The sequence below is a fragment of the Nicotiana sylvestris genome, chromosome 5, assembly GCF_000393655.2.
Source record: "Nicotiana sylvestris chromosome 5, ASM39365v2, whole genome shotgun sequence".
NCBI classification, from domain to species: Eukaryota; Viridiplantae; Streptophyta; class Magnoliopsida; order Solanales; family Solanaceae; genus Nicotiana; species Nicotiana sylvestris.
In genome coordinates this window covers 77822133-77894221 of record NC_091061.1, presented here as the reverse complement: position 1 = coordinate 77894221, position 72089 = coordinate 77822133, and the positions used below count along the sequence as shown (strand labels likewise).

Genomic DNA, 72089 nt, shown 5'->3' with positions numbered 1-72089 from the left:
ATTTTTCCCAATGAAGGTTACGCAAGTGCAACAGTCCCCCCTTGGATTAGGGTGGAAAACTTTCAAATTACAAATGTGATGCTTACTTTACTTGAGCAACGAGGCTATTTCACCGGGGCACCGAGTCAAAATGCTTACAAGCATTTAAAGGGTTTTGTAGATACATATTAGGGGAGTAAACAAACAAATATTTCGGAAGATGCTTTGAGACTAAGGCTTTTTCCCTTATCTCTACGAGGTAAAGTTTTAGATTGGTTGGAACACTTTCCTAATCATTCTATCCATACTTGGAATGAATTGACGGCAAATTTTATTGCAAAGTTTTTCTCTCACGGTCACATGGCTACTTTTAGAGATAAAATATTGGCTTTCAAGCAAGAGCTCAATGAGCTGTTGCATGAAATTTGGAAGCAGTATCAGACAATAGTGGAGGAGTGCCCGGACAATGATATGACCAAAAACAGGACCCAATAAACTTTTTGTCGTGGTATTAACACTACGAACCAATGTGTGGTTAATCAATTGGTCGTAGTAAACTTTATGAAAACACCTTATGCAGAGGCATGTGAGATTCTTGATGAGATGGCAGAAACTTCTTCGACTTGGCAATCCCGAGCTAATATTCTCCAAGGTGATCCTAACATAATTCATCTTCATAAAGAGTTGCATGTGACGACCCTAGAGGTCATATATTGTTTTAAAAGTCAAATCTGCATCCATAGGCCTTGAAAAACTCTTTTTGTCTCACCTCAATTTATGTGTGCATTTTCGGAAAGATTTTATGTGAAATTTAAGAAAAATAATGAATTTGGCCTTTAAAATTGATTAAATTTGACTTTGGTCAATATTTTTGGTAAACGAACCCGAACCCATAATCTGACGGTCCCGTAGGGTCCGTAGTAAAATATGGGACTTGGGCGTATGCCCGGAATCGAATTCTGAGGTCCCTAGCCCGAGAAAAGAATTTTTAAAGAAAATTATTTGCTGGAAAATATAAAGGCTTTTAGAAGTGAAATGATGCATGTTCTTGATGGTATCGGGCCCGTATCTTGATTCCGGAGCTTGGTACATGTTTAAATAATAATTAAATCGAATCTGTGAAGTTTAGTAAGAATCAGAGTTGATTAGGCATAAATCGGACCTTTAGTTGATAAAATGGAAATTTCAATGTTCTTAACAGCTTGTTTGGATGGTTGTTACTCATCGTTTCATAATGTATCGTATCGTGTTGTATTGTATTGTACTGTATCGTTTAATAAATACAATGTTTGGATAGATTGTGTCGTTTCCCATCGTTTCATGATGTCACGCACTAGTATTATGAAGAATAATCTTGCAATATTATAAAGAAAAATTATGATGCAAGGTAAAATTACTATATAAAAAGATAGGGTAAATGATAAAATAAAATAATTTAATAATAATAAAGGGTGAGATTGAGAGAAAAAGACAAGGTAACGACGCGACCATACCAACTCGGTCGTTACATAAAGTGGTACAATTCGTCGTTATGTAACGACAGATTTAACGATACGATACAATAAAATTTAAGTAACAATCAAAACAAACATTGTATTTAATGTAACAATACGATACAACGCGTAACAACCATCCAAACGAGCTGTAAAGAATTTCATGAATTTGAGGTTAAATTCGTAGTTGTTGATGTTATATTGATGATTTGATCGCACGAGCAAGTCCGTATGATATTTTTAGACTTGTGTGCATGTTACACCCCGTAAGTTTAACAACATTGACACCATTATATGTGTTTGATATGGTATTTTGAGTGAAATATTTTTGTAAAATAGTTTGAAAAAAAATATGATTTCTTATATTTATTAATATTACTACTTTCGAATATGTTTTAAATTATACACCTAATATGAGAAAAGCTTATGAGATTTTCTTTATTGTAAAGATATGAATTATTTTTCACAAGAAAATAAAGTTATCTTTTTGTTTTATACCATTTTAAGAATTAAGCATACGAAAATTTGTACTCTTTATATGAGTACAAAGAGTACATGGATGTACTCTTATGAAAATATGTGCATTTTCACATGGATGTTATTAGAAGTTGAGAAAATATGTGCATTTTTTACATGGATGTTTTAATGAAATAATAATAGTATGTATTTATTTTGTATGGTACCACATCATCATGATAGTAAAGTATATTATAGTATGATATATAAAGTGTATTAAAAGTGAGTAGTATTTTGAGTAATTTGGGATAATTTTTAATTACGTGGTAATTGATTAATTATAGGATAAGAGGTCATTACCTAATTAATTAGTTCAATGTTTGGATAATCTTTCCCACTTCCACGTGACAGCACCCGCCAATTCAATGTAATGACTCTTAAAGCTGTGCCTAGGTGTCACACTTAGAAGAGGAATTAAGAGAGGTAGATTTTGGTCATATCTCTCTTAAAATCTCTCTCTCTATATATATATATATAATTGAGGGGCATACGCCCGGTGACGTGGCAAACCTCAATGATCAGAATTCTCTTTTATCTTTTTCCTCAAATTTTTTTGGCTTTATCCTATTTTTTTCAATTAATTAACTATTAAACCTCCCAACGGTTAGCTTATTGGAGAAAAGTAAATGTTTCCTTTACCTTCATTGATAGTCCCTTTACCAAACTGTTTCTTCGTGATGGTTGCCTCTCTCTTCCATGGTAAAAAAGTCTCTTTCATGTATTCCATTCTTCAGTATAAACGACCTCTTCCTTTTGACCACTGAAAATCCATCGACCCCACTGGTAACTTTTTCCCTTCTTAAAAAATATATCACAAAATAGTGTATATCTTCTGAAATTTATGATCCAAAATTTCTGCATCAAACCTGATATTCTTCACTTTTTGCTCTGTATGATTCTTTTTACTATAGGCTTAGTAGGCTGCTATTTTTGCATCAAACCTGATATCTTCTGAGATGCTATAGGCTTAGTAGGCTGCTATTGCTTATTTGCAAAATCAACATAGGACTCCAAGTGGGGTCTAGCTAGAAATCACTCGCCGTACCGATCCAGTGCCAGAAAGGTCGAATGATAACGATTCAGGGACTAATCCTACAATAATAAAAATGCTCGAGGAGCTCACCAAAATAATTAAGTCAGGGAAGAAGAAAATCGAAGCTAATGGTAAAAAAGTGGAAAAATAAAACTCTTAGTTTGATCAGATACCGAGGAACCCCCAATCCTAAAGGGTTTGGATTCGAAAAAGTTCGTGCAGAAGCATTTTCCTCAAAGTGCAGCTCTGAAGCCCTTTCCTAAGAAGTTTCGTATGCCGAACATACCTAAGTACAACGGGACCACCGATCCTAATGAACATATCACTCGTACACATGCGGAATAAAGGGAAATGACATAGAAGACGATGAAATCGAATCTGTGCCGTTGAAAAAGTTTGGAGAAACCCTTTCGAAGGGAGCAATGATTTGGTATCACAACCTGCCACCAAATTCAATCAAATCATTTGCCATGTTAGCAGATTCTTTCGTAAAGGCACACGCCGGGGACATAAAGGTCGCAACAATAAAAGCAGACCTTTTCAAGATAAGATAAAGGGATAACAAAATGCTGAGGGAGTTCGTATCCCGATTTCAAATGGAACGCATGGAGTTGCCACCGATCACAGATGATTGGGCCGTTCAAGCTTTCACTCAAGAGTTGAACGAATTGAGTTCGATAGCATCACATCAGTTGAAACAAAATTTGATCTAGTATCCAATTATGACTTGGGTAGATGTGCACAATCAATATCAATCGAAGATCAGGGTCGAGGACAACCAATTAGGAGGCCCTTCTAGTTCAGTATATCCAAACAAGTCAGCCCTAGAAGGACGTCGATAGGGAGACAAGGTCAAATAGAGAATGATATAAACCATATACCACAGATTGAAGGAACAATGGTTCAGGATGCAATTCCGCCCGGAATGATCGAATAAGTGATCGAGGACAGAATTATCGGGGACTCATGAGCAAAAGTGGTTTGATAAGCATTCTGATCCCACAGAGTCACCTCGGTTATCGGAATATAACTTTAGCATCGACGCGTCGGGCATTATATTGTCAGTCGAAAGGATCAAAGATACTAGGTGGCCCAGACCCATATAGACCGATCCTTCCCAAAGAAACCCAAACTTGATGTGCAAGTATCATGACAAGCATGGTCATAAGATCGAGGATTGCAAAAAATTAAGGAGGAGGTAGCATGTCTATTCAATGAGGGCTACCTTCGAGAGTTCCTTAGAGATCGAGCCAAAAATCATTTCAGAGATAAGGACGCCAACAAGAAAATGAACAGGAGGAACCCCAACATGTTATTCATATGATTGTCAGTGGGGTCGACATTCCACAGGCACCCATATTCAAACGCACTAAGGTATCGATCACTAGGGAAAAACGGACCCGAGATTATGTTCTCGAAGGATCCTTATTATTCAACGACGAAGAAGCAGAAGGCATTTCTCAACCACACAACGACGCTCTGGTAATATCTATATTATTAAATAAAGTTCAAGTTAAGCATGCTTTAGTAGATCCAGGTAGCGCTACAAATATCATCCGATCGAGGGTCATGGAGGAGCTTGACCAACAAGACCAAATCGTGCCCGCAAGTCTTAAACGACTTCAATATGGCCAGTAAAACAACTATAGGGGAGATTATTTTACTGGTGAACGTGACTGGAACCATTCAAGATACCAAATTCCACGTGATCGAGGGAGACATGAGGTATAACGCCCTACTTGGTAGGCCTTGGATCCACAATATGAGGGCAGTCCCTTCAACTCTCTACCAAATAATGAAATTCCCGACGTCGGACGGTGTAAAAATAGTATACGATGAGCAACATGCTGCAAGTAAATGTTTGTGGTCAATGAGGTAATGCCGATATCAACGCTATCAACCCCAAAAATGTCAAGCATCAAAGGTAAACTGGAAGCCAAATAGTAATCACAACCACCAGTCTCGAATGAATCGGGGAAGCAGGAGACATAAGAAGAAGAAGAAGAAGAAGAGGATTTTCTAACCCATCGAACTTTTATTGTTCCCGAAGATTCCGATGCCACCAAATCAATGGTCGAAGAGCTGGAATAGGTTATATTGATTGAGTACCTGCCCGAGAGAAAGGTATACCTAGGAACGAGGTTAATCCCCTAACTCAGGGAAAAGCTTATTCAATTTCTTATTAATAAAATAGATTGTTTTGCTTGGTCCCATCTAGACATAACAGGGATCCCACTGGAGATAACGATGCATCGTCTAAGCCTTGACCCTAGGTTCAAATCGGTGAAGAAAAAGAGAAGACCCAAGTCCGAGGTAAAACATGCATTCATAAAGGACGATGTAACTAAACTTCTCAAAATAGGGTCCATTCGGGAAGTGAAATATCCTGAATGGTTAGCTAATGTAGTCGTGGTCCCTAAGAAAGGGAACAAACTTAGAATGTGCGTAAATTATAAAGATTTAAATAAGGCATGCCCCAAAGATTCTTTCCCACTACCTAATATCGATCGCAAGATCGATGCCGCGATTGGCCACGAGATCCTTACCTTTCTCGATGCCTATTTCGGGTAAAATCAAATTCAAATGAACCTTGAAGACCAGGAAAAGACTTCATTTATCACCAAGTATGGAACATATTGTTATAATGTAATGCCCTTTAGGCTAAAAAATGCAGGAGCTACTAACCAACGCCTAGTAAATAAGATGTTCGAAGGACAAATATGTAAGTCAATGGAAGTTTATATCGTTGACATACTAGTTAAGTCCCTACGTGCAGAGGACCATTTGGCTCATTTGCAGGAAACGCTCGAGATTTTGAGGAAATATAACATGAAGCTCAACCCTGAGAAATGTGCTTTCGAGGTCGGTTAGGGCAAATTCCTGGGCTTCATGGTGTTGAATCAGGGGATCCAGATCAACCCCAATAAAATCAAGTCCATCGAGGACATCTCCATCGTGGACAGTGTAAAAGCCGTGTAGAGGCTAACTGGACGGATATCTGCTTTAGGCCGATTCATCTCTAGGTTATCGGATCAAAGCCAAAGATTTTTCTCTCTACTAAAAAGAAGAAAGATTTCACCTAGACCCCGAAATGCTAACAGGCGTTATAGGAATTAAAGATATACTTATCGATCCCACCACTACTTCACACTCCAAAGGAAGATGAGAAACTTTACTTATACTTGGCAATATTGGAAATCACGGTAAGTGGTGTCCTAGTTAGAGAAGAGCAAGGTACGCAATTTCTCGTTTATTATGTAAATCGAACCTTAGGAGAAGCAGAAACTAGATATCCACACTTAGAAAAATTGGCACTTGTACTGATAAGTGCATCTAGAAAGTTAAAACCATACTTCCAATGTCACCCCACATGCGTGTTAACCACTTACCCACTTTGTAATATTTTTCACAAGCCCGAACTTTCGGGACGATTGGCCAAATGGGCGGTCAAACTCAGTGGGTACGATATTGAGTATCAACCCCGAACGGCCATCAAGTCCCAAATTTTGGCGGACTTTGTGGCTGATTTCATGCCAACCCTTGTACATGAAGTTGAAAAAGCACTTTTGCTAAAATGATGCACATCATTGGTGGTATGGACCCTTTTCACAGACGATGCTTCGAATGTAAAGAGGTTCGGGTAGGCATCATTTTGAAGCCGCCCACGGGTAGCACTATTAGGCAGTCTATCAAAACTCCTTGGTTGACTAACAATGAGACCGAGTACGAGGCCATTATTGCATGTCTCGAGCTAGCTAAAAGCTTAGGAGAAAAAGTCATTAAAGCCAAGTATGACTCTTTGCTGGTGGTGAACCAAGTAAATAAAACCTTTGAAGTTCGAGAGGATAGAATACAAAGGTATTTGGACAAGCTGCAGGTAACTTTGCACCATTTCAAGGAATGGACTTTACAGCATGTACCTCGAGAACAAAACATTGAGGCTAATGCACTTGCAAATCTAGGGTCATCGGCCGAGAAGATGAGATCAGCTCTGGGACTGTCGTTCAACTCCCGAGATCTGTGATCGAGGAAGGTCATGCTGAGATAAATTCTACAAGCTTAACATGGGATTGGAGGAATAAATATATTGAATACTTGAAGAACGGAAAGCTCCCATCAGACCCTAAAGAGTCATGGGCCCTACGAACCAAAGCTGCTCGATTCACATTGGATGAAGATGGAACATTATACATAAGGACATTTGATGGGCCATTGGCAGTATATTTAGGACTAGGGGACACCGATTATGTTTTATGAGAGGTCCATGAAGGCACTTGCGGGAACCATTCCGGTGCCGAATCACTGATTCACAAACCCGTTAGAGTAGGATACTACTGGGATAGCATGGAAAATGACACTATAGAGTTAGTTAGAAAATATGATAAATGTCAAAGGTTCGCACCGATGATCCATCAACACGGAGAACAACTTCATTCAGTCCTATCCCCGTGGACATTCATGAAATAGGGGATGGATATCGTCGGTCCTCTGCCATCGGCCCCAGGTAAAGCAAAGTTCATTTTATTTATGACTGAATATTTCTCTAAATGGGTTGAAGTACAGACGTTCGAGAAAGTAAGAGAGAAAGAGGTTATAGACTTCATTTGGGATCACATCGTGTGACGATTTGGGATACCTGCTGAAATAGTGTGTGACAATGGAAAACAATTTATCACAGCAAAGTAACAAAATTCCTCGAAGACCACAAAATAAAACGGATATTATCAACACCGTATCATCTTAGTGGGAACGGGCAGGCCGAATCGACGAACAAGACTCATTCAAAACCTAAAGAAAAGGTTGAAGACACAAAGGGGAAGTGGAGAGAAATTTTACCCTAAGTCCTTTAGGCATATCGAACAACATCAAAGTCCAGTACAGGGACAACACCGTTCTCCTTAGTATATGGCTCGAGGCCTTAATTCTAGTCGAAGTCGGGGAACCTAGCGCCAGATTTTGACATGCAACGGAAGAAGAAAATCATGAGGCTATGAATACCAGCCTTGAACTATTGGATGAAAAACGAGAAGCTGCACTCGTTCGGATGGCTGCACAAAAGCAAAGAATAGAGAGATATTATAATAGAAGAACCAACCTTCGTCACTTCAGAATCGGGGACTAAGTTTTGAGAAAAGTCACCCTCAATTAGGCCCATATCGGGTCCTTGGTGTCATCAAAAATGGATATTACAAACTCGGCACAATGGAGGGAGAACAATTGCCAAACAATTGGAATATATCACTCCTCAACTGGTATTATTGCTAAGGTATGAATTTCCCCCTTTCCATTTGCATTTGCTATTAACTTATTGCAGGTGTTTGATCGGAGACGTTGAGAAACTCTTCAACACGAGGACCTTAGGTTTTAAAGCATGCATTGCACTCTTTTTCCCTTAGATTGGTTTTTATCCCAAATGGGTTTTCCCGACGAGGTTTTTAACGAGGCAACAATTATGTGCTACCTGAGAAAATTTCAACAGTATCCAAGGCTTCTTTATAATCAACCTCGAATATTGGGGGGCATCACCTTTGGATGTTATATTTTCGAGGAAAGTACTTTATGTCAAAGGGTCTTGATAGGGAAACTTTGCAATGGGCCAATGAACCGTGTTCATATAAATTAGTCAAGCCCCGATAGCAAAACATGTATGCACGTATAAATTATTCAAAGAAGCAATCTTTCTATATTAAACGTCTTGTGTCTCAAAGAAAATTTTCTACTATACGAGCTCCATACTTTTGATTTTATGAGAAATGGCTCAAGAGCCAGGTGTAAATATGCCTCGAACACTCGGGGACTGTCGTTGACGATCGACATATCCGAGTTAATCGAATTCATAAGACCTCAAAGAGGTACCCCTCGATCTATACGCCAATGCCATCATTCTCGGGGACTAACACTTCGAACAAGTTCGAAGTGTTATTGGGGAATAATCCCAAGAGGCATACCCAAAGGCTATGGCCAAATTAATGCGGCTCGAAGATGTTCGAATCCCGCAATAAAAATAGGCCTTCGAATTCTTTGAAAAATTGGTTAAAAAAAAGCTACCCTCGGCAAACAATCAAAAAGGTTTCGATAAAATCAGCCCTCGAAAAACCTTAAGAGGTATCAAATTATCTTAACACAAACGTGCTAAGGGATCGAAGGTTTCAATCGAAAGGAAGGGAGGTTTCAATCGATATCGAACCCTAAAAAAACGCAATGGTGAAAAATACATGCTAAGGCATAAAAAAAATTTTACTAAGTATTTTAAGCTGAAATAGGGGAAAAATAGCCATCTTTTAGAGGCCATATTAGCCCAATATAAAGAGCCTAAGGGCCAATACACTCAGAGTTCGAGATATTGTTCTCGTTCCATCCGAACCTAAAAGTTTGACTATTCTGAGCCCATATAAAAACTAACTTGACTATGGCTCGGGAACTCATCATTATTCGACACAAACCCCAAAGGGCCCTTGCTTCAAGTTCGAACCTTATTCGAACTCAACTGTGGTGACTTCGAGGAAGCCACCCATAACCAAAATCTCGAACACACCGTTCAAAGCATAATATTGTGCTAAAATTTTACAAGGCAAAAAACATGTTTGTAGATACAAAATTGAGAAGGCATTCAAAAGGGAAAATTTCTTTATATATATGGGCAAAAATATGTACAAGAGACCGACGAGGGTCTTGCAAAAAAGAAAAGGAAAAATAAAATCCTAATTATGCCTGAGGCTGGTTTCTCCCACAGGGGCAGCTTCTCATTTGGGCCCCTCGTCGTTATCAGACCCGCCTTGGCTACCTTCATCATCGGAGGAGACAAGCGATCTGACATCACCTTCAAGTGCCTTAGCTTGAGCTATCTCTTTGGAGAGGTCAAAACCTCGAGCATGGATTTCCTCGAGGGTCTCTCTCCGAGATTGGCATTTAGCCAAGTCATTGCTCCATCACTCTCGATCAGATGCCTCCCTTAGCTACATTTGATCAGCCTCGGCATCAGCCAGGTACACAACTATGGACGTGTCAGCCATGATCTTCGTCTTTCCGACCTCCGCCTTGGCCTCAGCACGCTCGATTTCAAGCTCCTCGATCCTTTTGGCCTAACTTAGGTTTTCTATTTAGTACTCCGAAGTTGGACCTCAGCCGATGATAGTTTGGCCAAAGTAGCCTCTTTCTCCACAACAAGGCGGTCTATGTTCTCCTTCCACCTATCAAAGTCAGCTTTGATTTGATTGACTTCACCTCGGAGCAACTCGATCCTTTCCATCTTTTGCTACAACTAAGATATTGAAGTATTAGCCTCCACAATTAGGTCAAGACCGCATTATTTCAAAAGGATAGTTACCTGGTGGTCTAGCTCGGCCTCTTCTTTACGAGCTTGGGCCAATTTATCTCGGAGGTCCCTGATCTCCTCTTCTTTCTGCACATAAAGGCGTTTGAGGGTGTCTCTCTCCTCAATAAGCCTTTTGAGATCGGCCTCACACCGATTTAGCTCGGCTTGGGATTTGGTAATTGCTTCCCGATGAAGAATACAACCTATGGATAAAGGAAAGAAATCAGACAGAAGGAAATAAAAGCAAACGTAATAACAGGGGATGAAGTATACCTGGTTCAGGAGACGCTGGGCCTCATAAAAAATGATCATCGCATCTAGGTCAGAAACATCATCGACCCCCGTAAGGCAGCCACAGAATATGTCTTCCCCATCATGGATCGTTCCTACATCGGGGGTCTCCATAGATCGAGCCTCCCAAAATTGCCCTTCAGAAAATTAAGGGCCAGGCGACAAATCATCAATATTGATTGCCCCAAGAAAGTCACTTGGGGCACTCTCTCTCTTCTGAAGAGCACAGAACTGGACCCTTCGGGCATACGCGTCGGTTGTTTATCACGACAGGAAATATCTTTGGCCCCCGATGCCTCGGGGACTTTGCTCGGAGCACCTTCTGAGATCTCCTTGGTCCGAGGGTTAGTCTCCTCGACCATCACCGGCCCAACTGCTTTAGAAACTTTGAAGCTTCCCCTCTTTCAAGGCACCAGCTCAAAACCAGCATTTCTCCATCCTCTTCTTCATCTTGTAGCGTTTGGGCTACGTCGGCAGATAAAGCGGCGAAGTCGCCCATCTACTTATGAGCCTTACTCTTCTTAGGCTTCAGGGTATCAAAAGGCAAGGCCCTTCTCCTTTTTCTTGTCCTTAGCTGGTTTGGGAACCACCTCTTCCCCAAGCGGGGCTGATCTTAATTCAGCAACATCCCCGAGGGCTGCATAAAAGGGAGTCAAGTATATGTAAAAGGAAACATTTCAGAAAAAGACGTCGAAAGCATACAGGATTAACTTACCATGATTTTTGGCTTCCCATCTGCCCCTTTCCAAGTCACGCCAGCAGCGCTCGGCATGAGAGAAAGTCGAAGCCAACTTCCGAACCCAGTCTTCGAGGTCGGGGACCTTGTGAGGCATCTAAGCAACCGCTGCAAAATAGATGAATCCATTACATAAAGCAAAAAATGGAGTACGAAGACTAATGGTAAATACGTCACTTACGATCGGAGTTCCACTTCTCTGGGAATGACAATTTCTCCTCTAGGATGAGGTTGCAGGCCCTTACCCGCACGAACCGGCTCATCCAACCCCGATCCTTATTCTCATCGTTGCTCACAAAGAAGGACTTCAGCCCCTTGGCCTTGCTGGAAAAGAAGCGGAGCATGATCACTATGCGCCAGAATGAGGGGTGAACCTGGCCGAGGGTGACCTGATATCTCTTGCAAAAATTAATAATGACTGGGTCGATAGGACCTAATGTGAATGGGTAAGTATATACACTTAGGAAATCCTTCACATAAGTGGTAATACTCTCTTCGGGAGCGGCAATCTGTACTACGACCTCGGGCCCCCAATTACAATCTCTCTTCACAGCCTCGAGATGTTTCTCCGTTATTGATCAAATGTATCTCGACATGTGTTCACATCAGCCAGGGATCGATGGTGGGTTCTCGAATTTGAAGTCAGATTTTAATACACAAGGGCCGGGAACATACTCATGAGGGAGCGGTTCCACTGGCTTTTTATCACCAGCCGACCGGGAAGAAGAGGGAGAAGCTTTCTCCTTTTGTGGGACGGTCTTGGAGGTTTTCGCCATTGATTCAAATAGAAGGAATCGAAAAGAAGTGAAATTTGGTGTTTTGGTACTAACAAAATTGACTCAACGGGTGGTGAAAAAGAAGAGATGGAGAGAGAAAAAGACTTAGAAAACTTGGTGAAGTTGGAAGAAAAAGTTTTGATTCAAATAAAGAACATGTATTTATAGATTCATGGCGACGGTTTGGTGGCGCTAGTGACCGACCACCCATTGACAGACATTAATGATTTGGGGAACCGTACCAACAGGACGCTTCGGTCACCTCGACTACTTACGTCACGAGGATGACGTCATTATTAGAGTCTCCAGAAAATCGAGGCTCAAGTCGTTTCTTGTTATTTTACTCTAAGTAACGAGGGGACTATCTATATACGGTGGAAATAGGGGCTACCTGATTTCATCCTTTGATCAAGAAAGAGATACCACGTTGAAAGGGCAGGACGTCGAGTCTGGGATTGGAGTTTCTTCCATGATCGAGGTTGACATCACTAACCTAGGCCAAATGAGGGCATACTTCAAAATGATGCCGCTATAGTTCAGTAACAGAAAGGGCGAGATATCCGCAACATATCGAAGATTGTGTCGTGAATTTCGGAATGGATTGATCTTCAGCGGTTAATTAGTTGTCAAATATGATTTCCTACTATAATTAGAAGTGTACCTTGTTTAGAACTCCTCTATTATATAAAGAGGGATCTCATTCATTTGTAAGCATCATTGTTCAGTGATAAGAATATATACAATCATTAATTTCATGTTATTTCGCTTACTGTTCATCAGAGTTGTTTTATCATTTGCTATTCTTATTATCACACCTTGAGGCTACCACAAGTCGAGGTCGAAATTTGGCTAGCATACTAGTTTGATTTATTTTATTCTCTAATTTATCTATTTAATTCCTCGTTTATCAATTGGTATTGGATTGAATCACATATCCTTAAAACCACAAAATAATTTAGGGTAAACAAACTTATTGGCTACAATCTGTTTTCTTGATTCTGGCTCTCCCCACCCCCACCCCCCCACCCCACCCCCAATCCAAAGAACATATACTTTTAAAAGAAGAATTACATTAAATAGCTGTCCACTTAATTGTATAAATTTAAATAATTAGCTGATGTATAGTATATATATAGTCTATATTTAATATATATATAATCGTATATAATTAATTTATAATCTATGTATACCGACTAGGAAAAGCAAATATGAATCCTACCAACTATTTGTGTGAAGTTCCCAATTTTAAACATCCCAAAAATTGTTTCATTTCATTTTCATGGACGCAGTTACACAGTTATACTAATTTTTTTATTTGGTAACAAGAAAAATTTTAGTTAACCAAGTATAGATATGCACAAAATAATTGCTAGCTCATTTGAGTTCTAGAGCTAGGCCAAAAAATAAAAACCCTACAGCTATCTAATAACTCCCCCTCTATCTCTTTCTACACACATTCGTGCAAGACAAACTTAGGCGAGAAAGTTATTCATCAAACTTTTCGAAAGGTTCTTTCGTTTACTCTCACGTTGTCTCTGAGGTGTAATTATAGTATTATGTCTCTAATCCTCTAAGTACATGTAGTCACTTGCCCCTGAAACTTGCGCAAGACTAGGAAGATTCTTTCCTTGACAAACAACAACTTAAAGCTTTAATCTCAACTAGTTGGTAATATCTACATGGATTATCCCACTGTATTCTACTTTTAGCTAGGTCCACATTTGTAAGTAGTTTGAAGCAATATCCCATCATATGAATAACATGATTGCTACCTTGTCTTAACCATCATAACATGTGCAGAAATAGCTCTAAAATAATGGGTAAAATAAAATATTGAGTTGCTTGAGATAATATTGAACATAAATTTATTTCAAACACACAAAAATCTCACCCAAGAACTTTATATATAAATAAGCTTGTTGCTGATGGAATGTGACTCATGAATTTAAATTAGGGCATATATGCTCATAAACAAAGTGAATCTGCCACAGATATGGCTATCCATATTAGAAGCATCCATGTTATGGTTGTATACACGATAAGAAGACAAGAAAATTTCATGTACAAGGACTTGTTTGTTGATATCTAACAGTACTCTTTGAAAAACGTCAACTATCTGTCTAGCATATGGATTTAATGCTAATACGTATTTGAATTATATTTACCTATTTTAACCTTATACTGGAGGTCATACTCTCACACTCATACTCATCCTTTGGCAATAAAATAAGAACATTTCTACACAAGGGAATCAAAGCACATAAAAAAATACTTTTGAACACTACTATATTTTGATTGAATTAGTAACATGTTGTTGCGAAGATTAATCTTATCTGTACATAAAATAAAAAGAAAACCTTACGTTGAAGTGGTAATTTTGTAATTTAAATTATGATATTGTATGCGGCGAAATCAGATGGCTTAATTTCTTGCTATCAAGCCACATCGGGAGGATACCTCGAGACCCCGAGGACGTGGAGTTGCGACTGAGTCCCCTCCCTCAGGGCTCGTTGAGGCCCGACTCAAAGAAGACGATGATCGAGGCAATAACAAAAGGGGGAATTCCCAAGGCACGCGGCTAAGTCCGACAGAGCCGGCCTACCTAGAGCCTGCATCGAGGCGTCACGTCTAGCCGTCTCATCTCCATGCTTTTATAATTAATGTATGTTGTACCATAACCGGTTTCTCCTCCTATATAAAGGGAACCCTTACCACCTTGTAAGGGCTGCTGTTGCTCCAACTATTCTACACAAGATCAATAATCTCTCTCTCTCTCTCTCTCTCTCTCTCTCTCTCTCTCTCTCTCTCTCTCTCTCTCTCTCTCTCTCTCTCTCTCTCTTTCTTCTCTCTAACTTACTCGCTCGAGGCCACTCTTAGCATCTATTGCTTTCATACTTGTTCTTCATTTATTGCTTGGTATTGGCCATAGAGAGCCTTTTTTAATTATATTCTAACTGTTATCCCTTCCCCGGTTACCCCCGATAGCTTGAGCTCGAGCCGTATATCGACCCCGAAGTCCTCCATCGACCAGTCCGAAGCCCGGGCAGCAAGCCCTCGGTTTGATTACTGTCCCATTTTAGCTTGTATATCTTCGTTAAACTTCATGCTCCTAGTATCAACTGATCTAACAACTAGCATAAAAATAGATCAAGTATTTATAGAATCCCATTTACAAATTTAATTGTTGTTACCATTTTCACGGTAAACAGTTTGGCGCCCACCGTGGGGCTAAAAATAATAGTGATTATTTTCTTGCTAGTTTCATTGCACAAACGCAAGTTATCTTTTACACTTTTTCTTGTCTAAGATCTCTTGATTTCAGGTCGAAATGTCTGGCTCGGTAAACAGGGTTGAGAATGACTACCTCGAAAATCACGGCGAAAACAGTGTGGCTATCCCAGTCATTGGCGCGCCTCCGCAGAACCCTGATAACGCACCTGGACAAATTCCAGTGGATGCGGGTTCGTAAGACGTGCAGCAGGTCGACGAAACCTCACACACCGACGGAAGCATACAGCATAGTAACCAACAGGAAGCCTAAAATACCTCGGCTCGGGAAGCACAGGAAATTAGTCTTCACGATATTTTTGAAATATTGCAGGCACAACAGTTGGCCATGGCTCAGTTACAAAGCCATCAAAAAACTCCCAGCATAGCAGCGCCGGAAACGGCTCCCCCAGTCGAACAGGTACCCGAGAGATCGAGCAATAATGCTGGAGGACCTCACCAAAAGGATTGAGTCAGGTGAGAAAATGATAGTAGCCAACGATAAGAAGGTCGAAACTTACAACTTCAGAGTCTACCAAATCCCAGGTGCGCCCCCGGTTCTGAAGGGTGTAGATTCATTGAAGTTCATGCAACAGTCGTTCCCCGAGGAAGCGGCCTCGGAACCCATTCCAAAGAAGTTCAGAATGTCGTAACTCCCTAATTACAACGTGACCTTAGATCCCAATGAACACATCACTGCGTATACGTGCGCGGTAATAGGTAATGACCCAAAAAATGACGAGATCGAGTCCGTCTTATTGAAGAGATTTGGGGAAACACTCTTGAAAGAGGCCATGATGTGGCATCGTAACCTAGCGCCTAACCCCGTAAACTCAATTACCGTACCGGCAGATTCCTCCATAAAGGCACACGCCGGTGCCGTCAAAGCAACAGCAAGAAAGCCCGACACATCCGGGACAGAGCAAAGGGAGAATGAAATGCTGCGAGAATTCGCGTCTCACTCCCAGATAGAATGAACGGGATTATCCCCGGTCTCATATGACTGGGTGGTACATGCCTTTACTCAAAGCCTAAACAAACCAAGCCCGACAATTTCAGGGCAGTTAAAACAAAATTTGATCGGGTACCCAGCCAAGATCTGGTCGGATGCCCATATCCGGCACCAGTCGCAAACCAGGGTTGTGGATGAACATCCAAGAGCCCTCTCAGGCTCGTTATACCCAAGCAGGATCCTGACAAAGAAACCAATGCCAAACAGAGAAAGGTATCGCCCGTACGCTGCAGGTAGGAGGAACGCCTCGAGACGCAATCTACCTCACAATGATCGGAGAGATCGAGGACAGTATCCTCGAGGAATCGTTAATAGAGCCATATTCGACGGAGATACAAGGCCAGCGAGGGTGCCCCGCTCATCAAGATATAATTTCAACATCGCTGTACAAAACATCGTGTTCACCATCAATGAAACCAGGGACGTCAAATAGCTCGGACCAATTCGGTCGAATCCCTCTTAGAGGAATCACAACCTGGTGCGGGAACTATATAGCGAGTGCGGCCGCGGGGCCGAAAATGGCCACCAACCCCGAAGGAAAAAAAGCCAAGCCACTCAACAAAAATCACCGCCGAGAACCGACGAACAACCGAATTCAAGTTCAGTCCCAAGTGGGGAAGGCGACCAGGAAGAATGAAGCAAATGGGCCGCAGCGTATTACCACGATAGTGGAGGAGCGACAAAACTTTCCAAGAACTCGTAAAAATGAGAGCAAAACTGCTCATCACCAGAGAGAGGCGGATCTGAGGATATATTCCCGAGGACACCCTCAGATTCGGCAAAGAGGGCACCAAGATGTTGTCTCGGCCTCAAACTAACGAACTGGTAACCTTCTTCCTCACTCGATCCATTTTGAATAAAACATGTGCTCATGAATTCACGTGGCTCGAATAATGTTGTCGGGCCGAGGGTGATAGGGCAGCTCGGACCGCCGGGTCAAATCATGCCCGCCTCTCGAATCTTTGGTGGACTCCAAACGGCGGTCGCAACGACAAGGAGAAAGACCATTCTCTCGGTTCAGCATGGCTGGCCCCAACCGAAATGCCAAGTTCCATATCATCAAAGGAGGCTCAAGGCACGGATGCCTTATTCAGACAACCACGGATGCACCGCACAAGGGCAATGTCGTCCCCGCTTCACCAAAAGGATAAAATTCCACGCAAAGCACGGAAAAGCAACACATGACAAGGGGAAAACATTTGCACCACATAACGCATCACCAGCGCCGATATCCCAACTCTCGAAAGAATCGAACGGTAAGCGAACCATATTTTTGGCCGAGCCCGATTGAACACAGTAGAGGGCTGTATTAGAGTCCCCTCTCCAAAACGGCAGGGACATATCGGACCTCAGAACATCGCCTGTGCACCCCGCGAAACGGTAAAACTACCCCCTCCTTCGTTATTTTACACTAACCTGTATACAGACACCTGGCCAGGGCGTCCGGAGGTGTTAACTCTACCCAAAGATCCCAAGTCCGTAACAGCACCCGTCGCACTCTTTCCCCTCGACCGGACTTTCGCCCCGAAGAAGGTCTCGCCAACAAGGTTCTTAGCGGAGCGACGTGCCTCTTGGGAAGGATTCAACAAGCCTACCGGACTTTCTTCGCAATCAACCCCGTACCGGGAAAGGACAAATGAGGTCCCAATGGGAAATGATGTACCGGGCTAAATGGTCGAACGAACCGCGTGTTCATAGGCCGGGCTTACGGCAACGCAACAACATGTATCCACGACAAGCGATCGAAGAATATCTTTCACTAAAAACATCTTGTACTCCAAAATAAAGTTCAGCATGCTCAGGGCAGGGACCCCGCCGCCGAATACATCCCGAAATACTCGGAGACTTAGCGTCAACAATTTGGCACCCGCACGACCTCAGGGTCGGAACTCTAGGCTCATAAGGTCCCAACGAGGCAATTCCGAACTCATGAGTAACAGTCTTCGGGACTAAACAAAATCGATGATTCGAAGACTAACGTCAATCACCATACACTAGAAAACCCAAGGCCGTAAGACCCCGAGCGGGCAGACTCCGTCTAGCCAGATCTATTATACATAACAACAAAAACTGTAAGACCTTAACAGGCATGACAAACTGTAAGACCTCAATAGGCATGACAAACTGTAAGACCTCAACAAGCATGAAAAACTGTAAGACCTCAACCGGCATGAAAATTTTGTAAGACCTTACTACTGGCATAAAACTCAATCCCGAAGTTTAGGCTATATGTAGCATTTGTAAGACTCCCGAAAGGGCATACCCTCGATGTAGATGCCTAAACTATTACTCGGGATCAAAAATAGCTCCGGCCAAACACATATGACAACGGTCAAAATGGCTGCACCGACCAAATTAACGCGACTCGGGGACGCCCGACCATCGCTAACAAAATCATAGGTCATTACTTCGAATCTACTTCAAAAAGAACTGGTTAAAAAAGGCTACCCTCAACTGGAAAACGAGCTTCAACCATGTCAGCTCCAAATCACAAGGCTTTGAGCTACATAGCCTATGAGCTAAACCTTCTGAGGTGCTCGAAATATCGCCGCTAATGACTTGAAATCGAGGTTCTTCCCGAACCGACGACGGGTCAGGCAAAACTATTTCAAAAAGACCTTAACGAGTGGAAAACAAAGCCTACAATATGCCCACGGGAAAAAGCATAAGGCCATTGTCGCCAGCCAAACGAGCCTCAGGGCCGCACACTAAAAGGTCTCAACAACCAAAAGCGTAAGAGCCACTGCCGCCAGCTAAAGAAAATTGAAAACTTGAGGATTAAAATGAGCTCGATTTGTAACCCGATTCAGAGATCGGATCCAAAATAGTTAACTATACATGCCTAAGGGCACAACGTAAGAGCCACCGCCGCTAGCTTCACGAGCCTCAGGGCCGCATACCTAAAAGGTCGCTTCGACCCAAGGCATATAAAAGCCATTTTAATCCGCCCATGTAGGCGCAAAAAACTTGAGGGTCAATTAAGCTCAAGTCGCATCACGACTCGGAGACTGAACCCAAAATAGTTAAAACGCAAATGCCCAAGGGCAAGGCGCAAGAACTATTATCGTCCGCCCGTGCAGGCACAAGGGATTGAAGGTCAGGTAAGCTCGAGTAAAAGCCTGACTCGGAGACTAAACCCAAAATAGCTAGGCAAAAGCACAAAAGCTCTAACGCCTACTCGTGCTAAAAATTGCACTTGACCGAGCATTAAAGAGCCTCCGAACCTATCTAATGAGCTCCGAATCCGTAGGGCTCCCGCCAAACGCCGAAACCAGCCCGCCTGGTCGAAAGTAATGTAGAAAGAGATACAAAAGAGATAAAGCTTCAAGTTTCTTTTATTGACATACGCAAAAGGTGCGTTCTCCATCTACAAACATGCTCTGTGAATATCAAATACAAAATGGCAAAATGGCAAAATCTACGCTCCACTCCAGAAGGCTACGGCCTACCAGCCCCAGCTTCTCTCTCCGTGACATCAGCAAGAAGTGACCGAGCATCATGCTAATCCGCCCTCGCTTGAGCCAACTCTTTAGAGAGGACGAAACCCTTGGCGCCAATCTCCTCGAGTACCTCTCATTGGGATCAACAACGAACATACTCCTTGATCCTCTTTTCACGATTGAGGGCCCACTTCAACTCGACTTGGGCATCAGTAGCGTCCTTCAAATGAATCACCATCTCCTAATCAGCCTTGGTCCGACTCAATGCTACTTCAGCCGGAGCATTGATTATCTCATCCCTGACCTTCGAGAGATCGGACTCGAGCTTCGAGATCATATCCACTTGAACTGAAGCGTTGTCGCGAGCCAGTCGGAGTTGGTCCTCGAAGGCGGGAACCTTAGCCAAAGCACCCTTCTCCTCTAAAACGTAAGCATGCACCTGAGCCCTCGGTTCACCACAAGCACTCCTAACTCGGTCAGCTTCGTCTCTAAGGTACTCCTGGGCCTCCGTCTTTTTCTGCAACTAAGATAGGCACAAGGATTAACCTAAAGTGTCAAAAGGGCAGAACGCGTACTACAAAAATTTACATGCTCCGTCAAATAGCTCTCGTAATTCGAGCTCCGGTATGCCTCATATTACCAGTGCATCAACTCAACCTCCTTCTCCTCGCTGAGGAGCCTAAGGGACTCACCCTCATCCAGAGCTTTCCGAAGCCTAGCCCCATGACGGAGCATCCTAGACCTGAGCCTATCAAAGGCCTGTCGAAGAAAGACTCGATAAGAAAAAGAAGATGCGAAATGCAGAAGGACTACGCCGAAACTCACCGCGAAATGAAGATGGCTGACTTCCTCGAAGGCTGAGCACACTCCTGTTGGCCCTGCCCCTCCGGCCCTGGAAGAACCAACCTCGGTCGACGCATATTCACTCGGAGGAACCACCGTTCCAGAACAAAAGACTACGAGAACAGCAGGCTCAGGTGATGTCCTCTCCTCAAAGACACAGGCCCGTTTGGCCCCACTAAAAGCTCCATCGCACTGCGAGTGTAAGTCCCCTTTACCTCCATCGCCCCTTGGCTCGGAGGCCGACGACTCCTCCCCCTCTCCAGAGAAACACAGCCTCGCCCCAAGGGGCCGCCCGATACCTGCGACGGCAAAGCCAGTACAAAAGAAAGGGGAAAATGTCATCTCAAATATATGAAAACCAGGGTAAAAGCAGCGTACGCGCATACCTTGGTATTTCGCTTCCCATCTGCCAAGTGACACAACTCGCCACCTACGCTCGTTGCAAGTCGAATGGGTCGCCAACCTCCGGACCCTGCCGGGCAAATCGGGAACTTTGCTCGACGTCCATGAAGTTGCTGCAGAAAAATAGGAAACATAATTACTCAACTGGTTTTCGCTATAAGCAAATCTAAGAAAGCACGAGACACTCCACTCACACGCATAATTCCATCCCTCGAGAAATGGCATGAGCTCCACGGGGAAAATGTCAGCCATCCGAACCCTGATGAATCAACTGACCTACTCTTGATCCTCATCTTCCCATCATCAACAAAAAAGGGCGTGGGTGAACGACATCGCAGGGTTAGCAGGCCTCTATAGTGGAAGGGCCGGTACAGCCTGACGAGGTGACTAAGCGTGAATTCATGCTCCGCCTTCTTCGCAAAGAATCCCATCATCAGCACCACTCCCTAAAACAACATATGTATCTACGCCAAAGTAATCTGATACTTCAAGCAGAAATCAAGCACGACCCTATAAAGGGGGCTTAGTGCGAAAGGTTACAAGTATACGTTCAGGAACCGATTCTGTAATGCTCTCATCCGAGGAAAGCGCTTGCAAAGCTACCCCCTCGCCCCATCCGCAGTATCTCCTCACCATCTCCAGATGTTCCTCTCTTATCAAAGACATAGTCTTCAGAGTAAACTTTCGCAGATCCTGAGCACTAGGAGTGGAACTCTCCCCTCCCCGTTGGGCCGGCCCTGAAGTAGTTGTCATGGCTATGGTAGAATTAGCTGAAGCAGGGGCCTACACTAACACTTTTGCGCTTAAGGAAACGAAGGACCCAATGCCAAGGCAAAATGATAACTATCTAAAATAATGGGATCTTCCAAAGAAGCAAGAGCCACCCCACATATATGTGGAAAACAACAACGATTCGCCTATCCAGGGTAAGCCCCGGGAGGCCAACAGCCTCGGTACAGATCCCGGGGTGGTACCCTACCCTAGAGACCTCCATCGATAAGAAGTTAGGCTTCAAGGAGCCAATTGAATCATCTCCAGTCCCGAGGTTGTGCCCGACCTCGAGGACCTCCATCAAAAAGAAGTCAGGCTTTAGAAAGCCTTCAGTGCCATTATAGAGCTCGGGGCGATATCCGATCTTGGGGTTTTCCTTTCTAAAAAGAAAAATAAGCACTTCAAGCTCCGCCCACGAGGGCTCTACCACAGAAAATTGCCTATATACGAATAACCCCTTCCTTAAAAGCCTGAATACAACACCTCAAAAGGTTATCTATGCCAAGCTCAAAGTAAAAGCTCCGAGCGCCCGAAGTCGACTTTCGCTTCGGTGCTCTATCTCCATGGGGCTCAAGGGCCCCGATGATCCAGGTTTATCGAACCACTTCGGGCTTGATTATGGGAACAACCATGAGCTCGGAAAGGATCCATTTCTGTCAACCAAATGCCAGAAAAATATCGGCAATCGTCAAACAGAGGCATACATTCAAAATCTCCGCGAACGCACAATAGTATACGAGAACTCGACAAAAATCAAAAGCAGAAATAAAGGAAACATCTTCATATTTGGTAAATATTGACTACAACGGTCCTCGAAGGGTCCTTACATACAATTACAAAAGCCTGCAAGGGGTTCTTACGTAGAAAGTAAGAAATAAAAGGGTGCACACGCGTGATAAAGTCTTAGAAACTAGTTTACTCTCGAGGGTCCACCTCCTGCAACAAGCACCTCCAGGAACGCATCCTTAGAAGACTCATCCCAGCCTTTCATACTGATATCCCCAAAGGATAGGGCGAGAAGTAGAGAGGGATGAAAAAATGCCATAGCTCGTCGAAGGTCGATGATCCTCGCTGGCCAAGAGAACCTCGAAGAGACAGCAGACCGGGTGAGCCTCGGCCTCGCTTGCACGGCTACTTAGAATCCACTTCTTGGAACACTTAGCCGTGCAAGCTACCAGCTCGGGGTAGAGCACCACATCGAGCCGGGGTATGAAGGTGAGTAGCGGTGTATAATCCGAGCTCTATTCTAAGCAGCGGTATATGATCCGAAGAGTTTTTCACGAGCAAGGAAAGTTTACCCCCGTATGTTATCATCTCGAGCAAACAAGGGCAGCGACAACAGACATAACAACAACCACAACAACAACAGGATGACATGATCGTGCTCGACAAGGGAAAACTCCGGCAAGAGGCCGCAACACGGCCTACGGGAGCTCTGCCAAACGGCCTTGAGGCCACCAAACATGATGTTTAGTGATAAGAAGAAATGGGTGAATGAGCAGATGAAGGTACTTGGATAAGAAAAACAACACCAGAGCACCCCCCATTTATAGGGGGCAACAACACGATCATCGAGGTTTTAGAAGGCTGACTAGTGGATGCAATTACTGCATTCTTGAAGAATCGAATTGACGGCGGTAAATTCACCTTAGAGAATGGGAATCGACAGTGCATCGAATGATGTCAAAAACGCAAGTCCATGGGACATCCCGGTTGTCGCAAAAACTGGTGCCACAGGTTGCATCATCGGTATGACGTCACTACGAGAAGCTCGTGGAGTCAGGTGTCAGAATCATTTCCCATCGCTTTGTTTTGGGAAACACGGAGACTATCTGTATGCGGTGAAATCAGAGGGCTTAATTTCTTGTTATCAATCCACTTCGGGAGAATACCTCGAGACCCCGAGGATGTGGAGTTGCGACCGAGTCCCCTCCCTCGGGGCTCGTCGAGGCCCGACTCAAAGAAGACGATGATCGAGGCAAGAGAAAAAGGGAAAATTCCCAAGGCACGCGGCTAAGTCCGACAGAGACGGCCTACCCAGAGCCTGTGTCGAGGTGTCACGTCTAGCCGTCCCATCTCCATGCTTTTATAATTAATGTATGTTGTACCATAACCGGTTTCTCCTCCTATATAAAGGGAACCCTCACTACCTTGTAAGGGGCTGCTGTTGCTCCAACTATTCTACACAAGCTTAATAATATATCTCTCTCTCTTTCTTCTCTCTAACTTAATCGCTCGAGGCCACTCTTAGCATCTATTGCTTTCATACTTGTTCTTCATTTATTACTTGGTATTGGCCATAGAGAGACTTCTTTAATTATATTCTAACTCTTATCCCTTCCTCGGTTACCCCCGATAGCTCGAGCTCAAGCCGGATATCGACCCCGAGGTCCTTCATCGACTAGTCCGAAGCCCGGCCAGCAAGCCCTCGATTTGATTACTGCCTCGTTTTAGCTTGTATCTCTTCGTTAAACTTCATACTCCTAGCATCAACTGCTCTAACAACTAGCATAAAAATAGATCACGTATTTTTAGAATCTCATTTACAAATTTAATTGTTGTTACCATTTTCACGGTAAACAGATGCTATCAAAAAGGAAAGAGAAAAATATACTTAAAAGAACTTTTAAGGGTAGATTTAAAGATTGGTCATTGCAAGCAGATACTCGAAATCTTGGACTGAGCAGCTGGTCACGAACAATTCCAACTCTTCTCATGTATTTAGGATTGTGATGTCTTGCTCGCGAAAGAAATCCTTAAACCATGAAAAAGACAAATATTCTTTTGGGACCTCGTATTTCTTCCATTCCAATTCTTCTTTCTTCGTATCTTGAATTTCGATGTCTTGTTCTAATTCACCAAAGAAATCCCCAAACAATGTAGAAGTCAAGAACTCATTTGGAATCTCATATTCCTTCAATTCCAATTCTTCTTTCTTCGTATCTAGGGTTTCTCTATCTACTTATTCGTATGCATGGATGAAATCCTCGAATAGTGAAGAAGTCGAGTTTTCTTCTGGGACCTCATATTCCTTCAATTCCAATTCATCTTTCTTCGTATCTAAAATTCCCTTATCCACTTGTTCGTATGCATGGATGAAATCTTCGAACAATGAAGAATACACATATTCTTTTGGAACCCCATAATCCAACTCCTCTGCGTCACATACATACAAATAAAAAGTTGACTTCTTGCATTTCATTTGCAACTTTTTGGGAGTTATGATGTTCTTCTTAATCCTGGTATTGCCATTGTGGTTGAACTTGTATGTTAGTACGTGTTAAACCATTTTACAAAAACCTAACATTGTCATTGATGGAACCTTTGAATCAATTGAGAGAAAGAAGAGTTATATATGAAGCTTTGACGTGAAAAGAAAAGAGAAAAATATGATTGTTTATTTGTGAAACATTGGACTGGTGAATGCATTTTATATATATTGTATTTTAAATCCTAAACCTAAGAGAAGTGGGATTTCGTAGCATTGTTTTTCTCCTAATTTGAGTCGGCTTCATGTTAGTAAAGCAAGGAAAGAGGCTTTTTTGGCCCATTGTAACTTTGGAAACGAATGTGTTTAATTTTGTGAAGAGTGTTAGTGGTTCGTCATGTATTCTCCTTTGTATCAAAATTTACCTTTTAATGTCATGTTGTTTACTGCCTTGTTTTATTCATAGACTTTTGGTCTCAAAAACAAAAAAAAAAGACATAACAATGCAAATACACATTGTTAGAATTTAGAGTATATTGTATGGCCGCATAATATTTTTCAAATTATTTTTATAATGTTTAATATGTTGTCTGGTGATAAGTCACCAATTCAGGAGTCTTTGAAGGCCTTGATCATAAGGCTAAAAACTTAATCTTACTCAAAATTTTCAACCAATAAAATGTTTCTTTGATAAATATACTAATTAGGTTGTGCCCGTGCATAGCACGGGCATTTGCCCGATATTGCTGAGTGTTATTTGTAAACATATGACAGGCAGATGAAAAGGTTAATTCCTCAAACTCAGCTGTATGATTACAAAAGAGGTTTAACATGACCCGAAAAGACATGCCACGAAAGAACAAAAAATTGAAAACTTGCACATAGAAATACTATGATTCCATACGGAACTTCGAACCTTGTCGGCTACAAAGAAGAGATTGATTATAAGTATTTTCCCTATGTATTAAGATAGAGTCTTTCAGTTCATATGATTTTTATCAATCAAGGCAACAGAAGACCACTCTTGTTAGGTGCTCCTCATCCAGCAATTTTTAATATCCCTTAATAATAATAATTACACGACAGAGATCATCAAGCAGTGACAAAGCTAATATTACTCAAACATTCAACATTGAAGAAATGATCCCTGATTAAAGTGTATGAGCCGTCAAAGGTCTCTCAGGAAAAACAAATAAGATTATCTTGCTAGCTTCATCAAAATAGAAATTTATGTCTACCTCACGCCCCTTATGGAAAGGAAAAGAAGTCTGAAATAGGAAACCTATAAAACAGGAAAAAAGCTAAGCAAATAAGAAAGAGTGATCATCAATTGAAAGTTGAATAAAATAGTAATCAGGAACACCATTTTTCAGCATTTAGATTGTAATGGTACGCCATCTGTGAGATATAGACAGAGAATGATTTAGACAAAGGTTTAAAAAAATGTAAAAACATTTAGTTGGATAAATAAAACTGCTACCTAAAATATGATAACAAAACTGTATAAACATTTAGTTTGAGTATTTGCTAATTATCTTTGAACCTTCCCTCTCTTATTTGATCGAGTCCGCCAGAACCACATTTTTGTGGATCTTGAGGGATGCCTAACATCTTCCCCTCGAGATAACTCAAATCCTTACCTAGAATCTCAACGGTTCTGTAGATCATAGTTAAAGTGTATATTACGTAGTATAGTATAGGTGTCCTAATACACTTTAAATACTAGGTGGCGACTCTAAGCAATAATTAACCTTGTAGAGTACTATAAGTTGTACATTGTTTTGACCTGTACAAAATAGGTTGCAACACCTAAGACCCCATTCAAACATGCCAACCAATCCTAGAACAAGACACGGACCTACTCGAAGCCTCAAATCACAAAAACAACATCAAAATCACTAATCGCACCTCAATTCAAGCCTAACGAAACTAATGAACTTTTAACTTCCAAAACTCGTGCCGAACCATATCAAATCAACTCGGAATGGCCCCAAATGTTGCATGCAAGTCCCAAATGGAACAACGGACCTATCCCAACTCCCAGAACAAAAATTCGAACCCGATATCCACAAATACAACTCCCTGTCAAACCTATCAACCTTCCAAACCTTCAACTTCCTAACTTTCGTCAATTCAGACCAAAATGATCTAGGAACCTCAAAATCCAAATTCGGACATACACCTAAGTCAAAAATCACCCTACGAAGCTATTGGAACACTCAAAATACCAATCTGGAGTCGTCTATACAAAGTCAATTTTCGGTCAACTCTTACAACTTAAGCGTCCAACCTTGGGACTAAGTGTCCTAATTCACTCCGAAACATCCCCGAAATCAAACCAACCACCCCGGCAAGTCTCAGAATTATAAATACACCTATGTAAAGCATCAAATAGGGGAAAATTATCTAAAATACTAAAAATGACCTGCTGAATCGTTACACACAACCACCTCGATCCACTCACGACCATTCTATTTCTGCACCCAAATTAACCTCACCTGCTCCAGTAACACTATTTCTCCTAGGAATAGGAGGATTATCTCTTTTGATGAGATACAAGCCAAGAGAATTTTGGGGATATGTTATATTTGTGATAAAACACACACTCCTTGTCAAAAGTTTACCCTCTCTAAACAAATATTTGTTATGGACTTGGAGTTTGAGGGAGAAAGAGGTGTGGAGGAGGTGATATCCAATCTAACAATGATTTTCCTATAGAGGAATGGTCTTCTAGTGAGAGAGACACTTCTATGATTTAATTCTTTATATGCCTTAAGTGGGTTTCAAGGTGTTGAAACTATACATGTTGTTGGTACAATAGAAAGAGGCCATTACAGACTCTTTTTGATAGAGGTAGCACTCATAACTTCATAGATAGTGCTTTTACTGAGAGGCTTATGTTGGCATTGCCTAATTATTCTCTTCCGTTTATTGTTAAAATTGATACCATTGCTATAGGTTTCAAGGTGTTGAAACTATATTTGTTGTTTGATACAATGAAAAGAGGCCATTATTGACTCTTGTTGGTGGAGTTAGCACTCTTAACTTCATAGATAGTGCTTTTGCTAAGAGGCTTTTGTTTGCATTGCATAATGATCTCTTCCTTTTATTGTGAAAACCGATGCTAGTGCTATAGGTATAGAAGTTGTTCCTACACAGGAGGATCATCCTATATCCTTTACCAACAAAGGTTTGGCTCCTAGGCATGCTACTTTTTCTGTGTATGACATAGAACTTTTACCCTTGATTTTTTTTTTTGTTATTAAGTGGTCTCATTACCTTAGGGTAGCATTCCATTGTGAATACTGATCAGAAGGCTTTGAAGTATCTTTTAGAATAGAAGTTACATACTGACTTTGACTTTTAAATCAATTGGCTTGCTAAACTATTACCCTTTGACTATGAAATTCAGTACAAAAGGAGAATGTAGTAGTTGATTCCCTCTACAGACTTCCTGGTGCTGAGCTCATGGCCTTAACGATGTTCTTAATACAAGCTGATCTTTAGAAGAAAATTCAAGAAAGATGGACTTTTGATCCTGAATTGCAAATCCTTATCGATTCTTTAAAACTTACTCTATAGAAGCACTACACTTGGATGAATGACCAGTTGAGAAGAAAGGAAAAACTAGTTATTCGTAATGATAAGGAACTCATAACTAATATCATTTGTATGTGGCATTCAACTCCTACAGGTGGCATTCTAATATTGATGATACTACCAAAAGACTATGCGGGTGCAACTACTATGCGGGGTATTAGCATATGTTTAAACCCGCACCACCCCGTATATGTTTAAGATGTAAGAGTTAGAAGAAATAATCTATTAGCATATTTCTATAGGAAGGGAATCAAGACTGACTCACAACTGCTCAATTTGTCAAAGGAATAGATGTAACACTACTGCTTCCTCTTGTCTTCAGCAACCACTTCATATTTCAACACTCCTCATTTATACGGATTTCATAGAAGGACTACCAAAGTCTAAGGGTAAATTGGTTATTCGGGTTATTGTGGATAGGCTGACAAAGTATGATTATTTTATTGCTCTTAGACACCTTTATACTGCTCAATCACTTGTTGAATTGTTCTTGGACAATATGTTAAACTTCATAGCTTCCTTACTACTATTACCAGTGATAAAGATTTCATTTATTTTAATTCTTTACTTGAGGATTTCTTATTTTCCCAAGAGGTGAATATACAAACTTCCACAGCTTTTAATCCTCAAATACATTGCCAAACTGAAATGCTCAATAAATGTTTGGAGACTTACTTGAGGTGTTTTTATATTGATTCTTCTACTGACTGCTCTTCCTTCCTCCCTTTGGCTGAATGGTAGTATAATTCTAGTTATCATTCTGCTATTCAAACTTTACCATTTGAACTCCTTCATGAATACTCTCCACTATTGCACTTGCCTTACCGCACATGCCTTACCTTCTTGGTGATTCATCTATTGCTTCATTGAAGATAGCATAGTGCAAAGGGAAATTAAACTTCAAATGGCTAAGTTTAATCTATCCATGGCTCAATAGAGAATAAGGCTCAAGATAATAGCCAAAAGTCTAATAGACAGTTTATGGTGGGAGACTGGGTCTTCGTCAGGCTCCAGCCCTATAGACAATCGTCCCTTTCCGCCTTTCCTTATCACAAATTTACTTCTATGTGGTTTGGCCCTTATCCTATTTAGGAAAGGGTGGGTGCTATGTCATATAACTCATTGCTACCACTTGAAGTCAAAATTTACAAAACCTTTCATATTTCTCAATTGAAGTTCTGTTAATACATTCCATCTGAGATTATTCACCCTCATGTGATTGCTTTATCTAGTACCTTATTCCTTACCTTGAAGCTTTGATTGGTAGAAGATTGATCAAGAAGGGTAACAAGGTTGTGGCTCAGAGTCTGATTAACTGGAAGGACTTGGATGAATCCTACACTACTTGGGAGCTAGCTTCTTCTATGCATGAGATTTTCCTCATTCACCCTTGAGGACATTCATCCGGGGTGTATTAATACACATATTAGAGCTTATGTCGATGCTACATTAGAAGCTGAGCAGAAAAATTCAAATGTTAGCTGCATTTTTAATTACTATTTTAGTGAAATATTTAATTAGTCATTTTCAGTTGTTTTCAGCACTTTCTGCATTTCTCATTTCAGTCACTAGTAGTAGAAACAGAAATTTGTATTCAAGAAGTCACATTGTTGATGAAATATAGATATAATCTTTTTTTCTCTCGAAATTCTCTCTCTCTTCTCTTACTTCTTCCTTGTTCTTCTTATGTTCTTCTTCTCTCATTTACTATTTCCTTGATATAGTACTTGAAGTATGGATTTTAACCACTTACTCGTACTTTCTTGCTTTAGTTTTGGTCCAAGAATGATGATTTTTATTTCCAAATCTAATAAAATTGTGTGAATTGCGGGCATATTGGAGAATTGGAGCTTATCGAAGAAATCTAACTCAAAAAGGAGTATTCCAGCTCAACAAGGCAAAAAGGAGATCTGCAAGCAAAAGTGTGGTCTGTAGAAGTAATTCTGCAGCCATAAATGATCATGCGGACCGCAAAAATAGAAGTGCAGCCGCATATGAAGCCTCTGAGGAGTTTTGTAGAAGCGCGGTCCGCACATCAAATTGTGCAGCCGCAAAAGCTAGTCGCATAGACAAAGATTGACAAGTTAAGAGAAGGTGCAAAAGACCAAGTGTGAAGCCTCTTGAAAATACGGTCTGCAACCAAATTGTGCGGTCACAGACTTCTTCCTCATGCAAGAGTAGAAGAAAAGTGTGGCCCGCACATGGAATTGTGTAGCCGCAGAACCTCCCGGAGGGTATTTTTGTTAGCAATTTTTTGGACACTATAAATAGACCGGAAATGCTTTTTTAGGGCAACTTTTTTATTCCTAGTACCTGTAGTGGTTATATTTTACAGATTATGAAACGCTGTGACCAAAATTGGAGAAGACCCATCACATTTAGCTTTTAATTGTAGTATATGGCGTTAATTACTTCTTTTATTTTTTTTCCATGTCTTCTAGCATGAGTAGCTAGATTTTATCTAGGGTTGTGACCCAAACCTAGTATGTAACTCTTATGGGTTGTTAATACTAATGCTTGTTTATGATTGAATGTTTGTTATTTAGCCTTGTTTATGCAGTATATCTAGAATTAATGGTTGCAAATAATGATTCATGCCTATTTGACTTAGTTCTTACTTGAAAAAGAGGAACCTAATCTAGGAAAACTTGACTAATAAGAAATTAATATAGTTAAGGTCTTGGCTAGTTTGATTAAGGGGTTTGAACTAGAGATAGAAAAACCCGACTTGGACTCATATCAATTGCTTAGATTGCTGCCCATTTGTACTTGAGAAAGTCAATTTTGGCATAACCGCTCTATAATCGAGAGGTATTGAGTGGGTAATTGAGAATTGAGAGTCATAATATGCCATGATCTACAAAATAAGCATTAACTTAGTATACCCATTAGGTTTACACCTAGGTGAAGGTTACATCCTTAGGCTTTTCCTCAATTTTTTAAAAATACCAAAAATAATTACTCTCTAGTTGCTTTTACTTAGTCCAAATCCTTAGTGTTAAATTATATAACAATCACCCTTTTTGTTTGGAAATATAATTTAATTATTTCACGTTATCTCTTCATGTATTTACCTCAACACCGATTGTAAACTCTCTGAGGAGTTCGACCCCGACTCTAGTTGGATATTATAATTGCAACAAATGTTTCTCACTTATTATTGAGTGTGGATTGGACATGAATCAATTTTTGTCATTTTTGCTAGGGAGTTTTTACGGTCTTAGCTATATATTTGAGTGTGTTCTTGAAATATCTTATTTTCCTTTCGTGATAACAATTTGTCGATGTGATTGTACGTACAAAATGGCAAACAATGACCTCGAAAATTTGCCACTGGGTGAGGTGGACGGCGAGGATGAACAACTAGATGACATGCCTCAAGCGCCACAACCAAATTGTCGGGGCCGTGGTCAACAAGACAACGTGCCCCTACCTCCACCACCACAATCACAAGCAGCACAATACCGAATTTTTCCCAATGAAGGTTACGCAAGTGCAACAGTCCCCCCTTGCATTAGGGTGGAAAACTTTCAAATTACAAATGTGATTCTTACTTTACTTGAGCAACGAGGCTATTTCACCGGGGCACCGAGTCAAAATGCTTAAAAGCATTTAAAGGGTTTTGTAGATTCGTATTAGGGGAGTAAATAAATAAATATTTCGGAAGATGCTTTGAGACTAAGGCTTTTTCCCTTATCTCTACGAGGTAAAGTTTTAGATTGGTTGGAACACTTTCCTAATCATTCTATCTATGCTTGGAATGAATTGACAGCAAAATTTATTGCAAAGTTTTTCTCTCACGGTCACATGGCTACTTTTAGAGATAAAATATTGGCTTTCAAGCAAGAGCTCAATGAGCTGTTGCATGAAATTTGGAAGCAGTATCGGACAATAGTGGAGGAGTGCCCGGACAATGATATGACCGAAAACATGACCCAATAAACTTTCTGTCGTGGCATTAACACTACGAACCAATGTGTGGTTAATCAATTGGTCATAGTAAACTTTATGAAAACACCTTATGCAGAAGCATGTGAGATTCTTGATGAGATGGCAGAAACTTTTTTGACTTGGCAATCCCGAGCTAATATTCCCCAAGGTGATCCTAACATAATTCATCTTCATAAAGAGTTGCATGTGACGACCCTAAAGGTCATATCTTATTTTAGAAGTCAAATCTGCATCCATAGGCCTTGAAAAACTCTTTTTGCCTCACCTCAATTTATGTGTGCATTTTCGGAAAGCTTTTATGTGAAATTTAAGAAAAATAATGAATTTGGCCTTTAAAATTGATTAAATTTGACTTTGGTCAATATTTTTGGTAAACGAACCTGAACCCATAATCTGACAGTCCCGTAGGTTCCGTAGTAAAATATGGGACTTGGGCGTATGCCCGGAATCGAATTCTGAGGTCCCTAGCCCGAGAAAAGAATTTTTTAAAAAAATTATTTGCTGGAAAATATAAAGGCTTTTAGAAGTGAAATGATGCGTGTTCTTGATGGTATCGGGCCCGTATCTTGATTCCGGAGCTCGGTACATGTTTAAAATAATAATTAAATCGAATCTGTGAAATTTAGTAAGAATCAGAGTTGATTAGGCATAAATCGGACCTTTAGTTGATAAAATGAAAATTTCAATGTTCTTAACAGCTTGTTTGGATGGTTGTTACGCATCGTTTCATAATGTATCGTATCGAGTTGTATTGTATTGTACTGTATCGTTTAATAAATACAAAGTTTGGATAGATTGTGTCGTTTCCCATCGTTTCATGATATCACGCACTAGTATTATGAAGAATAAACTTGCAATATTATAAAGAAAAATTATGATGCAAGGTAAAATTACTATATAAAAAGATAGGGTAAATGATAAAATAAAATAATTTAATAATAATAAAGGGTGAGTTTGAGAGAAAAAGACAAGGTAACGATGCGACCATACCAAATCGGTCGTTACATAAAGTGGTACAATTCGTCGTTATGTAACGACAGATTTAACGATACGATACAATAAAATTTAAGTAACAATCAAAACAAACATTGTATTTAAAGTAACAATACGATACGATACAATGCGTAACAACCATCCAAACGAGTTGTAAAGAATTTCATGAATTTGAGGTTAAATTCGTAGTTGTTGATGTTATATTGATGATTTGATTGCACGAGCAAGTCCGTATGATATTTTTAGACTTGTGTGCATGTTACACCCCGTAAGTTTAACAACATTGACACCGTTATATGTGTTTGATATGGTATTTTGAGTGAAATATTTTTGTAAAATAGTTTGAAAAAAAAAATGATTTCTTATATTTATTAATATTACTACTTTCGAATATGTTTTAAATTATACACCTAATATGAGAAAAGCTTATGAGATTTTCTTTATTGTAAAGATATGAATTATTTTTCACAAGAAAATAAAGTTATCTTTTTGTTTTATACCATTTTAAGAATTAAGCTTACGAAAATTTGTACTCTTTATATGAGATTAGGAAAATTAGAAGTTGAGAAAATATGTGCATTTTTTATATGGATGTTTTAATGAAATAATAACTGTATGTATTTATTTTGTATGGTACCACATCATCATGATAGTAAAGTATATTATATTATGATATATAAAGTGTATTAAAAGTGAGTAGTATTTTGAGTAATTTGGGATAATTTTTAATTACGTGGTAATTGATTAATTATAGGATAAGAGGTCATTATCTAATTAATTAATTCAATGTTTGGATAATCTTTCCCACTTCCACGTGACAGCACCCGCCAATTCAATGTAATGACTCTTAAAGTTGTGCCTAGGTGTCACACTTAGAAGAGGAATTAAGAGAGGTAGATTTTGGTCATATCTCTCTTAAAATCTCTCTCTCTCTCTATATATATATATATATATAATTGAGGGGCATACGCCCGGTGACGTGGCAAACCTCAATGATCAGAATTCTCTTTTATCTTTTTCCTCAAATTTTTTAGGCTTTATCCTATTTTTTTCAATTAATTAACTATTAAACCTCCCAACGGTTAGCTTATTGGAGAAGAGTAAACGTTTCCTTTCCCTTCATTGATAGTCCCTTTACCAAACTGTTTCTTCGTGATGGCTGCCTCTCTCTTCCATGGTAAAAAAAGTCTCTTTCATGTATTTCATTCTTCAGTATAAACGATCTCTTCCTTTTGACCACTGAAAATCCATCGACCCCACTGGTAACTTTTTCCCTTCTTACAAAAATATATCACAAAATGGTGTATATCTTCTGAAATTTATGATCCAAAATTTCTGCATCAAACCTGATATTCTTCACTTTTTGCTCTGTATGTTTCTTTTTACTAGGCAAAACAATTTTGGACTGTCTTTTCAGTACATGATGTCACCAATTTTTCAAGTTTTCTATTATTTCGCTTCAATTTCTTGTAGATTCGATCACAAAATGGAAGAGAAGCAACTTTTTCAGTAATTGGAGGAAAAGATCAACCACTATTATTATTAGTTGGTAATGTTATCCTTCTCTCCTTTTCTTCTAAGTTAACTTTTTGTATTAAGATCTGCTTCTATTTAGTTAATGTGCTTACTGTTGGAGCTGAGACACTAACACAAACTTACGAATTTGGTAAGGTTTCTAAAGCAATAGTAGTTATCTTTGATTAGTTGCTCATTGTTTCTACTTTCTTACCACTTAATTAACATTAGTTAATTTTCTTTTGTGTTTACTTAATCTTTCGTAATTCGTTTACATTTTGTTTCTCTCCTGTAATTACCCATATGGATTATTTAGCCTTGCTGTTTCTTCAATGTATTTTTCACCCTATTTTCTGCTTTTTGTTGACCAGAATTTACTCTTTGTTGGTCTACCGGGATTAACTGCAAATGGTATATGGAGAACGAAAGTGAAGGAAAATAAAAGTGGTCTTAGAATAAGGTTTGGAAAATTTTGATGCAAATAATCATCTAAAAATAAATCCACTAAGATGATTTGGTAAGTTTGTAAAGTTTTGGTTCTTACAGATTGTAAAAATGTGGATGGGCGGTGATGTTGAGTCATATAATATATTATAAATTTGAGATACATAGTTTTGGATAATAGGTTTGTTCTTATAGTCATAAAGTAGGTAAGTTTTGGATGCATAAGAAAGTAGAGGATGGAGAGATCTAAAGCAATGGAGACTAATTATATGTACAACTTGATTTGGATACATATAGTTAACCATGAAAATGGCCTGAGGTTTCCGCTTTAGTCAAGAAACCACGAAAAAACATGTTCACGTTTTTACATGTAATTTATTGAAACCTTTCACTTTTTTGTGCACTCTTTGTTTATCATTCGCTCTCCTATAATCAGGAGGATCTCAACTCAATTGGAATAACAAATGAGTTGGCAGATGAGTGCATGCAAACAAACTATTTTGGTGTGAAGAGGATGATTAAAACAGTTATTCAACTTTTTCAATTAACTAAGTCTCCAAGGGTTGTAAATGTTTCTTCCTTCATGGGAAGGCTAAATGGTAACTTCGCAACTACTCTCCTTCTGGAAATGAAAGTTCTATTTTACTGAAGTACTATTTTTTGTTTAGTTCATGTACTGAGCTTTCAGGAATTTTTTGCTACATGACTAAATAGCTGCATTTTCAGAGAATAATGCAAAATTCAGGTTTCAGTGAATTTTAGTGTTGCTCAAATTTCTTTCATAATTTTAGGCTTGTACATGCTTCGCCCCGTGCAAATAATAAATTCTAAAGTAAAAGTATGATATTTGTATAGGTTGTATGTAATGAGCTATACAATATATTGGACTGTGGGAAGCCTTCTGTTACACCAAACAAATGGAAACCGGTAATGCAGCATTCTGTTGATTTAAAAAGGTGAGTTCGTTTAAGTGTTTGCTTTAGGTCTCTGTTTTATATTTTAATGTGCTTATATATGAGCACTCTTTATTGGTTACTAAGGTGAGATGTTGAAGTTTCTAATTTATGATTATGTTTTATAGTATTTAGCGGGTTAATACATAAGCATGCATTAAATTCTTCTGATGATGAGAAAATTTTGTGCTTTGTGACCCGATAAATATTGTTGTTTGTCGAGGATATAGAATTGTTGCATTACTTTTTTTGCTTTTTCTGAGTTACATGAATGAAACTTCATTCAAAGTGCAGTTGTATCAAAGATCAATTTTTTGTGAAACCTCTTATCTAAGTTTCAGTCATTGCATTTATTTTTATTATTTGTTATATTTGAGATATTTTCAGATTGAAATTCATATTAAGGAGTCGAGGCATGTGAATCAATAGAGAAAGATTCGTCATATGGAGTGGGAAGTTTTGTCAATTAGCCTGTGGCGTTTGAAATTTTTCATGAATTTTCATAATGATGTTCTTGGAATTGCAGTTGAAGAGTATACAACTCTATGCCTTTGTCATCCCCTTTTTCATGTTTGTGAGAGTTGTGTTCAATTTGATTCATTTTTTAATCATCATGTGAAAAAGTCAAGCATGCATTGGTTCCTCTTTTTTGGTATTATAATAATCTAGAGCTATCTTTTGGGTACATTATTACAGTATTTTACTCTTATTGAAATATCTTTTTTGTTTGAATTTCTCTTCAATGTGTGAATAGTGGGATCAATCTCTCATTCTTACTACTTATCCCATTCAGAAGTGTGAGGAAGATACCTATGGAATTGAAGGCAACAACTCAAAACTAATTAAATGGGTTTATTTGCAATTACTTCTTGATTATCCGAAGGTTAATTAGAGATGCCTTATATTTAAAAAATTGCTAGACCTAAAGCCATTTTCACAGTGTGTTTATAATGTCTTGAAAGATTGTTGATAGGCTTCAGAAATGGGGTCGTAATGTGAATTCTACTTGTGTGCTTTGTCAAGCTGCAACTGAATCAATAGATAATCTTTTTGGAGAACGTGCATTTGCTAAGGACTCGTGGGTCAAGCTACCGAATTGGATGCAAATACAACCAGCTGTTACTACTACATGGAACCAATACTTCTACTACGTCATACAGCATGTTAAGGGGGAAGACATATATAGAAAGCCTATTCAAATTGACCTTTGCAGAATTCATTCATGACCGCGGAGAGAAAGAAACTGTAGAATATTTAAAACTGCAGCAAGAGACAATGAAATTCTTGCAAGAGAGTGACATATGCAACTTCAGGGCTGTGGGGGATCTGAAATGGCTGCTGCACAAGCTTTATTTGTAATTTGTTTTACTCTTCTTTTTGTGCTATAAGGTCTCATTCAGGAGATTAGATAGCAGATTTTGTATAGAGTTCGGATTTGGAGTTTTCCTGGAGATTAGCTAGCTGCGAACTTGCCATGTTTTGTATTTTTTCACTTGGTGATTAATGGAAATAGTTTAGTTACCAACATTAAAAAACTCATGAAGTTATTTAGAAATTCGTGACTAATTGCTTTGAGAATTATTTAAATAAATGGTGATTGAATAAATTTTGTTAATGTTCTTTTTTTCCCATACTTGTCTGATTAAATTTATGAAGACTATTTCCCAAATAATTGATATGTTTCAATTCGCGCGGTTTAAATTACTAGTTATAATATATTTCATTCTCCTTTATAAACTTGCATACTTGAGCTTTCTTGCCGCCATATTCCTCAGTTGTGCAGCTCCACAGTCGAAATGTGACGACCCGAAGGGTTATCACCGTAGTTCTTCCTTGTTCCGCGCTTTCGAGACCTTGAAAACCTAGCTTTTAGTTGCCTTGATTGGCGTGCACAGTTCGGGCGCGTAGCCGGAAAGTTTTTATGTTAGAATATGTGAATTATGTGAAACATTTGATGAATTTTGGTATTAATATGCATAATGTTGACTTCGGTCAACATTTTGGGTAAACGGACCCGGACCTGTGATTCGACGGTCCCGGAGGGTCCGTAGAAAAATATGGGACTTGGGCGTGTGCCCGGAATCAAATTCTGAGGTCCCAAGCCCGAGAAATGAATTTTTGAAAGAAATTGTTTTTCTGAAATTTGATATGAAAATTTGAAATGAAAAGGAGTTAGAAAATATAGGTATCGGGCTCGTATTTTGGTTCCGACGCCCGGTACAAGTCTTAAATATGTGTTAAGCACTATCTGTAAAGTTTGGCTAAAAACGGACGTCATATGACGTGTTTCGGACTAAAAATGGAGAATTTGAGTTATGAAAGTTGAAGAAAGAAAATCATGTGTTTGAGGCTTGATCCTATGTATATGATGTTATTTTGGCGATTTGATCGCACGAGTAAGTCCGTAAGATGTTTTTAAGGTTGTTTTAAATGGGACCCGAAAGGTCTTGGACTTAAGAAAATGCAGGTTCAGGTGTTGCAGACACCAGCGCGGCCGCAGTCATTTCCGCACGGTCCGCGCTGGAGCCGCGCGGCCGCGATGCCTTTCTGTGTGGTCCGCGTGGCTGAGTCTGAGGGCTAGGGTTTCAGGTCAACCAGTGCGGCCGCGCACCAAAACAGTGCGGTCCGCGCTGGAAGGGTTCAGAGAAGCCCCAATTTTTCTCCCACTCGGCGCGGCCGCAACACATTTTTGTGCAGTCCGCGCCAGGTCCTCAGAAAGGTATACCAGTTCGGAAAATCTCAGTCATTTTTCACTTTTCAAAAACCCAAAACCTAAGAGGCGATTTTCCAAACAACTTTTCTTCCCCAAAACGATTGGTAAGTGATTTCTAACTTAATTTCTTTATTCCTTAACATCTTTTAACATAATTTCAACTTCAAATCAAAGATTTTCATGGGGAAAATTGGGTGTTTTGGGTAGAACCTAGGTTTTCTACAAATTGAGAAGTTGGACCTCAATTTGGGGTCCGATTTAAAAACAAATCATATATTTGGATTCATGGGGGAATGGGTAACCGGGTTTTGGTCCGAACCTCGAGTTTCGACCACGTGGGTCCGGGGGTATTTTTGACCTTTTTGGGAAAAACCTTGAAAAATCTATTTTTCATGCATTGGGGATGATTCATTTAGTAATTATTAATGTGATTAAGTAACTTATGACTAGATTCGAGCGGATTGGTGGTGGAATCAAGAGGTAAAGCTATACTAGAAGCGTGAGTTGAGTTTGGAGCATTCGAGGTAAGTGTTTGTTCTAACTTTGGCTTGAGGGAATAGGATTAGGATGATATTTGCTACTTGCTAATGTGGAGTACGGTGTATAGGCATGGTGACGGTTATCTATGCACCGGAGTCTAGCATGACCGTGAGTCTTGATTGCTTTTAATTCGAACAATGTGACACAAGCTCCTTGTTTATTTGATGAGTTTCATATAATGTGAACGGTTGAGGTAAAATTGTGATTGGTGTACTTTTGGAGCGTTAGCTTGAACATGAATGTGTTAGTTGAGGAAGGATGGATTTAAAAAGGAGAATGTGTTGTCAATACTCCCTTGCCGGGATGTGTAGACTGATATATATACTCTCCCTTGTCGGGATATTTTGGGCTGTTAGTTGTACCCTTGCCGGGTTAAAGGTATTGAGTTGTTATTCTCCCCTGAAGGGGGTCTACTATAGGAAGTCAGATATTATGAACGATATTATGGGATCGTGTGGCACGTCGTCCACTTATATATGATATTATGGGATCGTGTGGCACGCCGTCCATTTATATATGATATTATGGGATCGTGTGGCACGCCGTCTACTTATATATGATATTATAGGATCGTGTGGCACGCCGTCCACTTATATATGATATTATGGGATCGTGTGGCACGCCGTCCACTTATATATGATATTATGGGATCATGTGGCACGTCGTCCACTTATATATGATATTATGGGATCGTGTGGCACGCCGTCCACTTATATATGATATTATGGGATCGTGTGGCACGCCGTCCACTTATATATGATATTATGGGATCGTGTGGCACGCCGTCCACTTATATATGATATTATGGGATCGTGTGGCACGCCGTCCACTTATATATGATATTATGGGATCGTGTGGCACGCCGTCCACTTATATATGATATTATGGGATCGTGTGGCACGCCGTCCACTTATATATGATATTATGGGATCGTGTGGCATGCCGTCCACTTATATATGATATTATGGGATCGTGTGGCACGCCGTCCACTTATATATATGATATTATGGGATCGTGTGGCACGCCGTCCACTTATATATGACATTATGGGATCGTGTGGCACGCCGTCCACTTATATATGACATTATGGGATCGTGTGGCACGCCGTCCACTTATATATGATATTATGGGATCGTGTGGCACGCCGTCCACTTATATATATGATATTATGAGATCGTGTGGCACGTCGTCCACTTATATATTACATTATGGGATCGTGTGGCACGCCGTCCACTTATATATGACATTATGGGATCGTGTGGCACGCCGTCCACTTATATATGATATTATGGGATCGTGTGGCACGCCGTCCACTTATATATGATATTATGGGATCGTGTGGCACGCCGTCCACTTATATATGATATTATGGGATCGTGTGGCACGCCGTCCACTTATATATGATATTATGGGATCGTGTGGCACGCCGTCCACTTATATATGATATTATGGGATCGTGTGGCACGCCGTCCACTTATATATGATATTATGGGATCGTGTGGCACGCCGTCCACTTATATATGATATTATGGGATCGTGTGGCACGCCGTCCACTTATATATGATATTATGGGATCGTGTGGCACGCCGTCCACTTATATATGATATTATGGGATCGTGTGGCACGCCGTCCACTTATATATGATATTATGGGATCGTGTGGCACGCCGTCCACTTATATATGATATTATGGGATCGTGTGGCACGCCGTCCACTTATATATGATATTATGGGATCGTGTGGCACGCCGTCCACTTATATATGATATTATGGGATCGTGTGGCACGCCGTCCACTTATATATGATATTATGGGATCGTGTGGCACGCCGTCCACTTATATATGATATTATGGGATCGTGTGGCACGCCGTCCACTTATATATGATATTATGGGATCGTGTGGCACGCCGTCCACTTATATATGATATTATGGGATCGTGTGGCACGCCGTCCACTTATATATGATATTATGGGATCGTGTGGCACGCCGTCCACTTATATATGATATTATGGGATCGTGTGGCACGCCGTCCACTTATATATGATATTATGGGATCGTGTGGCACACCGTCCACTTATATATGATATTATGGGATCGTGTGGCACGCCGTCCACTTATATATGATATTATGGGATCGTGTGGCACGCCGTCCACTTATATATATGATATTATGGGATCGTGTGACACGCCGTCCACTTATATATGACATTATGGGATCGTGTGGCACGCCGTCCACTTATATATGACATTATGGGATCGTGTGGCACGCCGTCCACTTATATATGACATTATGGAATCGTGTGGCACGCCGTCCACTTATATATGACATTATGGGATCGTGTGGCACGCCGTCCACTTATATATGACATTATGGGATCGTGTGGCACGCCGTCCACTTATATATGATATTATGGGATCGTGTGGCACGCCGTCCACTTATATATATGATATTATGGGATCGTGTGGCACGTCGTCCACTTATATATAACATTATGGATCGTGTGGCACGCTGTCCACTTATATATGATATTATGGGATCGTGTGGCACGCCGTCCACTTATATATATATATATATATCATGGGAACCGGAGTCTCTTCTGCTTATTTCCGATATTTCATTTTTATCTGTTACTCCCCGATAGCATGTCCCCTCCCAGTTTTACTTTGTGTTATCTTGTTATTGTTTTCTTGCACTTGTTGTATATATATCTGTACATGTTAATTGTGGTAGGTACTGTCTAGACTTGTCACTACTTCGCCAGGGTTAGGCCAGGCACTTACAAGCACATGGGGTCGTTTGTGTTGATGCTACAATCTGTGCATTTTTTGTGTGCACAGATCAGGGAGCAGCTTACGGACCACAGCAGTAGGATTTTTGGGAGCTATCTTCAGTATAGGAACTCTCGAGGTAGCCTAGCTGGCGTTCGCAGGCCGAAGTCCCTTTCCATGTTTTTCGTTTGTTCATCTTGTATCAGACAAACATGATGTATTTCCTTTCAGACATTGTTTGTAGTATTCTGTAGTAGTCCGTGAGCTAGTGACACCAGACCTTGGGTAGTGATGTGTATTAAACTTCCGCACTTTTGGTTTTCAGTTGCTTTAGATTTAAAGTCTTCCGCTTAAATCTTGTCTCGTTTATTATATTGTTTGAGAGAGAGCAGGAAAGGTGTTTTAAATAATTGGCTTGCCTAGCTCCGATAGTAGGCGCCATCACGACACCCGATGGTGGGAAATCCGGGTCGTGACAAGTTGGTATCAGAGCATTAGGTTACTTAGGTCTCAAAACTCACGGACAAGCTCAGTAGAGTCTGAGGGATCGGTACGGAGACATTTGTATTTATCCCGCAGAGGCTACTGAGTTAGGAAAACTTCACCTTGTTCATTCTTGTCATGCGATTCTATTTCTCAAGTACTGATTGTCTTTCCACTTTGTTCTTTCGCAGATGGCGAGGACACGTGCTTCCTCTTCTACCGCGCAACAGCCTGAGCCCCCAGCAGCAGGCCCTATTAGGGGCAGAGGGCGAGGCTGAGGCCGTGCCAGAGGCCGAGGCCGTGCCAGAGGCCGAGGCCGAGGCAGAGCTCAGCCCCGAGCAGCATTTCCAGCGACGAAGCCTCAGGTCGATTTTGAGGAGGAGGTTCCGGCCCCAGCTGTTCCAGTCGGCCCATCTCAGGTCCCAGAAGGTTTCATAGCCACTCCAGTGCTTCAGGACGCTTTGGTCCGACTGGTAGGCTTTATGGAGGGCATTTCTAGAGCGGGTTTGCTTCCCGTAGCTCCAGCCACATCTCAGGCTGGGGGAGTAGTTCAGACTCCCGATACTCGTACTTCAGAGCCGGTAGCTCCTCAGGCTCAGGTTCCAGCAGTTCAGCCAGCTGTGGCAGCCCAGCCAGGTATTGCGGCTCAGTCCAGCGATGGTGCGGCTATGTCCGCAGATGCTTTGTGGAGGCTTGATCGTTTCACCAAGCTCTTCACAACCACATATAGTGGCACCCCCTCAGAGGATGCTCAGGATTTCATATTCAGCTGTCATGAGGTTCTACGGACTATGGGCATTGTAGAGACCAATAGGGTCGACTTCGCCAATTTTCGCCTGTTAGGATCCGCCAAGACTTGGTGGAGGGATTTCTGTTTAGCCAGGCCAGCAGGGTCACCATCATTGACCTGGGATCAGTTTTCAGAGTTATTTCTGGGGAAGTTTCTTCCAGTTACTCAGCGAGATACTCTTCGCAGGCAGTTTGAGTGTCTCCAGCAGGGTCCTATGACGGTCACCCAGTATGAGACCCGGTTCATTGATCTTGCTCGTCATGCCATTGTGATACTCCCCACCGATAGAGAGAGGGTGCGGAGGTTTATTGATGGGTTGGCCCAGCCGATCCGTGTTCAGATGGCCATGAGTGCCGGTAGTGAGATTTCATTTCAGGAGGCGGCAGATGGTGCCCGCCGGATAGAGATGGCACTTGCTCAGGGAGGTGGTCATGGGTCTGATAAGAGGCCCCGTCATTCTGGTAGATTCAGTGGTACCTCATCTGGAGGTAGGGATTCTTATGGTAGAGGCCATCCTTCGAGGCCCTTTCAGTCAGCTCTCCAGGCTTCTCATGGTACACCAGGTGGTCGTGGTTCTCAGCCGCAGTATTCTGACCAACATCTCTTCAGTTCACCATCAGCACCTATCACTGCACCACCACTTTGTTTTTCTCAGCAGCCGAGTGCTTGTTATACTTGCGGTGATGTGAGTCACATTGCCAGATATTGCCCTCGAGCTTCCAGCAGCTCGCAGCAGCAGGGTTCTCGCCCAATGATCCAGGCACCAGTTGCCCCACAGCCTGCCCAGCTAGTTAGAGGTGGGGGTAGAGGACATAGAGGTGGAGGTAGAGGTCTTAGAGGTGGAGCTCCGACCGCTAGAGGTAGGGGTCAACCAGCAGCAGATTATCCCAGGGATATGATTTAGGGAGGTGGGGCCCAACCCCGTTGTTATGCTTTGCAAGCCAGGCCAGAGGCTGAGTCATCAGATGCTGTGATTACAGGTACTATTCTGGTCTGTGATAGGGATGCTTCTGTGCTATTTGATCCTGGATCTATGTATTCATATGTGTCGTCCTATTTTGCACCCTATTTGGTTATGCCTAGTGACTCGTTGAGTATTCCTGTTTATGTGTCAACACCGGTGGGTGACTCTATTGTGGTCGACCAAGTTCATCGTTCTTGTATCGTAGTGTTTGGGGGTCTTGAGACCCGTGTTGATTTGTTGTTTTTGGACATGGTCGACTTTGATGTTATATTGGGGATGGATTGGTTATCCCCGTACCATGCTATCTTGGATTGCCATGCCAAGACCGTGACTTTAGCCTTACCGGATTTACCCCGTTTAGAGTGGAGGGGGACTTCTGGTCATTGTACCCGCAGTGTTATCTCGTATGTGAAAGCTCGACGTATGGTCGAGAAGGGATGTTTGGCCTACTTGGCGTATGTTCGCGATTCTAGCGCGGAGGCCCCTTCTATTGATTCTGTGCCCGTTGTTCGGGAGTTTCCTGAGGTTTTCCCTTCAGACTTGCCGGATATGCCGCCCGACAGGGATATCGACTTTTGTATTGATTTGGCCCCGGGCACTCAGTCCATTTCTATCCCGCCATATCGTATGGCCCCGCCGGAATTGAAAGAGTTAAAGGAACAGTTGCAGGATTTGCTTGAGAAAGGTTTCATTAGACCCAGTGTTTCACCTTGGGGTGTGCCGGTGTTGTTTGTTAAGAAAAAGGATGGTTCGAGGAGAATGTGCATCGATTACCGACAATTGAACAAGGTTACAATTAAGAATAAGTACCCACTACCGAGGATCGACGATTTATTCGACCAGCTTCAGGGTGCGAGGGTGTTTTCAAAGATAGATTTGAGATCTGGCTACCACCAGCTGAGGATTAGGGCGTCTGATGTCCCTAAGACAGCATTTCGCACTCGGTATGGGCACTATGAGTTTTTGGTCATGTCATTTGGATTGACTAATGCCCCAGCAGCGTTCATGGAGTTGATGAACCGAGTGTTCAGACCTTATTTGGACTTGTTCGTGATAGTCTTCATTGACGATATTCTTATATACTCCCGCAGTCAGGAGGAACATGAGCAGCACCTCAAAGTGGTCCTTCAGACCCTAAAGGATAGTCAGTTGTATGCTAAGTTCCCAAAGTGTGAGTTTTGGTTGAGTTCGGTCGCATTCCTGGGTCATGTTGTATCAGCAGCAGGTATTCAGATAAACCTGAAGAAGATAGAGGCAGTCAAGAACTGGCCTCGACCAGCTTCAGCTACGGATATTCGGAGTTTCCTAGGGTTAGCAGGTTACTACCGATGGTTCATGGAGGGGTTTTCATCCATTGCAGCCCCTATGACCAGATTGACCCAGAAGGGTGTCCAGTTCAGGTGGTTGGATGAGTGTGAGGCGAGCTTTTGGAAGCTCAAGACGGCTCTGACTACGGCACCAGTATTGGTTTTGCCCATAGGTTCAGGGCCATATATGGTCTATTGTGATGCGTCTCGTATTGGGCTTGGTGCAGTGTTGATGCTGGAAGGCAAAGTCATTGCTTATGCTTCGAGGCGGTTGAAGATCCACGAGAAGAATTATCCGGTTCATTATCTCGAGTTGGCAGCCATTGTTCATGCCTTGAAGATCTGGAGGCATTACTTATATGGCATGACGTGTGAGGTTTACACTGATCACAAAAGTCTTCAGTATCTGTTCAAGCAGAAAGAGTTGAATTTGAGGCAGAGGAGGTGGTTAGAGTTGCTAAAGGATTATGATGTTACTATCTTATACCACCCGGGGAAGGCCAATGTGGTGGCCGATGCATTGAGCAGGAAGTCCGCCAGCATGGGTAGTCTTGCTTATATTCCAGTCAGCCAGAGATCGCTTGCTTTGGATGTTCAGGCCTTGGCCAATCGTCTTGTGAGGTTGGATATTTCTGAGCCTAGCAGAGTGTTAGCTTGCACGGTTGTTCGTTCCTCACTATTAGAGCGTATCCGCGAGCGGCAGTTTGAGGATCCCCATTTGTGTGTCTTGAGAGACACGGTGCAGCGTGGAGGTGCCAAGAAAGTAACCTTAGATGATGATGGTGTATTGAGATTGTAGGGGCGAGTTTGTGTGCCCAATGTTGATGGGATTCGAGAGTTGATCTTAGCGGAGGCCCACAGTTCTCGGTATTCTATTCACCCCGGGCGCCACGAAGATGTATCAGGATCTGAGGCAGCACTATTGGTGGCGTAAGATGAAGAAAGACATCGTTGTGTATGTGGCTCGGTGTTTGAATTGTCAGCAGGTTAAGTACGAACATCAAAGACCTGGTGGTCTATTTCAGATGATTGCACTTCCCGAGTGGAAGTGGGAGAGGATTACGATGGATTTCGTTACTGGACTTCCGATGACTCGGAAAAAGTTTGATGCAATTTGGGTCATTGTTGATAGGCTGACCAAGTCAGCGCATTTTTTTCCTGTTGCAGCCACCTATTCGTCCGAAAGGTTAGCCGAGATTTATATCAGGGAGATTGTTCACCTTCACGGGGTGCCTTTATCTATCATTTCGGATCGGGGTACGCAGTTTACCTCGCATTTTTGGAGAGCGGTTCAGCAAATGTTGGGAACCCAGGTTGAGTTGAGTACAACATTTCATCCCCAGACGGACGGTCAGTCCGAGAGGACTATTCAGATTCTTGAGGACATGCTCCGAGCCTGTGTCATTGATTTTGGAGGCTCGTGGGACCAGTTCTTGCCTTTAGCAGAGTTCGCGTACAACAACAGCTACCAGTCCAACATTCAGATGGCTCCGTATGAGGCGTTGTATGGTAGGCGATATCGGTCTCCAGTTGGATGGTTTGAGTCGGGAGAGGCTCGATTATTGGGTATGGATCTGGTTCAGGAAGCCTTGGACAAGGTCAGTATTATTCAAGATAGACTTCGTACAGCTCAGTCCAGACAGAAGAGTTATGCAGACCGCAAGGTCAGAGATGTTGCTTTCATGGTCGGTGAGCGGGTATTGCTCCGTGTATCGCCTATGAAGGGCGTGATGAGATTTGGGAAGAAGGGCAAGCTCAGCCCTAGGTTCATCGGTCCATTTGAGATTCTTGATCGTGTGGGAGAGGTGGCTTATAGACTTGCCTTGCCACCTAGCTTGTCAGTTGTGCATCCCGTGTTTCATGTATCTATGCTCCGGAAGTATCGCGGAGATCCGTCGCACGTGTTAGATGTCAGCACTGTCCAATTGGACAAGGATCTGTCATATGAGGAGGAGCCGGTGGCTATTCTAGACCGACAGGTTCGACAGTTGAGGTCGAAGGGTTTTCCTTCGGTGCGTGTTCAGTGGAGAGGTCAGCCTCCTGAGGCATCGACCTGGGAGTCCGAGTCCGATATGCGGAGCTGTTATCCTCATTTATTTCCCGAGTCAGGTACTTCTTTCTTTTGTCCGTTCGAGGACAAACGGTTGTTTTAGAGGTGGAGAATGTGACCACCCGAAGGGTCATCACCGTAGTTCTTCCTTGTTCCGCACTTTCGAGGCCTTGAAAACCTCATTTTTAGTTGCCTCGATTGGCGTGCGCAGTTCGGGCGCGTAGCCGGAAAGTTTTTATGTTAGAATATGTGAATTATGTGAAACATTTGATGAATTTTGGTATTAATATGCATAATGTTGACTTCGGTCAATATTTTGGGTAAACGGACCCGGACCTGTGATTCGACGGTCCCGGAGGGTCCGTAGAAAAATATGGGACTTGGGCGTGTGCCCGGAATCAAATTCTGAGGTCCCAAGCCCGAGAAATGAATTTTTGAAAGAAATTGTTTTTCTGAAATTTGATATGAAAATTTGAAATGAAAAAGGGGTTAGAAAATATAGGTATCGGGCTCGTATTTTGGTTCCGACGCCCGGTACAAGTCTTAAATATGTGTTAAGCACTATCTGTAAAGTTTGGCTAAAAATGGACGTCATATGACGTGTTTCGGACTAAAAATGGAGAATTTGAGTTATGAAAGTTGAAGAAAGAAAATCATGTGTTTGAGGCTTGATCCTATGTATATGATGTTATTTTGGCGATTTGGTCGCACGAGTAAGTCCGTAAGATGTTTTTAAGGTTGTGTGCATGTTTGGTTTGGAGCCTCGAGGTCTCGGGTGAGTTTTGAATGGGGTCCGGGAGGTCTTGGACTTAAGAAAATGCAGGTTCTGGTGTTGCAGACACCAGCGCGGCCGCAGTCATTTCCGCGCGGTCCGCGCTGGAGCCGCGTGGCCGTGATGCCTTTCTGTGTCGTCCGCGTGGCTGAGTCTGAGGGCTAGGGTTTCAGGTCAACCAGCGCGGCCACGCACCAAAACAGTGCGGTCCGCGCTGGAAGGGTTCAGAGAAGCCCCAATTTTTCTCCCACTCGGCGCGGCCGCAACACATTTTTGTGCAGTCCGCGCCAGGTCCTCAGAAAGGTATACCAGTTCGGAAAATCTCAGTCATTTTTCACTTTTCAAAAACCCAAAACCTAAGAGGCGATTTTCCAAACAACTTTTCTTCCCCAAAACGATTGGTAAGTGATTTCTAACTTAATTTCTTTATTCCTTAACATCTTTTAACATAATTTCAACTTCAAATCAATGATTTTCATGGGGAAAATTTGGTGTTTTGGGTAGAACTTAGGTTTTCTACAAATTGAGAAGTTGGACCTCAATTTGGGGTCCGATTTAAAAACAAATCATATATTTGGATTCATGGGGGAATGGGTAACCGGGTGTTGGTCCGAACCTCGAGTTTCGACCACGTGGGTCCGGGGGTATTTTTGACCTTTTTGGGAAAAACCTTGAAAAATCTATTTTTCATGCATTGGGGATGATTCATTTAGTAATTATTAATGTGATTAAGTAACTTATGACTAGATTCGAGCGGATTGGTGGTGGAATCAAGAGGTAAAGCTATACTAGAAGCGTGAGTTGAGTTTGGAGCATTCGAGGTAAGTGTTTGTTCTAACTTTGGCTTGAGGGAATAGGATTAGGATGATATTTGCTACTTGCTAATGTGGAGTACGGTGTATAGGCATGGTGATGGTTATCTATGCACCGGAGTCTAGCATGACCGTGAGTCTTGATTGCTTTTAATTCGAACAATGTGACACAAGCTCCTTGTTTATTTGATGAGTTTCATATAATGTGAACGGTTGAGGTAAAATTGTGATTGGTGTACTTTTGGAGCGTTAGCTTGAACATGAAGGTGTTAGTTGAGGAAGGATGGATTTAAAAAGGAGAATGTGTTGTCAATATTCCCTTGCCGGGATGTGTAGACTGATATATATACTCTCCCTTGTCGGGATATTTTGGGCTGTTAGCTGTACCCTTGCCGGGTTAAAGGTATTGAGTTGTTATTCTCCCCTGAAGGGGGTCTACTATAGGAAGTCAGATATTATGAACGATATTATGGGATCGTGTGGCACGTCGTCCACTTATATATGATATTATGGGATCGTGTGGCACGCCGTCCATTTATTTATGATATTATGGGATCGTGTGGCACGCCGTCTACTTATATATGATATTATGGGATCGTGTGGCACGCCGTCCACTTATATATGATATTATGGGATCGTGTGGCACGTCGTCCACTTATATATGATATTATGGGATCGTGTGGCATGCCGTCCACTTATATATGATATTATGGGATCGTGTGGCACGCCGTCCACTTATATATGATATTATGGGATCGTGTGGCACGCCGTCCACTTATATATGATATTATGGGATAGTGTGGCACGCCGTCCACTTATATATGATATTATGGGATCGTGTGGCACGTCGTCCACTTATATATGATATTATGGGATCGTGTGGCACGCCGTCCACTTATATATGATATTATGGGATCGTGTGGCACGCCGTCCACTTATATATATGATATTATGGGATCGTGTGGCACGCCGTCCACTTATATATATGACATTATGGGATCGTGTGGCACGCCGTCCACTTATATATGACATTATGGGATCGTGTGGCATGCCGTCCACTTATATATGACATTATGGGATCGTGTGGCACGCCGTCCACTTATATATGATATTATGGGATCGTGTGGCACGTCGTCCACTTATATATATGATATTATGGGATCGTGTGGCACGTCGTCCACTTATATATGACATTATGGGATCGTGTGGCACGCCGTCCACTTATATATGACATTATGGGATCGTGTGGCACGTCGTCCACTTATATATATATCATGGGTGTACTTTTGGACTTTTGGAGCGTTAGCTTGACTATGAATGTGTTAGTTGAGGAAGGATGGATTTAAAAAGTCAGATATTACGATCTATATTATGGGATCGTGTGGCACGCCGTCCACTTATATATGATATTATGGGATCGTGTGGCACGCCGTCCACTTATATATGATATTATGGGATCGTGTGGCACGCCGTCCACTTATATATGATATTATGGGATCGTGTGGCACGCCGTCCACTTATATATGATATTATGGGATCGTGTGGCACGCCGTCCACTTATATATGATATTATGGGATCGTGTGGCACGCCGTCCACTTATATATGATATTATGGGATCGTGTGGCACGCCGTCCACTTATATATGATATTATGGGATCGTGTGGCACGCCGTCCACTTATATATGATATTATGGGATCGTGTGGCACGCCGTCCACTTATATATGATATTATGGGATCGTGTGGCACGCCGTCCACTTATATATGATATTATGGGATCGTGTGGCACGCCGTCCACTTATATATGATATTATGGGATCGTGTGGCACGCCGTCCACTTATATATGATATTATGGGATCGTTTGGCACGCCGTCCACTTATATATATGATATTATGGGATCGTGTGGCACGCCGTCCACTTATATATGATATTATGGGATCGTGTGGCACGCCGTCCATTTATATATGATATTATGGGATCGTGTGGCACGCCGTCCACATATATATGATATTATGGGATCGTGTGGCACGCCGTCCACTTATATATGATATTATGGGATCGTGTGGCATGCCGTCCACTTATATATGATATTATGGGATCGTGTGGCACGCCGTCCACTTATATATGATATTATGGGATCGTGTGGCACGCCGTCCACTTATATATGATATTATGGGATCGTGTGGCACGCCGTCCACTTATATATGATATTATGGGATCGTGTGGCACGCCGTCCACTTATATATGATATTATGGGATCGTGTGGCACGCCGTCCACTTATATATGATATTATGGGATCGTGTGGCACGCCGTCCACTTATATATGATATTATGGGATCGTGTGGCACGCCGTCCACTTATATATGATATTATGGGATCGTGTGGCACGCCGTCCACTTATATATGATATTATGGGATCGTGTGGCACGCCGTCCACTTATATATGATATTATGGGATCGTGTGGCACGCCGTCCACTTATATATGATATTATGGGATCGTGTGGCACGCCGTCCACTTATATATGATATTATGGGATCGTGTGGCACGCCGTCCACTTATATATGATATTATGGGATCGTGTGGCACGCCGTCCACTTATATATGATATTATGGGATCGTGTGGCACGCCGTCCACTTATATATGATATTATGGGATCGTGTGGCACGCCGTCCACTTATATATGATATTATGGGATCGTGTGGCACGCCGTCCACTTATATATGATATTATGGGATCGTGTGGCACGCCGTCCACTTATATATGATATTATGGGATCGTGTGGCACGCCGTCCACTTATATATGATATTATGGGATCGTGTGGCACGCCGTCCACTTATATATGATATTATGGGATCGTGTGGCACGCCGTCCACTTATATATGATATTATGGGATCGTGTGGCACGCCGTCCACTTATATATGATATTATGGGATCGTGTGGCACGCCGTCCACTTATATATGATATTATGGGATCGTGTGGCACGCCGTCCACTTATATATGATATTATGGGATCGTGTGGCACGCCGTCCACTTATATATGATATTATGGGATCGTGTGGCACGCCGTCCACTTATATATGATATTATGGGATCGTGTGGACCACAGCAGTAGGATTTTTGGGAGCTATCTTCAGTCCAGGAACTCTCGAGGTAGCCTAGCTGGCATTCGCAGGCCGAAGTCCCTTTCCATGTTTTTCGTTTGTTCATCTTGTGTCAGACAAACATGATGTATTTCCTTTCAGACATTCTTTGTAGTATTCTGTAGTAGTCCGTGAGCTAGTGACACCAGACCTTGGGTAGTGATGTGTATTAAACTTCTGCACTTTTGGTTTTCATTTGCTTTAGATTTAAAGTCTTCCGCTTAAATCTTGTCTCATTTATTATATTGTTTGAGAGAGAGAAGGAAAGGTGTTTTAAATAATTGGCTTGCCTAGCTCCGATAGTAGGCGCCATCACGACACCCGATGGTGGGAAATTCGGGTCGTGACAAGTTGGTATCAGAGCACTAGGTTACTTAGGTCTCACAACTCACGGACAAGCTCAGTAGAGTCTGAGGGATCGGTACGGAGACATTTGTATTTATCCCGCAGAGGCTACTGAGTTAGGAAAATTCACCTTGTTCATTCTTGTCATGCGATTCTGTTTCTCAAGTACTGATTGTCTTTCCACTCTGTTCTTTCGCAGATGGCGAGGACACGTGCTTCCTCTTCTACCGCGCAACAGCCTGAGCCCCCAGCAACAGGCCCTATTAGGGGCAGAGGGCGAGGCCGAGGCCGTGCCAGAGGCCGAGGCCGGGGCAGAGCTCAGCCCCGAGCAGCATTTCCAGCGATGGAGCCTCAGGTCGATTTTGAGGAGGAGGTTCCGGCCCCAGCTATTCCAGTGGGCCCAGCTCAGGTCCTAGAGGGTTTCATAGCCACTCCAGTGCTTCAGGACGCTTTGGTCCGACTGGTAGGCTTTATGGAGGGCATTTCTAGAGCGGGTTTGCTTCCCGTAGCTCCAGCCACATCTCAGGCTGGGGGAGGAGTTCAGACTCCCGATACTCGTACTCCAGAGTCGGTAGCTCCTCAGGCTCAGGTTCCAGCAGTTCAGCCAGCTGTGGTAGCCCAGCCAGGTATTGCGGCTCAGTCTAGCGATGGTGCGGCTATGTCCGCAGATGCTTTGTGGAGGCTTGATCGTTTCACTAAGCTCTTCACAACCACATATAGTGGCACCCCCTCAGAGGATGCTCAGGATTTCATATTCAGCTGTCATGAGGTTCTACGGACTATGGGCATTGTAGAGACCAATGGGGTCGACTTCGCCACTTTTCGCCTGGCAGGATCCGCCAAGACTTGGTGGAGGGATTTCTGTTTAGCCAGGCCAGCAGGGTCGCCATCATTGACCTGGGATCAGTTTTCAGAGTTATTTCTGGGGAAGTTTCTTCCAGTTACTCAGCGAGATACTCTTCGCAGGCAGTTTGAGTGTCTCCAGCAGGGTCCTATGACGGTCACCCAGTATGAGACCCGGTTCATTGATCTCGCTCGTCATGCCATTGTGATACTCCCCACCGATAGAGAGAGGGTGCGGAGGTTTATTGATGGGTTGGCCCAGCCGATCCGTGTTCAGATGGCCATGAGTGCCGGTAGTGAGATTTCATTTCAGGAGGCGGCAGATGGTGCCCGCCGGATAGAGATGGCACTTGCTCAGGGAGGTGGTCATGGGTCTGATAAGAGGCCCCGTCATTCTGGTAGATTCAGTGGTACCTCGTCTGGAGGTAGGGATTCTTATGGTAGAGGCCATCCTTCGAGGCCCTTTCAGTCAGCTCTCCAGGCTTCTCATGGTACACCAGGTGGTCGTGGTTCTCAGCCGCAGTATTCTGACCAACATCTCTTCAGTTCACCATCAGCACCTATCACTGCACCACCACTTTGTTTTTCTCAGCAGCCGAGTGCTTGTTATACTTGCGGTGATGTGAGTCACATTGCCAGATATTGCCCTCGAGCTTTCAGCAGCTCGCAGCAGCAGGGTTCTCGCCCAATGATCCAGGCACCAGTTGCCCCACAGCCTGCCCAGCTAGCTAGAGGCGGGGGTAGAGGACATAGAGGTGGAGGTAGAGGTCTTAGAGGTGGAGCTCCGACCGCTAGAGGTAGGGGTCAACCAGCAGCAGATCATCCCAGGGATATGATTTAGGGAGGTGGGGCCCAACCCCGTTGTTATGCTTTGCAAGCTAGGCCAGAGGCTGAGTCATCAGATGCTGTGATTACATGTACTATTCTAGTCTGTGATAGGGATGCTTCTGTGCTATTTGATCCTGGATCTACGTATTCATATGTGTCGTCCTATTTTGCACCCTATTTGGTTATGCCTAGTGACTCGTTGAGTATTCCTGTTTATGTGTCAACACCGGTGGGTGACTCTATTGTGGTCGACCAAGTTCATCGTTCTTGTATCGTAGTGTTTGGGGGTCTTGAGACCCGTGTTGATTTGTTGTTTTTGGACATGGTCGACTTTGATGTTATATTGGGGATGGATTGGTTATCCCCGTACCATGCTATCTTGGATTGCCATGCCAAGACCGTGACCTTAGCCTTACCGGATTTACCCCGTTTAGAGTGGAGGGGGACTTCTGGTCATTGTACCCGCAGTGTTATCTCGTATGTGAAAGCTCGACGTATGGTCGAGAAGGGATGTTTGGCCTACTTGGCATATGTTCGCGATTCTAGCGCGGAGGCCCCTTCTATTGATTCTGTGCCCATTGTTCGGGAGTTTCCTGAGGTTTTCCCTTTAGACTTGCCGGGTATGCCGCCCGACAGGGATATCGACTTTTGTATTGATTTGGCTCCGGGCACTCAGTCCATTTCTATCCCGCCATATCGTATGGCCCCGCCGGAGTTGAAAGAGTTAAAGGAACAGTTGCAGGATTTGCTTGAGAAAGGTTTCATTAGACCCAGTGTTTCACCTTGGGGTGCGCCGGTGTTGTTTGTTAAGAAAAAGGATGGTTCGAGGAGAATTTGCATCGATTACCGACAATTGAACAAGGTTACAATTAAGAATAAGTACCCACTGCCGAGGATCGACGATTTATTCGACCAGCTTCAGGGTGCGAGGGTATTTTCAAAGATAGATTTGAGATCTGGCTAACACCAGCTGAGGATTAGGGCGTCTGATGTCCCTAAGACAGCATTTCGCACTCGGTATGGGCACTATGAGTTTTTGGTCATGTCATTTGGATTGACTAATGCCCCAGCAGCGTTCATGGAGTTGATGAACCGAGTGTTCAGACCTTATTTGGACTTGTTCGTGATAGTCTTCATTGACGATATTCTTATATACTCCCGCAGTCAGGAGGAGCATGAGCAGCACCTCAGAGTGGTCCTTCAGACCCTAAAGGATAGTCAGTTGTATGCTAAGTTCTCAAAGTGCGAGTTTTGGTTGAGTTCGGTCGCATTCCTGGGTCATGTCGTATCAGCAGCAGGTATTCAGGTAGACCCGAAGAAGATAGAGGCAGTCAAGAACTGGCCTCGACCAGCTTCGGCTACGGATATTCGGAGTTTCCTGGGGTTAGCAGGTTACTACCGTCGGTTCGTGGAGGGGTTTTCATCCATTGCTGCCCCTATGACCAGATTGACCCAGAAGGGTGTCCAGTTCAGGTGGTTTGACGAGTGTGAGGCGAGCTTTTGGAAGCTCAAGACGGCTCTGACTACGGCACCAGTATTGGTTTTGCCCACAGGTTCAGGGCCATATACGGTCTATTGTGATGCGTCTCGTATTGGGCTTGGTGCAGTGTTGATGCAAGAAGGCAAAGTCGTTGCTTATGCTTCGAGGCAGTTGAAGATCCACGAGAAGAATTATCTGGTTCATGATCTCGAGTTGGCAGCCATTGTTCATGCCTTGAAGATCTGGAGGCATTACTTATATGGCATGATGTGTGAGGTTTACACTGATCACAAAAGTCTTCAGTATCTGTTCAAGCAGAAAGAGTTGAATTTGAGGCAGAGGAGGTGGTTAGAGTTGCTAAAGGATTATGATGTTACTATCTTATACCACCCGGGGAAGGCCAATGTGGTGGCCGATGCATTGAGCAGGAAGTCCGCCAGCATGGGTAGTCTTGCTTATATTCCAGTCAGCCAGAGATCGCTTGCTTTGGATGTTCAGGCCTTGGCCAATCGTCTTGTGAGGTTGGATATTTCTGAGCCTAGCAGAGTGTTAGCTTGCACGGTTGCTCGTTCCTCACTATTAGAGCGTATCCGCGAGCGGCAGTTTGAGGATCCCCATTTGTGTGTCTTGAGAGACACGGTGCAGCGTGGAGGTGCCAAGAAAGTAACCTTAGATGATGATGGTGTATTGAGATTGCAGGGGCGAGTTTGTGTGCCCAATGTTGATGGGATTCGAGAGTTGATCTTAGCGGAGGCCCACAGTTCTCGGTATTCTATTCACCCGGGCGCCACGAAGATGTATCAGGATCTGAGGCAGCACTATTGGTGGCGTAAGATGAAGAAAGACATCGTTGTGCATGTGGCTCGGTGTTTGAATTGTCAGCAGGTTAAGTACGAACATCAAAGACCTGGTGGTCTATTTCAGATGATTGCACTTCCCGAGTGGAAGTGGGAGAGGATTACTTTGGATTTCGTTACTGGACTTCCGATGACTCGGAAAAAGTTTGATGCAGTTTGGGTCATTGTTGATAAGTTGACCAAGTTAGCGCATTTTGTTCCTGTTGCAGCCACCTATTCGTCCGAAAGGTTAGCCGAGATTTATATCAGGGAGATTGTTCACCTTCATGAGGTGCCGCTATCTATCATTTCGGATCGGGGTACGCAGTTTACCTCGCATTTTTGGAGAGCGGTTCAGCAAGAGTTGGGCACCCAGGTTGAGTTGAGTATAACATTTCATCCCCAGACGGACGGTCAGTCCGAGAAGACTATTCAGATTCTTGAGGACATGCTCTGAGCCTGTGTCATTGATTTTGGAGGCTCGTGGGACCAGTTCTTGCCTTTAGCAGAGTTCGCCTACAACAACAGCTACCAGTCCAACATTCAGATGGCTCCGTATGAGGCGTTGTATGGTAGGCGATGTCGGTCTCCAGTTGGATGGTTTGAGTCGGGAGAGGCTCGATTATTGGGTATGGATCTGGTTCAGGAAGCCTTGGACAAGGTCAGGATTATTCAGGATAGACTTCGTACAGCTCAGTCCAGACAAAAGAGTTATGCAGACCGCAAGGTCAGCGATGTTGCTTTCATGGTTGGTGAGCGGGTATTGCTCCGTGTATCGCCTATGAAGGGCGAGATAAGATTTGGAAGAAGGGCAAGCTCAGCCCTAGGTTCATCGGTCCATTTGAGATTCTTGATCGTGTGGGAGAGGTGGCTTATAGACTTGCCTTGCCACCTAGCTTGTCAGTTGTGCATCTCGTGTTTCATGTATCTATGCTCCGGAAGTATCGCGGAGATCCGTCGCACGTGTTGGATGTCAGCACTGTCCAATTGGACAAGGATCTGTCATATGAGGAGGAGCCAGTGGCTATTCTAGACCGACAGGTTCGACAGTTGAGGTCGAAGAGTTTTCCTTCGATTCGTGTTCAGTGGAGAGGTCAGCCTCCTGAGGCATCGACCTGGGAGTCCGAGTCCGATATGCGGAGCCGTTATCCTCATTTATTTCCCGACTCAGGTACTTCTTTCTTTTGTTCGTTCGAGGACAAACGGTTGTTTTAGAGGTGGAGAATGTGACGACCCGAAGGGTCATCACCGTAGTTCTTCCTTGTTCCGCACTTTCGAGGCCTTGAAAACCTCATTTTTAGTTGCCTCGATTGGCGTGCGCAGTTCGGGCGCGTAGCCGGAAAGTTTTTATGTTAGAATATGTGAATTATGTGAAACATTTGATGAATTTTGGTATTAATATGCATAATGTTGACTTCGGTCAACATTTTGGGTAAACGGACCCGGACCTGTGATTCGACGGTCCCGGAGGGTCCGTAGAAAAATATGGGACTTGGGCGTGTGCCCGGAATCAAATTCTGAGGTCCCAAGCCCGAGAAATGAATTTTTGAAAGAAATTGTTTTTCTGAAATTTGATTTGAAAATTTGAAATGAAAAAGGGGTTAGAAAATATAGGTATCGGGCTCGTATTTTGGTTCCGACGCCCGATACAAGTCTTAAATATGTGTTAAGCACTATCTGTAAAGTTTGGCTAAAAATGGACGTCATATGACGTGTTTCGGACTAAAAATGGAGAATTTGAGTTATGAAAGTTGAAGAAAGAAAATCATGTGTTTGAGGCTTGATCCTATGTATATGATGTTATTTTGGCGATTTGATCGCACGAGTAAGTCCGTAAGATGTTTTTAAGGTTGTGTGCATGTTTGGTTTGGAGTCTCGAGGTCTCGGGTGAGTTTTGAATGGGGTCCGGGAGGTCTTGGACTTAAGAAAATGCAGGTTCTGGTGTTGCAGACACCAGCGCGGCCGCAGTCATTTCCGCGCGGTCCGCGCTGGAGCCGCGCGGCCGTGATGCCTTTCTGTGCCGTCCGCGTGGCTGAGTCTGAGGGCTAGGGTTTCAGGTCAACCAGCGCGGCCGCGCACCAAAACAGTGCGGTTCGCGCTGGAAGGGTTCAGAGAAGCCCCAATTTTTCTCCCACTCGGTGCAGCCGCAACACATTTTTGTGCGGTCCGCGCCAGGTCCTCAAAAAGGTATACCAGTTCGGAAAATCTCAGTCATTTTTAACTTTTCAAAAACCCAAAACCTAAGAGGCGATTTTCCAAACAACTTTTCTTCCCCAAAACGATTGGTAAGTGATTTCTAACTTAATTTCTTTATTCCTTAACATCTTTTAACATAATTTCAACTTCAAATCAAAGATTTTCATGGGGAAAATTTGGTGTTTTGGGTAGAACCTAGGTTTTCTACAAATTGAGATGTTGGACCTCAATTTGGGGTCCGATTTAAAAACAAATCATATATTTGGATTCATGGGGGAATAGGCAACCGGGTTTTGGTCCGAACCTCGAGTTTCGACCACGTGGGTCCGGGGGTATTTTTGACCTTTTTGGAAAAAACCTTGAAAAATCTATTTTTCATCCACTTATATATGATATTATGGGATCGTGTGGCACGCCGTCCACTTATATATGATATTATGGGATCGTGTGGCACGCCGTCCACTTATATATGATATTATGGGATCGTGTGGCACGCCGTCCACTTATATATGATATTATGGGATCGTGTGGCACGCCGTCCACTTATATATGATATTATGGGATCGTGTGGCACGCCGTCCACTTATATATGATATTATGGGATCGTGTGGCACGCCGTCCACTTATATATGATATTATGGGATCGTGTGGCACGCCGTCCACTTATATATGATATTATGGGATCGTGTGGCACGCCGTCCACTTATATATGATATTATGGGATCGTGTGGCACGCCGTCCACTTATATATGATATTATGGGATCGTGTGGCACGCCGTCCACTTATATATGATATTATGGGATCGTGTGGCACGCCGTCCACTTATATATGATATTATGGGATCGTGTGGCACGCCGTCCACTTATATATGATATTATGGGATCGTGTGGCACGCCGTCCACTTATATATGATATTATGGGATCGTGTGGCACGCCGTCCACTTATATATGATATTATGGGATCGTGTGGCACGCCGTCCACTTATATATGATATTATGGGATCGTGTGGCACGCCGTCCACTTATATATGATATTATGGGATCGTGTGGCACGCCGTCCACTTATATATGATATTATGGGATCGTGTGGCACGCCGTCCACTTATATATGATATTATGGGATCGTGTGGCACGCCGTCCACTTATATATGATATTATGGGATCGTGTGGCACGCCGTCCACTTATATATGATATTATGGGATCGTGTGGCACGCCGTCCACTTATATATGATATTATGGGATCGTGTGGCACGCCGTCCACTTATATATGACATTATGGGATCGTGTGGCACGCCGTCCACTTATATATATATATATATATACATCATGGGAACCGGAGTCTCTTCTGCTTATTTCCGATATTTCATTTTTATCTGTTACTCCCCGATAGCATGTCCCCTCCCAGTTTTACTTTGTATTATCTTGTTATTGTTTTCTTGCACTTGTTGTATATATATCTGTACAGGTTAATTGTGGTAGGTACTGTCTAGCCTCGTCACTACTTCGCCGGGGTTAGGCCAGGCACTTACCAGCACATGGGGTCGGTTGTGCTGATGCTACACTCTGTGCATTTTTGGTGCACAGATCAGGGAGCAGCTTACGGACCGCAGCAGTAGGACTTCTGGGAGCTATCTTCAGTCCAGGGACTCTCGAGGTAGCCTAGCTGGCGTTCGCAGGCCGAAGTCCCTTTCCATGTTTTTCGTTTGTTCATCTTGTATCAGACAAACATGATGTATTTCCTTTCAGACATTGTTTGTAGTATTCTGTAGTAGTCCGTGAGCTAGTGACACCAGACCTTGGGTAGTGATGTGTATTAAACTTCCGCACTTTTGGTTTTCAGTTGCTTTAGATTTAAAGTCTTCCGCTTAAATCTTGTCTCGTTTATTATATTGTTTGAGAGAGAGCAGGAAAGGTGTTTTAAATAATTGGCTTGCCTAGCTCCGATAGTAGGCGCCATCACGACACCCGATGGTGGGAAATCCGGGTCGTGACACGGAAATGGTGAAAGGATGCCAAGGAGAGCGTGTAAGACTCTATGTTAGAGGCACCATTCTTGGTTACAAAAGGTCGAAGTCGAATCAGTATCCGAGCACGTCATTAATTCAGATCGAGGGAGTGAACAATAAAAAAGAAGTTGATTGGTATTTAGGAAAGCGTATGGCTTATATTTACAAGGCAAAAACTAAGAAGAACAATTCACATTATCGTTGTATTTGGGGTAAAGTTTGTAGGCCACATGGTAACAATGGTGTTGTTAGAGCTAAATTCAAGTCCAATCTGCCACCTAAATCCATGGGAGCTAAGGTTACAGTTTTCATGCAGCCATGCAACATATAAGCAAGTTGGACATAAATTGTTAAGTTTATCATTTCCCGAGAAATACCAAGGAGTGAACATCTCATTAGATGTTGACTAATTTTGTTCTTGGAGTTCCTATGTACGATTATTTGAGATGCTTTGGAAGTGAAAGCTTGAGATGGTTATTGATCAAGTTAAGAATTTTGGTCCAAGGATACAACCCTCTTTAAGTAATTTTTCCTGTTTCAAAGACGGATGAAGATTCAATAAAATTTTACAGGAAGTTATACTGTGTAATAGCAACGGGATTTTACAATTTTAAAGGAGTACGGTGCAACCTTTTCTAAAAATATCATATGGATTTTTTCCTACTCCAGGTATGTTAAGGCTAATCCTTTCTTCTTTTGGCATGACCCAAATAACGATACGTAAATATAATACTATTCCATAAGCGAAACTACTAGCAGAAGTAAGAAATCGACTACCGCCGTCGTAAGGAGCAATTTTTCTCTCATCAAACTCTCTCTGTGTAATTCATCTCTATTTATATATATTTACATGACATCCTAGGTTCTCACAAGTTAGGGTTTATCTTTACTTGCGATGATACTCCATTGATTCGATATTTACATTAGGCTGTAGAGTAACTTTTGCGAGGATGTATAATAATAGTTTCAGCTTTGTACCCAAATTTGTAATGGAAATTAATTCCTAAAGTTTTTGATTTTGAGTGTATATGCTGCTGAAAATCGAGTATTATGTGATGGATTACGATTGTAAAAGGTAAGGAACAACTCAACTCTATGTTCTTGATTCCCCATGTGGCATATATTATATCTTTTGTTCATGGGTCTCAGAATAATACACAATTGATAGAGTTTGTTCGAAGGGAATGTTGAGTTTATTAACATATTTTCATATGCATTTCATGCATTTATACATGCACATTGACCCATGAACAGATGACGTTATATACGCGTATATATATGTATATATATATATGTATATAGGATATGGGAAAGGTTATTGCGTTATATACGCACCACCACCTTGTTTACCGTGAAAATTGTAATAACAATTAAGTTTGTTTATGGGACTCAAAAAATACGTGATCTATTTTTATGCTAGTTTGTTAAGCAGTTGATGCTAGCTATGTGACACTTAGAGGCAAAGTAAAGTTAAGAAGAGAGCTATAATCAAACCGATAGGCTAGTTATTCGGGGCCTCGAGCTTGTCGATTCTGGGCCTTGAGGTCGATCCCGGAGCTCGATTACGAGCTATCGAAGATGGTAAAAATGTGATTAACAGTTATAATAAAATTAACGGAGGCTCTTTATGGCCAATGATAAGCAATAAATGATGAACAAATATGAAGATAATAAATAAAAACAAAAATATCAAGAGAATATGTTAGAGAGCGAATAGAAAGTTCTTGTATATTTCGTGTGGAGCAACTAAAGCAACAGTGGTTTACAAAATGATAAGGATCCCCTTTATATAGGAGGGGAATCCCAACATAGTACAAAACACATTAATGATAAAGAAACGGAGATAGGACAGCTAGAAGACATCCAGATTAAGGGCTAGGGTAGTCCTGTCAGTCCTAGCCAAGTGCCATGGGACCTCCCCATTTCTACCGTGGCCGAGGTCAACGTTATCCAAAGACCGGGCCTCAACGAACCTCGAGGGAGGAGACTCGATCATAACCTTGTGGCCTCGAGACTTTGAGATGGTTCCTTGAGGTGCCTCGATGTCAAGAAATTGGGCTTTTTGATTTCACCGTATACAGATAGTCCCCACGTTTCTTAGAGAGGTTCATCGTTGTGATGTCAGCCTATCAGAGCATTAAATGCCATGCCCAAAAAACCTCACAAGGGTCGCCGTCATATGCGACTAACGAGAAGCCCATGAACCGCTACCAGTTCGTCCCTTCCGCTTTCCACATGACTCCTATAAAGGCATCAATTGTTGGATAACTTTCACTTTCCCAACTACTTCAGATTTGCAAAGCCAGACCCATCCCTACTTGCATCCTTTATTCTTGCTTTCTCAAAGAAATTTCACAACTATCATGGCTAGAACCTCCAAGACGGTTCCTCGGAAAGACGAGACTGCCTCTTCATCTCGGAAATCAAAAAGGAAACCCAAAGCGATACCTACCTTGGAACAATGTACTCCCTCCAAGCTTGATATTTCAAAGGATTTTACCATCTATACCACTTCATCCACACCGGGTCGATGTGGACACGTGTCCCGATACATTAGTGTCGTGACTAACATAGAGACGGTGAAGACAAACTACCGATGGGACGAGGCAGTGGAGGTGGAGATTTCCAGTCCCGATGAAAATATAACGGATCACAAGGCTAGCTTCCTTCATGTGTATACTTACCCGTTTACTTTGGGTCCTGTCGATTCTTCTGAATCCTCCCCTCCGGAGATAGATCCGGTTATCTTTGATTTTTTGTGACAAATATCAAGGGATGCTCGACCAAATTTATTCTTCTTTCTCGAAGATAATCTTGATGCTCCGCCATTTCACCAAATGAGTTGTGGGCGAGACTTTTACTCTCAACCATTTGATCGGGTTGTACAGCCCTCGATTTTATCAAGGTTTGATCAGGATTCACCATCGATCCAAAAAATCCTTTTTCTCGAGCACCGATGAGGGGAAGGATCGAGGGTGGATGAGTATGTTCGTCCGGGTGAGAACCTCAGACATAATTCCGATCGGGAGGATGCCTTTCCCGGGGTGGATCAAACGGTTGGACACTGCGTTCCCATATCTTGTTTGGTCTTGGAACGACCTGGCTAAGAAGCTATAGGTGGCCAAGAATCATGGTAAAGCTTACTTACCACCTATGCCTTAGATTTATGTTTCTCCCCATATCCTTTGTGCTGATAAATTACGATTACTGCGCTCGTGTACGCCTTGGTGAGAATATGTTGATGAGGTCGCCGCCTAGTGGCGAGATGGAGACTTCGGAGCCCGAAAAGGGCAAGAAAAGGAAATGTAAGGCGATTGTCGATCCTCCTGTGGCCAAGAAACCTAAGTCACGCGAGCCTCAAGCCGTTACTAGGACCTCGGCTTCATCTTTCAGAGCAAGTCCCGGCATTGAGGATGAGGATGATGGTGACGATGATGATGATGACGAGTGCCGGTTGGCATAGAGGATGAGGTCAAGCGCGAGAGCAGCACAAGTGCCTTAACCGAAGGCTGCTGAATCGGGAAAGACCGACTCAGGTCGGTCCCATAGGTCAAAGACCTTCGAGGAGGGTGTCAAAGTGGCCTCGGATCCCATGACCAGGTTTGGTGCGGTTTCCGCTAGGGGGACCGCTGCTGCTGACCCTGAAGGGTCGAGACTCAGAGCTTTTCAGGAGCAGGAGTTGCCCCTTGGAGACATCGGTGACATAGGTGAGTTCATTTCAGGCTTTCAATTCTCGTCAGGGGAACTAAGGGATGCTTAAGATGCGAACGCCGCCAAAGCCGGGGGCTCTCTTAAGGGGGGAGGCATGCTTGGCAATATTCTTGATGATGTTAGCGAGAGCGTCAATCTTGACGCTCCCGGCTCTATCAAGGCGGCGGAGAGGTTCATGCAGCAGGTGATAGCTGCTTTAAGTATATTTCTTTTAGTCTCGAGCATCTTCCTTCATTCTTCTAACTCTCCTGATTTGCTGTAGTGCAAGGAGATGTATGATCATGCCCTCTCTAGGCTTAACGAGGATCTTTCATGCAGCGAGAAGGAGCTTGGGAAACTGTCCTTGAGACTGCGAGAGTCAGAGGCTCGTTTTGCCCAGAAGGAGAAAGAGTTAGGCGAGCTCTGGGCTATTTTGGAGGGAGCATTCCGAGAAAAAGTTGCCCTTGCCAAACAGGTATTTTGTTATGCATGAGTCTTTCCTTCTCTCCCATAATTCGATGCTGACTGGTTTACTTTTCTTTTTGTAGGTCGAGCAAAATGACTCGCAGATTGGGCGACTGAATGGGGAGATCCTCGGGCTGAGGAACAAAACAAGGTAGTGACCTCGGAGCTGGTGTCAACCCATGATCATCTCAAGGATGCTTGAAAGGAGATTGTTGCGCTGGTTGTAGCCAAGTCCGAGATTGAAGGAAATGAAGCTACTTACCTAAAGTATGCGGCCACGACGAATCAAATAGCCCGTGACGTATCGATAAAGGGTGAGCAAAAACTGGCTCGGGCCTTCGAACATGCTAGGGCAGAGGCAAAGAGGAAAACCTTGGTGGAGATCGAGGCCGGAGGCGTCGATCTGTCAGTTGGAATTGAGGAGGCTTGGGAGCTGGAGAGAAAGTTGGCACTTTTGATCGTCCCAGACGAGGATCCTAGAGATGGTTCGGAGGATAGTGGCGATGAAGAGTAGGCCTTGTGCCGCTTTTTCTTTTTCCCTTTTTTTCTTTTTGTGCATGTACTCCCTGGGGAGTGAGTCTTGTAAAGAAGTCCGTTGTAAATACATTTTTGGAAATGAAAAAGGGGGTTTTCTTCCCCAAGTCTTTCCATTCTTTATATCTTGCTGCTCTTGCGGGGCTAATCTTTGAATTGTAATACTAATCCTTTAGATCCCACTGTTAGAGTAATCGGGACCCCTGAAATCGGGTCCTATATCGAAGTTAGGTTGATAGCTTCTTTGGGGCCGATGCTTGTGATGGCAAGAATCCCCCGAGGTCGCGATACCTCTCGACTCTCGTAGTGTAGTAGCATTCATGAGATTTGATAAAGGGGGCCCCGGGGTGATCCCGGGTGGTCCCGCCAGTACATTTCCCAAGGAAAAAGTGATGTTATCGTGGCCAAGATTAACTGGCCCTCTGGGTAGGCGAGCAGCCGCTGCTTTGCCCCTATATATTCATTCACTTGCTTCCTCAGTGGAGATTCTGCTACTCGGAGTAACTATTTCTCCTATAGAACTTGGTGCTTTGTGTTATTTCTCTCGTTGCTTCAACTCAAAATCTTTGCCCAGATTTATATCTTCCTCCTCTTATTTTATCGTAGTCATGACTGCTACGTCGATGTCCGACCATCAAGGAGAGGGTAGTTCTGCTTCTGTTTCGTGCCCGGTCGTTGGTACACCGCCGGTGCCGGGTGAGCGGACCTCAAGGTGCTTTGTCTCGAGGAAAGACTTTACGTTAGAGAGGCCTCCCAATGTTCGAGGGCATCAGGAGCACGTGTCGAGGTTCATCTCATCAGTAGGGGATGAGCACCTCGAAATGATTAGAAAAGACTGTGGATGGGGAGAAGGGATGGTGCTACAAGTACCTTCCTCTAAGGAGAGCATCATGACCTACGTTGAGGGGTTTTTGAGCATGTATACGCACACTTTTACATTGGGTCCCCTCGACCGGGTCGTGTTACCTTGGAGCAGGCTCACCCATCCCTTTAGAAGATATTGCAGACGATAAGATATTTTGTAGAGAAGGTCGGGCTCGACTTTACCCTCAATCATCTCGTGAGGTTATATCGGCCGCTACGTTTTCGAGGTTTGATTACTCTGCAACGTCAATCCACCCGGTCTCCTACCGTTGATGGTGAAGAGAATGAAGACCGACGATGGATGAGTCGATTCGTTCGAGCATGGACGATCGATATCATTCCTGGAGAGTTTCTGCCTTTTCCTGAGAAATGGAATTTTCTGTATTATTATTGCTTTGTCGGGAGGCAGGCTCCATAACAACATTTTTCTGTTTTGTTTCTTTGTAGCGACTCCTTGGTTGCCAAGCAAGGTCCAGGATTTGGCCGAGTAGTCTCGTAAGCTGGGCGCTTGCTCAACCTATGATAAGCGCAGGTGGCAAAACCTATCCAAGGGGAGATGGGAGGCAAAGCATCATGGTAGGTGTTTGGTAGCTTATTTCACTAGAATGGTACTTTTTTCCTTTTCGCGTACTAACTTGGCTGTCGCAGGTGTTGGAGATTTTTCCTATAAGAGGCCATGTCCTCTAGGGGAGGAGGAGAGGCTGCCGACCTTGGGGTCAAGGGTCAATGATAAACAAAAAAAAATCTTCGGGGTGTGAGGAGGCTCGCAGTAGGGCGACTCCTTCTTAGCGGATCAAAAAGAGGCGATTCGACCGATCATTCGGTTTTGGAGGCTTCTGTTCTCGAAAGAACGTTCCCCGTTTCTGCAGATGGCATTTTGAAGAGTGAGGAGCACGTGGTGCCTTCTTCTTCTCCTGACAAAAGCGCTTCGGGGGATATCGAACATTAGCTCAGCTTTTTGAGAGGCTCAACAGCTCAGCTTTATGGTAAGTTTGGTAACTGGCATAGGACTATTCCAGTTTCACGCCCTTCTTTTCTCATTGAATTTTATTTCGCAGGCCTTTGACAGGCTCAAATCTGAGCTACTTCGCTATGAGCCTCGGTTGCGGAGAACTTCGGATAGGGAGAAATCCCTTAAGCTTCTTTGTGTGAAAAAAGAAAGTGAGCTGGTATCCCTGCGGTGTGAGACGGATCAAAGCCGGAGCCGCGAGAGCTGCCTCAAGAGACAGGTATCTTGTATTTCATGTTGACGTATGCTCCTTCTTTCATATTTGGAGGTTAACGTTTCGATATTTCAATTGGAGAGAAAAACGAAGGAGCTGGAGTGACACTGGGGCGAAGTTGGCAGGGCAAATGTGAGTTCGACGAGCTGCAAGCCCATGTAGATGCCCAAGTTGTGGCCAAGGAGAGTGCTTTGGCTAAAGTTTCCACCCTGGAGATGCAAATCCGGACCGCTCGTGCGAGTGATTCTGCGTGGGCGAACATGATCGCAAGGCTCAAGTCTGAGCTTTCAAAGGTGAAAGCCGAGGTGGTGAATGCCCGGGCCGAGGCTATGATGAGCAGCACTAGGGCAGATCAGAGAGAGGCGACCTATTTGAAGAGTGCTACCGCTGCCAGAGCTGAGTTAAGGAGAACTCTTGGTTGTGCGAGCAGCAGTAAAGGGTACGGAAAGTATAAATCTCGGATGGAAACTCTCGAGGAAGTTCACGCCAGGGGTTTCGATCTTTCGGAGAGATCGAGCAAGCCAAGGCGGAGGAGTGTGATTCCAAGTTCCTTCTGTCAGATGCCGAAGATGGTAAGGACAGGGCCGTCGGGCCGTAGTCCCTAAGGGGGACGTCTATTTTCTTTCTTTGTCTTTGTATATAGTGCTTTCACAGTACATTATAAATGGAGCTTGTATTTTATAACATGTATATACAAGAGGGTAACCTCGCGATTTTGTATCTTTCGGGTTCTTTTTTGCCAAGATTTTGGCCAGATCAATCGACCTTTGAGTTGGTATGAATCTTTAGATTTGTGATACGGACCTGGGGCTCGTTAGGCTAACCCGCAGGCTCATACGCGCTTGGTCGATGTGACCTTTTATATGGGATGGCGACAATGGCTCTTACGCCTTGGGCTGATGCAGCCTTTTTTAGCATGGGCTGGCGACAATGGCTCTTACACCTTGCTCTTAGTCTTATGAGCTCATTCGACCCTCAAGTTTTGTATTTGTGTGGGCTGGTGACAATGGCTCTTACGCCTTGGGTTGAAGCGACCTTTTATGTGTATGGCCCTGGGGCTCATTAGGCTGGCAATAATGGCTCTTACGCATTTGGTTGATGCGACCATTTATGTGGGCTTTATTTTTCCCTCGATAAGGATAGATAGTGTTTGCCAGACTCTTCGACGGCTTAATAAAAACCTCGATTGTGAGTCGTTATATGGCGATGATCAAGCACCTCGGGAGGTTTGGCTCGGAGGCTGAGTATCTCGAAGCCGATGTTTAGGAGCTGACATGGTCGATGCTTTTTTGCCTGTATCGAGGGTAGCCTATTTAACCGGTTCTTTTTGAAGTAGATTTGAAGTAATTGAAGGCCTGTGATTTTGTAGCATCGGTCGGGATTCCCCGAGTCGTGTTAGTTCGGCTAGTACAACCGTGTGACTGGAGTTATTTGTGTTCGGCCATAGCCTTTGAGTCCCGAATGAGATAGTTTCAGCATTTATATCGAGGGTATGCCTTTTTAGGGGTCTTATAAGTTCGATATATAGCCGAAACTTTGAGATCGAGTTTATGCCTTTAGTAAGGTCTTACAAGTTTTACATGCCTTTGGGGTCTTACAGTTTTGGATACTTGGTACAAATATTGTTCATGCGTTGCTTGAGGTCTTACAGATATTGTCACTTGGTACAAGTGTGGTTCATCCCTTGCTTGATGTCTTACAGATATTGTTGCTTGGTATAAGTGTGGTTCATGCCTTGCTTGAGGTCTTACAGATATTGTTGTTGCCTTACTTAGGTCTTAGGGGTCTTACGGCCTCGGGTTTTTTAATGAATGGCAATTGGCAACAGTCCCCTAGTCATCGAGGGTACATAGGCTCGGAAGCCGTTACTTGTAAATTTTGTATTGCCTCATTGAGGGCTTATAATTTCGGAGATCCCGACCTTGAGGTCGTGTTTTGTTTTGAGATTTTGACTCCAGTCCCTGAGTATTCATGGCACTTTCAGCCTTGGAGATGTTTTATGATTTTCATGTCACCTCAAGAGGGCTTTTGAGCTTGGAGTCTCGACCTGGAGGTCGTTCAGATGTTGAATTGTTGATGCCAGTCCCCGAGTGTTTGGGATGTTTTTGGTGAAGAAGTCATTTTTGCGGAGGTGTCGAGCTTCTTTCGGAGTGCAAGATGTTTTGATAAAGATATTCTTCAATTGTCTGGTACAAGTGTATATATTTTTGTTGTATGGGGCCCGGCTATACGGACACGGTTCGTTTGATCGTTTGGCCTGGCACATCATTTTCCTATTGGGACCCTGTTTGGCGTTTCTTGGCTTTTCCGAGCAGATGGCCTTCTGGGGAGGGATGCCCCCTAGTGTTTGAGGTTGATTGCAAAAAGAAGCCTTGAACACTTGTTGGATCTTCCTAAGGTAGCATATAGATGTTGCCTCATTAAAAACGTTGCCGGTAAAACCCTTCTCAGGATGAAACCCGGTCGAAGGAAAAAAGTGCAATGGATGCTTTAAAACCTTAAGATCTTTGAGCTGGGTCAGCGCTTTGACTGCTTCGGTCGGGCGCCTGCATAAGGATCAGCATGAAATAGAATATGAAATAAAAAGGAGGTGGTTATACCTTAGTGGCGATGGCGTTTTCGAAACTTGGCATTCATTTGGAGGACGCGATATGGTACCTTATTCTGATACAACCGGGGCCGTGTCTCGCGACTGCTCTTTTTTTGTCGATTTATCTCTTAGTCCCTCTGTTGTAGGGGACTTTGGTGTTTTGGCTAGTGGTGACCGTCTTAAAAGATCGTATGGATAACATGTTGCGGCTCGTCTGCTTTGTTCTTTTTGGTTGTTTCCATTTCTCGAAACTGGTTTTTGGCTTGGTAACTGAGGAATTCCCGAAGATGGCCATTATTGAGCAACCGAGCCATTTCCTCCTGGAGTTGCCGAAAATCCTTGGTCTTGTGTCCGTGCGTGTTGTGAAACTCGCATACTAGGTTAGCTCCTTTGTGAAGGATCCGATTATATAGGTCTAGGCCATCTGGCGTCTCTGATTTTGTTGATGGTGAACACTATGTCTGACATATCAACATTGAAGTTGTACTCTAATAAGCAAGGCGCCTCCATTGGCCGCGCGTTCCTATCGAATCCGGATCTGTTGATGAGTCCCCGAGGATTATGTCCTCGGTCTATCATCGATCGTTGCAAGGTGGGTTGTGCCTTGGGACGTTTCTTCTGTCTTCGGTGTATGGTTGATATCTTTCTTTGTTTGGATTTGGATCCTTCTCCAAGAGCCTTCTTGGGTATACTGAGCCCGAGGGGGCTCCTAGTTGGTTGTTCTCGACCTTGATTTTTGACTGATATCGGTTGTGGACGTCCGACAAAGTCACAGCAGGATATCCGACCAGATTCTCTTTTAGCTACTTCGAAGCAACTGAGCTTCGTTCATTCAGGCCTTGAGTGAAGGCCTGCATCGCCCAGTCGTTAGAGACCGGTGGTATTTCCATTCGTTCCATTTGGAAGCGAGATACGAACTCTCGCAGCATTTCATTCTCTCTTTGCTTGATCTTGAACATGTCAGATGTTCTTGTTGCTACTTTGATGGCACCAGCATGTGCCTTTATGAAAGAGTCTGCCAGCATGGCAAATGAGTCTATGGAGTTGGGAGATAGGTTGTGATACCATATCATGGCCCCCTTCGAGAGTGTTTCCCCGAACTTCTTTAGTAAGACGGACTCGATCTCGTCATCCTTTATGTCGTTGTCCTTCACTGCACAAGCGTAAGCAGTAACGTGTTCATTGGGGTCTGAGGTCCCGTTATACTTTGGGAGTTCTGTCATTCTGAACTTCTTTAGAATGGCTTTCGGGGCCGCTTCCTCGAGGAACTGCCTTTGTATGAACTTCTTCGAATCCACACC

General features: G+C 42.9%; 1 protein-coding gene and 1 long non-coding RNA gene across 8 annotated transcripts; both read left to right on the top strand.

Annotated features, from left to right (window-relative positions):
* The first annotated feature begins 34844 nt into the window (after positions 1-34844).
* Positions 34845-38144, top strand: LOC104232750 (uncharacterized). Of its 7 annotated transcripts, none has more exons than XR_712417.2 (3): positions 34845-34996; positions 35100-36330; positions 36441-38144. It is a non-coding gene; the product is annotated as an uncharacterized lncRNA (long non-coding RNA). The 7 variants fall into 7 exon arrangements; XR_011407614.1 differs by having other exon boundaries at positions 34845-35175; positions 36022-36330; XR_712422.2 differs by having other exon boundaries at positions 34845-35601; positions 36022-36330.
* A 23270-nt stretch (positions 38145-61414) lies between these two features.
* Positions 61415-61753, top strand: LOC104215677 (large ribosomal subunit protein eL33y-like). Its single transcript, XM_009765532.1, has one exon. It carries the CDS (start codon positions 61415-61417, stop codon positions 61751-61753), a length of 339 nt encoding a protein of 112 aa, XP_009763834.1.
* Positions 61754-72089: the final 10336 nt, after the last annotated feature.

What these genes read in the sequence shown, in the direction of transcription:
- LOC104215677 (XM_009765532.1), top strand. Translation starts at nt 61,415, where the DNA reads ATGGTGAAAGGATGCCAAGGAGAGCGTGTAAGACTCTATGTTAGAGGC.